General features: G+C 39.9%; 1 protein-coding gene across 1 annotated transcript; it reads left to right on the top strand.

Moving 5' to 3' along the window:
• Window positions 1–42,452: 42,452 nt before the first annotated feature.
• LOC149317582 (potassium voltage-gated channel subfamily V member 1-like) lies at window positions 42,453–64,637 on the top strand. The gene is made up of 4 exons (XM_089517856.1): window positions 42,453–42,564; window positions 50,843–51,358; window positions 54,499–55,025; window positions 63,459–64,637. Exons 2-4 carry the CDS (start codon window positions 50,877–50,879, stop codon window positions 63,968–63,970), a joined length of 1,521 nt encoding a protein of 506 aa, XP_089373982.1. The 5' UTR covers window positions 42,453–42,564; window positions 50,843–50,876; the 3' UTR covers window positions 63,971–64,637.
• The last annotated feature ends 7,452 nt before the right edge of the window (window positions 64,638–72,089 follow it).

The following is a 72,089-nucleotide window of genomic DNA, read 5'->3' as shown; positions in this document are numbered from 1 at the left end:
AATTTCTGCAAGTGGAGAGATACTTCTGTCCGACTTCTTCTCCTCCTGTTACTTAGATGGTTGTTTGGGGTGGGAATGTAAGATTTCTCTGTTTGAACATAAAGTCCCACCAAAATTGGTACAGTAAACATCTGAGCAAAACAGGCAGACAGCACTTTTAAACTGCTTTATAACAAATGTTATCTGGATATTGGACAACATCTTAAATATGCAATATATAAACCAAACCAATTTATGTAGTTTATGCTCTGGCAATCCAGTTTCCTTTCTAACAGCAGAATTTATTTCCAAATATATACATCTTTTTTAAAGGGGAAAAACATCAGTACAACATTACTAAGACAGCCTGTCATGTAGTGATTCACCAAAAAAATACCTAGAGCTAAATATCTCCAAAAACATGCCTATGCTTCGACATATAGATAGGATCAAAGATAAACAGTCCCAGTGTGTTACAACCTATGTATTTCTCTTTAGAGAATATCTACTTTTAGTGTGTGTGTGTGTGTGTGTGTGTGTGTGTGTGTATTCAGTCTGTTACTCTTTTGGTATTAGTATATATCCTCTCCTTCCATTAGTGCCTGGTTTAGAAGAATGCATGGGGATTTCATGCTTTTTAATGAGTTTGCATGAAAGCACAGATACACCTCTTGTGGTACTTCAGATTTCTTTTTCACTAGGTAAAAATGGTGTAGTAAGTGGACCGTTATTTACAATCAGCTATATTGGCATCCTACTTCTATCTGCAGTTACTTTGAATTGCATCCTATTGATTTCAGTTGACCTTGCTTCAAAGTAAATGTATATGTGGTTAAAGCTATACACTGCAACATTGCTTAACACTGCATTATTGACCATTTGAACTTATTGGGAGATGATGATGATGATGATGATGATGATGATGATGATGATGAATAGCCACACATTGTCATGCCATTCATAGCAAAGTCTCAGTTATAATCAAATTAATATCTAAGGAGCAGATTGTTTATGTGCCTGTCTGGCTACTTTTTGACGGCACAAAACATGTCATATTCCCAAAACTCTTTGCAATTCCCCTCCCCCAAGATTTATTTCTTTAAACTGTTTTCACTTTAGGCAGGGAGGGATCAGTCTATCTGTAGTCTATATCAGCATACATACATACATATGATGTCCAATACCATTCCACAAGTTTGATAACAAAAAATGTGCACAAACAATGTTTCCTTTGTTTAGGAGGAGCACATTTTCCCCTAATAAACACATCTGATAATCAACCTTCCTTCATATGTGTATTTTTGTACACAGGTTTTTCTGGAATACACATTTTTTGCACATACTTTTTGAATCAAGAAATTATGTTAAAAAATTCAGTGCAATATCAATGCCAATTTAGTTATAACTAATGTCAAATAATGTGCTATTTCTGACAAATGCCTTCGACTCTATGAGGTTTGCAACATGCATAGTTCATGTTCTCTTTGCACCTTTTGTATAATAACTGGGAAATATAACTCACCTGCACTTTTTCTCTTGTGTTTTATCACACTAAAGCAAATCCTATGAGCCAGCATGGTGTAGTGTGGGGCTGCAACTCAAAGAAACCAGTGTTTGAATACCTACTCAGCCATGGAAACCCATTGAGGGACCTTGGGCAAGTCACACTATCTCAGTCTCAGAGGGAGGCAATGGCAAAAACCTCTCTGAATAAATCTTTCCAAGAAACCCCCTTGACAGGGTTGCCTCAGGGTTGCCATAAATCAGAATGACTAAATGCCACACAACAACATACAACAAAAACAAATCACATATATTAACATGAGGGTCCAACAAGTAAACGGAACTTAGAGGCACACAACAAAGAATGTCAAATACATAGCATAAATGTCAAATACGTAGCATAGGTTTTTGTTTGTTTTCTTATGCAAGAGCAAATGCAAGAGTTTGTCTGCTTGGAGGGAATAAAACCACAGTGTATGAAGAGGGTGTCTTTAATCTTTCCCCTCTTACAAAACTTACCCATTTGGGCTTGTCTGAGGGAAGAAACAATCTCTCACAGTTTCTCAGTTGTAGTGGGGCATTACAGCTTTGGAGCAAAGGATTAAACCTCCCTTTCCTTATGGGCCTGATCCATGCATACTTCTGAGTAAGAAAAAAGCACAGCTATAGTTGATGTTCTGTATTCAAAGTGATTTGTATTAGCAAGTTCCAGCTGCTCAGCCTGAAACCTTTGCCTCAAATGGCCTCACTGAAAACTGTGGATTGTCATCTGTTGGCTTTCAGCAAAGAAATATTTTCCTTCAGCATCAGCTGAGTGAGCTCCAGCTGCTCAACACTGGCTCCTTGATTTGGAGGTCTTTGACAGGCTTTGGCCTTGGGAAAACCAAGGACAAGATCAAGAAATGCCTAATAATCCAGCAGAGTTATCTTGTAATCAGCTGCAAATTCTCCCATACCTTGCCTGTAGATTTTAACATTGCAAGAAACCAGATGCTGTATCCTATGCACATTAAACCCCCCTCCCGGAGGAGGGGGAGGGGATGATAAATTGGTTAGATTTAATTATTTCATGGGTGCAGAGATACAGTTCTACAGATTGTCTTTCAAATAAGGATGAATCCTGAATTCAGAGTAATCCAGTCATGAAGCCAGTGTACTGAGTTCCCTTCTTGCAAGTAAATGAAAGTTAAAGCAGCTGCTGATCATGCCTACATTACTCCAAGTTATATAATGGAAAAACTTTTATTTATCTCTCCCTTTTCTTCCAGCATGGAACCCTGGGGTATCTGAAAAGGCTTAATGAGTCATCTTGAGTAGGCAATAGTATTATGTTACCTCTTGGACATACAAAATCAAAGGTCTTCAACCATCTCTATAGAGAAAAGATGGCAGGAACTGGGTAAACATCTTGTTGTGTGCCTTGAAGTCTTTTTAGACTTATGGGGATCCTAAGGCAAACGTATCACAGGGTTTTCTTGGCAAGATTTGTTCAGAGGAGGAGTCATTAACTACACTAAGGCTGAGACAGCATGACTTGCCCAAGGTCACCCAGGGGATTTCCATGGTTGAGTGGGGATTTGAATCCTGGTCTCCACAGTTGTAGTCCAACACTCAAACCACTGCAGTATGTTGGCTCTCCTGTGTGAACTACCCATTACCTTAGCCAAAGCATATAGTTTGGAGCCAAAGCATTGGACAAAGAGATTTGCATTAGCAAGTTCCAAGTGCTCAGCCTGAAATCTTTGCCTCAAATGCCCCCACTGACAACTGTGGACTGTTGTCTGTTGGCTTTTAGCAAAGAAATATTTTCCTTCAGCATCAGCTGAGTGCGCTCCAGCTGCTCAACACTGGCTCCTTGATTTTGAGGTCTTTGTTATATGGTCAAATCTGGATTTACCCGCAACCAATCTGGCTGCCATATTTTGTACTAGTTGAAGCTTCCAAACTTGGCACAAGGGTAGCCCCATGTAGAGCGCATTGCAGAAATCGAGATGAGAGGTTATCAGTCCACGTACCACCATTTCTAGGTCCATCGGCAACAGGTAGGGTCGCAGCTGGAAAATCACCCGAAGCTGAAAACAGACACCCCTTGCTGTCTCATCTGTCTGTGATGACAACTGGAGTGATGAGTCCAGGAACACCCTCCAACTGTAAACACAGTACTTCAGGGGGAAGTGTGACCCTGTCCAGAACTGGTTGGCATATCTCCATACCCAGATTAGGGTTCCCTATGGCGAGTACCTCTGTCTTATCAGGATTCAACTTGAGTCTAATTTTCCTCATCCAGTCCATTACTGCTCTAAGACATTCATTCAGAGGAGAGATGCCTTCGTTAGTCACTGAAGCAGTCCGAGACATGGAGAAACATATCTGGGTGTCATCAATATACTGATAATACACCACCCCATGTCTCCAGATGATCTCACCCAGTGGCTTTATGTAAATATTGAATAGCATAAGAGACAGAATGGCACTCTGAGGGACACCAGATTTTAGCTCCCTTTTCGAGGAGCAACTGTCTCCTAGCATCACCAATTGGAATCTACCTGAGAGATAACAACAGAACCACTGCAAAGCAGTGCCTCCAAGTCCCAGCTCTCCCAAGCATTCCAGAAGGATACCATGGTTGATGGTATTGAAGGCCACTGAGAGGTCCAAGAGCACCAACAGGGCCAAACTTCCCCTGTCGATGCCCAAACTAAGGTGACCATAGCTGTCCTAAAGCTGTTTTGAAATGGATCCAGATAATCAGTTTCCTCCAAGACTGCTTGGAGATGAATGACAACTGCTCTCTCAATCACTTTGCCCAAGAATGGAAGAAGCAAAACTGGCATGTAGTTGATTTTGTCCAGGAGATCAAGGGGAGGCTTTTTAGTAGCGGTTTCACCACTGCTATTTTTAAGCTAGCTGGAAAGTAGCCTTCCCTAAAAGGTCCATAATTAAAGATCTCAACAGCATCTTTATTACTTCACCTCCTTGGACAGCCAGCCAGAAAGGGCAAGGATCGAGAGAGCGAGTTGTCTTTCTGATGCTACCAAGAAGCTTGTCCACATCATAGGTACTCACAGACTCAAATTGATCCATTACAATATTGTTCACAGAATTGCTGGACACCTCTCCTGCCATTTCTGCCTCAAAGCCAGCATTTTAGTTGGATGTTATCTGAGAGATTTTATCTGCAAAGTGATAGTTAAATGCTTCACAGCTGGCTATAGTTGGTTCTAATAAAGGGTTCAGGGAGTAAGGCCTTTGCGTTAAGTCTCTTACCACCCTCGACAGCTCTGCTGGACAGGACTTTGCTGACACAATACTGGGTACTGATGAACTGAAATTTTTCCCACCACACTTCATTTTATTTTACATTTCTTTCTGTTATCTCTTTGTGGATGTTTGGGTAGAATGCATTTGATTCTGCATTTAGAAATACTTTAGGCTACTGTATCTTGGCATTAACACTATGGTCAGAAAATATTGCTAGTTTAAGCAATTATACAAGTTCATTTATTATGTGAGTGTGGATTAAGACCAAACATACTATCCCTACTAAGGACCATGGAGTTTCTGTTTGAAGAAGTCACATTTTCCTACTGTTTCACTCTTACCAGTAGTTTGTCAATGGTAGTCAGAAAAAAAAAACTATTAATCTGGCCTTGGGCTCTTTATCATTCAAAGAATATTCCACAGCATCTCAGAACGAGTGCTATTTTTTAATAAAAGAATGACCCAGATATGGCTCTCCAAATCCTTTTCCTCAAAGTGATAAAGAAGTTTGCTTGTTTGTTTGTTTTTCAATAGCAACTCCAAAAAAAAAAAAAAAAAAACCATGGATCATCTCTGTAGGGAACTGAACTTTCTATAATTATGTTACACAGCACTTAGGCTAGTTAAATATGTCTCCACGCTGCTGACATTATTTGACTTTTGAAGTTTAAAATGGCTCTCAGAAGCTTAAGCATGCAAGCAGAGTCCTGTGGAAGAAAACAATTGTTTTAATTCATTGCTACCATGCAACAGGAGCAGCACCACAGCACAGTGGATTTCTGACAGGCTCAATTATCAGAGCAGCACAGATGTGGGAATACTTAGAGTCTCATTTGTTTCAATAGCTGGTATTGTTCCCCTCAAGGATAAAGAAATTTTATTTTGAAAACTCTTAACTCCACCACCCCCCATTTCAGCCACTGGTAGCTAAATATACAGATTAATTATTCAATATAAATTGGGTATCAATGAAAAGCACCTAATGGATCTGTCTTCTTGAACTTGTAATGAAATGCTTTGTAGAACCCGATACTTCTTCCTCTGCCAGTCAGTTAAGTTAATATTCTTAGACTAAATATACACACGCATGCACACATACACCCAGCCCTGCACAGTTTTAATGTTTGTGGTGTTGACTATTCTTGACAAAAAAGGCCAACCAGATTTTAAACCCTTTTTGGGCCCATCAACCTCCTGGCTGGCTCTTTTGGAAGAACAGGAGATTGAGAGGAGGAGGATTGGAAGGAACAGGAGTAGAGCAGGGAGAATGATGGGCTGGAAAGGGGTTTAAAACCTGGGTGGCTGTTTTGGAAAGACAGGACACTAAGAGGAAGTAGATTGGATGTAACAGGAGTGGGGTAAGGAGATCAATGGTCTGGAAAGAGGTTTAAAATGTGGCTGAGACATGCTTGTGGCCAAGCAGAAATTGAGTGATATGCTAGAGTTGTTTACAGGAATCTGTAGTATGTATGTTTGGAGGCCTAGAGATGTTTTAAGAGCAGCTGAATAAGTGGTACAAGAGAGGATTAATAAGGCCTATCCATACTAAATCAGGATATTTAGAATCCACGATATACACATGCAGTTGCCTCCGCCCCCCATTCGCCCATCCATGGATTTAAAATGTTTTTTAAAATATATAAATTCCAGAAAGCAAATCTTGTTTTTACCATTTTATATAAGGGACACCATTTTACTGAGGAAGGAAGTAGGCTCAGGTCTAGGAAAGTTCAGGCTACCAACTTGTGTGTGCAACCAAAGTTCAGGCTACCAACTTGTGTGAGCAACCACAGATTTTGGTATCCACTGGGGGGGGGGGGGGGCAGAGTTTCTGGAACCAAACCACAGTGGATATTTGTCTGTGTTCATACTCTGTATGCATTCATATTTATAAGTTTCCACCTTATGGCCTACCCTAAAGCAAACCTATCATGGGGTTTTCTTGACAAGGTTTGTTCAAAGGAGGTTTGCCATTGTCTTCCCCTGAAGCTGAGAGACTCTGATATACCCAAAGTCACCCAGTGGGTTTCATGGCTGAGCTGAAATCAAACCCTGGTTTCCAGAATCTTAGTCCAACACTCAAACCACTACGCAACATTTTACAGTGGGCCCTTGTTATCCACTGGGGTTTGGTTCTAGGATCCCCAATGGACAACAAAATCTGTGGATGCTCAAGTCCCATGAAATATAATGGCATAGATAAATGGTGTTCCTTATATGAAATGGAAAATCAAGGTTTGCTATCAGGAATTGATACTTTTAAAAAATATTTTCAAACCGTGGATGCTTGAATATTTGGATAAAAAAATCTGTGCATAAGGAGGGCTGTCTGTACTATGCCATTGTATTTTATGGGACTTGAGCAACCACAGATTTTGGTATCCACTGGGGGGGGGGCAGAGTTTCTGGAACCAAACCACAGTGGATATTTGTCTGTGTTCATACTCTGTATGCATTCATATTTATATATATTTATGATGGACTTATCATGAGAAGACATGACTCACTAGGAAAGACAGTAGTGTTTGATAAGGTGGAAGGCAGTAGAAATCGCATTACAGGTAGATAGACTCAATGAAGGAAGCCACAGCCCTGAATTGAAAGACTTGAGCAGGGCTGCTGATTACGGTGATTTCGAGGTCTCTCATGCATGGGTCATCATAAGTCAAAGTCAACTTGACAGAGGTTAACAAATATATATCCATGTAGGCATACATATTAGGGATTTTCTTGTCTTGAGTTGTTGAGACATCTCATGGGGGAAAAACTTCAACCTCCTTGATTTTTTTTTAACCCCTGCATGAAAGCAAAGAGGCTTTACCCCCCCCCTTTTTTTTTTCTTGTTTTCACATCTTTTGCGCAAAAGCATTGCATTATGCAATGAAAGCATTGTTTTATTAAAAATGCATGTTCACACCAAAAAATAATTTTGTCCAAAACAAAATTTTAGGGGTGAGGAGAAATTCCCAAAATGTCATTAAAAAAACCCTGTGAATTTTACTCATGAAAAAAAAAGCCAATATCCAATGACTAAATAACTGAGAGCATTTGGACAAGAGACATCCAGGGGAATGGGAGCAGAGGAAGACACTAGGGCACACAGCCCTGCACAAAAGACGTGTGATGTCCAGCCAGCCAGAGATGAAGCAGGCTGCATCCAGGGCTGAGTATCACCTGTATGCCTCCCCCCTGCAATGTCCCTCAAAGAGGCATCCATGTGGGAAATAAAAGGTTCAGTATTCTCATTCACTACCCCAAACTAGATATTGTCCTATAACACACCATCAAAGTTGTGACAAAGAAGCATCAAGGTAAACAGAACATAAGACATAGTAGGGTGAACAGGACTGACCCAGAATCCAGAAATGGCAACAACAATTTTTGGGCCCAAGACCAGGATGGTGGAAAGGCAACCCATGTCAAAATGCCTTTCCAAGCAGAGTTCAATTAAGTTTATACTTCTGAGACAGACCTGATTGAAGCACTCAGCTTCAGAGTTATACACCTGAGAAGCACCATCCTGCAGAGTCAATGATTGTTTGCTTCTTCCTAGGCCCATAAAATCCTGCAAAGTAGCCTTGGAAGACGATACCATACTTACTATATCTATAGGTGTCTTGGGCCTCCTTCAGATGCATCTTGCAAACCTCAGGAGATTAGGTAATTTTACTTCCATTTTTCATTAATCAGAGTTTAGCATTTAGTCTGATTAAATCTAAATTCAGTTGCATTTAATCTTAACTACGATTTCTTGGTGCAAGTCACCATAATTAACCAAGCTTTGTTTTTAATGAACTACAGCTAAAACTAACTGCAGTGTTACCAGGTTCTAATATAATGCTGGACTACTGGTGGGGAGCCAGTGTGGTATTGTGGTTTGAGCATTAGACTAGAGACATTATCACACAGGAAATCCATGCAGGAATAGAAGTGGGTTGTAACTGTCTGGAATGGATTTTACCGCACGGCTGGGAGCCCAGGCAGTAGGCAGCCCACACTGATACCCATTGAGCGGCCTTAGGCAAGTTTGAGCCTCTGAGGAAGGCAAAGGCAAACTCCCTCTGAACAAATCTTGCCAAGAAAACCCAATGATAGGTTCACCTTAGGGTCAAAAACAATTTAAAACCACACAACAACAACAACAACAACAAACAGTTACCTAAAAACGAGGCAACAGCTTCAAATTCAGGTGCGGGCATTTCCTTCCAGCTTGTTTTTAATGAGAATCACCAAAAATGGCAGCATTGTTCATATTAGTGATAGTGAGAACCTGATAATTTTTTTAAAAAAAATCAGTGTTGGAAAAACTGAATTAGGCATATTTGTTTGTTTCGGGTCCAAAAGACACTGCAGAAATAATCCAGTTTGAGACTGCTTTAACTGCCCTGGCTTAATGCTAGGAAATTTTGGGAACTGTAGTTTTGTGAAACATTTATGACCAGTACAGACGGGCATGTTGCAGCGATATTCGGGCTCAATAGGGCTGGTTGTCCAGTCACGCCCAGGCCTAATGATGTCACAGGTGCATGCCCCCATTCACACAGTGGGTGCCACAGCTGCACAGCTGTGGTGCTGTGTACAGACACCTGTCAGCAGAAGCGGTGTCATAGGGTGCAAAAAAGGAGCCACCTAGAGTGGCTCCTTTTTGAGTGCGCATCTGTGCAACCACATGTGGATGCTGATGCACAGCCATCCAGCAAAGAGGGGTGGCATTTTGCCACCCATGTGTACCAGGCCTCTGTCTTCTCTGCCAGAGAACTCAGGTGCTCCAATAATCTACAGTTTTCAGGATTCCCTTTCACTGAACCAGGGTGGTTATTTTTTCATTATAATGATGATTTCTGACCACAGCAGAGCTCAGAAAAGGTAACTTGATGTCTACAATTCCCAGGATTTCCCAAGTCATAGCTTTGTATGATTTCTGTCTTGACATTTCTTCTGGATCAGAACTTTAAGATACTTTACAAAATGAAAAGAACAATGATTGATTTCCTTTCTAGATTTACCACATTTGGCCTGATTGAAACAACCTTGCCTACAAATGAAAGAGAGAATGGGAGGGGACTCCTGAACATAGAATTCTGCCATTTTCAGCAACATGGTTAATCAACTTTGTTAATGACAGGAAAGATCAGAAGGCACCAGTTAATTCACAAGAATGGCAAAATTCTTAACTCCAGTGAAACAGACCCATTGAATCAATTGTTGGATGGTAACGTAACAAATAGAGAAATCACATTGATTCTGTGGCTCTACTCTAGCTAATAATATAATTTATGTACATGTGAAGATCCTCTTTTGCCTTAGGAAGGACACACATACATATTATCCATCATGAATCTTTTTTTCCCTCTTCCTGGAGTGATAGTCAGTAGGCCTCAAAAGTTTTGCTTTCTGCATATACTGGAAGGAGGATCATAAATATTTGAAGGCTGGTGTTCTGTTCTGATGAAAAGGAAATGGGACTCTCAAAAGAAATAATGGAGGTCAAAGCAAGTGTTGCAGAATTGAACTCTGAGCCTACTGATTTCTTGGAGGAAAGGGGGAAAGTATGTTTTCATATGGTAATATTAAAGTTATCTTGATACATAGGAAAATACAGAATTTCCAGCTTTCTTAATATATAATATTCAGGAATACCAAAAAACAAAACAAACAAACAAAAAACCTCAAACCCTTTGTATGTGCCTCATTAGATTACAGAATAAATATGAGAATAAACTTGCCCCTGGAGGGCTGATTGATATTACTGTAGATAACATACTATATATACATTATACATAACTCGAGGGAGAAATAGTCATTCTTCATCCCCGAATAGTGTTGCATTTTCCAATTCTAGCTAAAATCTTTTCTGTCTTGCAGCCCCTAATACACATGAGTGTATACATACATCAACAGAATATGCCCACCGGCCTCATGAGTACTTAAAGATACAGAGAAGTCTGAGGAGGATAAGTCTCTTGGTATTTCAGTCTGTAGAATACATTCAAGTTCAGAAGTAGGTGGAGAAAATGCTGCAAAAGAAAGAGAAGTGTCTGTGTTTCAAATTTAATATATATATATATATATTTAACATACATACATATATATATATATATTAAAAAAACTAAGGCCTTTCCTTTCTCTTCTCAGTGTTGCTTGCCCCACTCAAACCATCACTTCAGTGTTTTAAAGAGATACAAGCAAATGCCGCTGTCTATTTCTGCCAAAAGGTAGATGTTTAGGTAACATCTATTTCTGCACCCCCTGTACCCCCTAGCAATATCCCTGGTTGGTGGAAGAGAGTATAAGCAATCCCATTGTCCACCCCACTCACATAGATTGTCATGAACAAAACATGAAAACAAAGGGGCTGTACAGACAGCCCAAAAGGAGCAGCTCTGTGCCGCCCCTGGATGCGTGGGGTTTAGGATGCGGCAACCGAACGCCACACCCTCAACCAGCCAGGAAAAGAAGCCCCAAAAAGGAGCTCCTTTTGCCAACACTACAGGAGTGCCATAAGGGTCGCATCGTGCCTCGTGCTATTTGTGCACCACACATGAGCGACATCATCATGGTGTACCCTGTGTAAACGGCAGTGCACCAAGATGGTGCCCGTGGCATGTGCTAGGGCTCAGGAGCATGTGGTTACTCCACTCTACCAAGCCCTACTTTTGGCCCCAGGCCGGCAGAAAGCGCCAGTCTGTACTTGGCCAAAGACATTGCAGTATAAGTCTCTGACCAAATGTATGAGAACATAGAATTAAACTGTGGTCATATAACTGCATCAAAAATGGAAAGAGGAGTAAACCAGCTCCTCAGTCCAAATCTGAACAGTACCACAATGGGGAGGGGAGGGGGAGAGAATCTAAAAATGTAAATCAAGCAACAAGCCATTCCTAGCCCACTTCTCAAGCCATACCTTGGAATACCTGGGACTACGAAAATAGATTCCAAACCCAGTTGAACCTATTGCATTAGAAGACAACCTTAAAGCATCTTGAATGACCATGTCTCCAAAAAGAAATCCCATTCATGGTGGAAAGAAATCTTGTCAACCCCTTAAACCTTCCCTAATACCCTGAGTATTCCTAATCCTACGAGGGCATTAATATTCCACATATGGCCTCAAAAAGATATCTTTAATAATAATACAGTGCGCCTGCATCATACGCGGGCGAGCCATATGCAGCTTCCAGCATATTCTGGAAGCCATGCCAGAAAAAGCTTCCCATGCAATGGGGCTTGAGCCCCACAGTGTGCCTTAGGCACAAACCCCATTGCTTCTTATGGGGCTTGAGTTTATGCACTTTTTTCTTACCGGGGGGGGGGGGTCTGGAATGGATCCCCTGCATAAGAGAAGGTCACACTGCAATAATATTTACTTATATTTTCCCTCCTCTCCCTGCGGATTGAGGCAGGATTGCACCAACAATTTAATACAGTACAGATATAAAATACAATCAATAAAAAACTGACATTATTATTAATTCAATAAAATAGCTAAAGTGTCTACAACATCTAAAACATTTAGAAAACATACATCATAACCAGAAGTGAAGCATTTTATCTTAAAGATCTCCTATAAGGGGTCGGATGGATAAGTCGCTGGAAGAGATCGTCTTAAGTGCCTTCTTAAAGGCATCTAAGGTGATGATAAGACGGATCTCTTCTGATAGGCTATTCCATAGTTTGGGGGCTGTGGCCGTAAACGATCTATGGGAAGTTGACATTAACCTGTGCTTATAGTATTCTAATAAATTCTTCCGAGTTGTTCTGAGAGTGCAGGGTGGATTATGTAGGGGGAGGTGTTCCTTCAAGTAACTCAGGTCCAAGCCATGAAGGGCTTTAAAGGTAAAAATCAATATTTCGTATTGCGCCCAGAAGCTAATCGGCAGCCAGTGAAGGGTTTTTAACACAGGTGTTATATGGGCCAACCTAGGTGTTCCGGTGACCTATCTGGCTGCCACATTTTGAACCAACTGAAGCTTTTAAACTTGGTACAGAGGTAGCCCCATGTAGAGGGCATTACAGAAATTAGACAAGAGATTACCAGTGCAAGTACTACCGCTTCAAGGTCCTTTTGGTCCAGGTAGGGACGCAGTTTGTGTATCAACCAAAGTTGGTACCAAGCACTCTTGGCCATCACATCTATTTGAGATGACAGCTGTAAAGATGAATCCAGGAGTACTCCCAAACTGTGAACCTTGTCCTTTAGGGGAAGTGTGACCCCATCCAGGACTAGTGGACAAAACTCCTTCCCTGGACTTGGGGTGCCTATTGCAAACACCTCCGTTTTCTCTGGATTCAGCTTGAGTTTGTTTTCCCTCATCCAGCCCATTACTGACCCAAGGCAAGCATCCAGAGGAGAGATGCCATCCTTAGTCACTGCAGCAGTCAGAGACATAGAGAAATAAATTTGGGTGTCGTCAGCGTACTGATAACACCGCACCCCATGTTTCCGGATGATCTCTCCCAGTGGCTTCATGTAAATGTTAAACAGCATTTGGGACAGAATCGCACCTTGAGGGACGCCCGATTTGAGCTCCCACTTGGACGAATAACTGTCCCCAAGCAACACCATCTGGAATCTGCCGGAGAGGTAGGGCCTGTACCACCGCAATGCTCTACAAGGTGCCATGGCTCTACACATAAAATTTAAATGTAGTAGAAGGTCCAACAAGCCTCAAGCAATCGGCCAAATTACCAGAGGACCTAGCTGGCCATACCAATGTCACATAGTCTCATAGAGCCCACAGTAGTCTGGGCCAAATGGGCCTAACAGGCCCATAAACAATACAAACTGCCATGTGGCCTAATGGAACCTACAAAAGGGGCCCAATGGGCCAAACCTGACTACATTCTGATGTTGCTTAGATGTATGCATTCCAGTTTTCATCTGTGAAATGTTGAACGTATGTTAGCACCAGGGAATGTGTGGCGGGAGAGATATTATTTTGTGTCTATAGTTGGCCCTCTGTATTGGTGGGGGTTTAGTTCCTGCTCCTATCTCCTGTGGATTTGAAATATGTAGGATCTCAAGTCTTTATGTCTATGGACAGCAATGTGCATGCAACCATGTCAGCAAAGATACATTCATGCAATGTCATTGATGGCTTTTAATATGAGGTGTCTGTAATATTGGGGGGGGGGTGTAGTTATGGTTTGTTTTTGTTTTTTCCATGTATATAATTTTATACTGTTTTTATTTGATGCCTTTAATTGTTTTCAAAATTTATATTGCAAAGTTTTGAAAGAATGTTGTTATTTGCGTGCCACCTTGGGTCCCTTTCTGGGAGAAAGGCAGGAAAATAAATAAATAAATAAATAAATAAATAAATAAATAAATAAATAACTGACTTATATGGACTGGGACTAGCTATGGATGTTCCAAACCACAGATAGCTAGTTTGCTAATATTGTGAGAGGGGGGAGCAGCTATACATACTAGTGTTAATCTAAGGGTCAAAAATTAGGATGCAAGCTGAGTTTGCAGACAGAGGTTTGGGAAGTTAATTCAAACTGACAAAATCTAAAGTTTAACTCATTATTCAAAATATTATGAAATTGGACATTTCTTCATGGGTGCAGTCAACTAAGCTTACTGAGCACTGCAAAATCAAATGACATGCTCACTAAATTTCTATTGCTTCACACAGCAGGTTAGACACTTTGTGGTACTTGGGTGTAAAATATCTTCATTTTTTATAGTGCTGTGCATTTCATCACACTGTGGTAGACAGCAGAACCTAAACATTATTTTATCTAAAATGTGTTGTTGGCTGAATACTATAAATACTTTATCATTAAGACTGAAGACAGGAAGACATCTATGAAGTTTTTAATAATGATAAAGCGCCCAATCCAGACAAACCTAAAAACTTTCCATTCCCTAAAAACTCCACAGAACCTGATGTGATTTAGTTTTAAATGCACATGCAAGGCATCAGGATACACAATCCATTGGTTGCAGCAGATGAAGGAGGTAGTGCTAAAGAAAAGAAAAAAAACTATGACCAAGCAAAATAGTCTTAGTAGTAAACCAGTTTAATGGTGGATTTATTCAAAACACAAAATTGTAGGACAGATTAAGGAGTGGATTCCACAAAACAGTCCATTTGCTTCTTTATTAATTCCCAATTTCCTCTGAATGCAGTCTGAATGTGGATTCAGTATTGGTCCTGCATCCAGAGCTTTGGAAGATATTTTCAAAAATTATTTTACAGCTATGGACAGAAAAAGTACTGAAGTTACCATCAGAACTACAATTTCAAAAATTAACATTTAATTTTCCCATTAAGCAAAAAGTTTTAGTTACTTTTTAAAAGAAAAGATCAACTGAATGTGGCAAGTCACCAGACATATTCTCATTCCATCCATTTTATGGTAGCCTCAATACCGCAACAAAGCATAAAGCAGCAGCATGAGGCACAAAAAGACCAGCATTTGAACCATATAATATTCCTTATCTACCATTTAGTGAGGCCACAGCTATTTAAATATAAAACTAACTTAACAGCTAGTTATACTACAAAGGAAAGAAATTATTCCTCATTGTATCAATTATCCCCCCCATTAAGTTACAAATGCAATTAGTGCAAAATACAGCAGCTGGACTGTTTTCCTGTACTTGAGAGACCATGAATCACCAGTCTTAAACCAACTGCATTAGGCCCGTTACAGACAGGCCTTAAAGTGCGCGCTCCGTGCGTGCTAGGGTTAGAAAGGGGCGTCCTTTCCGGACGCCCCCAACCCTAGGACATGCGGAGCACGCACAAAATGGTGGCAGCCATTCCACACGGCTGCCGCTATTACGACATCACGACCGTGCCGCCTCTATACGGGGTGGCGTGGACGTGACATCATCACGCCGTGCCAGGGCGCATAGTACGCCCCTTCCCCAGCCGCAAAAGGAGCTCCGAAATGGAGCTCCTTTTGCCGTTTGCATCGCTGGGCGCAGCCTTCAGACGGCTGCGCCCAGCGATGCAGAGTAGAAAGGGGCCAAGTGGCCCCTTTCTCCTCCTCCCCGCCACTGTGGGGTGTCCTTGGGGCTTGAAGCCCCAAGGACACCCCTTTCCAGGCTGCGGGGAAGGGGCCTTTTGTCACTTCCCCGCAGCCTGGATAGAGGCGGATCGGGGCCTCAGCGGCTGCCGCTCTGGACACTGAGGCCCCGATCCGGCAGGGAAAGGGGCAGGTGCAGGCTGCCGCTTTTCGGCGGGCTGTAACGCGCCTACGTTTCCATTTTGTTCCTGATTTCAATTCAAGGTTCTTGGTTTGAGCTATGTAGAAAGCCCTACACAGCTTCACCAACATATTATCCTATACAATTCTACCTGGAATGTAAGATTTACAGTGCAGGCCCTGTGTGTCTCACTGCCCCAAGGAGTAGGCTGCTGAGTACACAGAGCAGGGTTTTCTCATTAGCAGACCCTCATTTGTAGAAAAGCCTTTCTAAGGAAAGTCAGGCTGATTCTATCCCTGTTGATATTTTGACAAGCAGCCAAAATTATATTACTCTGACTGACTGTTGGTCTTTAAAACTAGTTTTGCAACTGGGTTTTATGATTGGTTTTAGTCTTTTTTAAAAAAAGAAAGAAAAGAATATATTTATGCTTTCTGTTGTGCATCACTTTTGAATCTGTGATGGGCCAAAAACTTAGAATTAAATACTTCAGATAAATAGAATTATAATGTAATTTAGTTATGTTGTCATGGTTAATTGTCCTCGAGTTATCCTTAACTCATGACAACCCAGTGGATGAGACATCTCCAAGACCCCCTATCTTGCACTGCTCTGCTTGTAGATTCATGCTCATGACTTCCCTAGTTGAGTCTATCTATCTTGTGCACAGTCTTCCTCTCTTTCTACTGCCCTCTACCTTTCCTAGCTGTAATTTTTTTTTCTCATGAGCCATGCCTTCTCATGATGTGGCCAAAGTACAATAACCTCAATTTGATCACCTTGGCATCCAGCAAAATTTCTGGCTTTTTCTGTTTAAGGACCCACTTGTTTGTCTTTTTGGGTGTCCACAGTATCCTCATAATGAGTGGATTCTCCTCTTGTCTGCTTTCTTCTCTGTCTAGCTCTCGCATACATATATGATGATGGCTTGGACTATTCTAACTTTATTGTTCAGTTGTATGTCTTTACTCTTTATGATCTTGTCTAGTTCCTTCAAAGCTGCCTTTCTCATTCCCAGATTTTTTTTTTATTTCCTGACTACACCCTCCACTCTGATCAGTGTTTGATCCAAGATGAGGCGCTGCTTGTGTCTCTTTAGGATGTCCATTGGCAATGTCAAGCTGCCATCCCACAAGCCTGGAGCCTATGAAACAAATAAAAGAAACTTGATACTTCAGAGCATAAGAAATAAGTGTAGCAAAGTATGAGAACATTTTCAGTCTGAAGTAGGTGAACCTATTATCATTTGTCCTGGTACTGCAGATTTTGTTCCAGAATTAATTCTATTCCAGTCAGTCAGACTTCATTTGGATATAACACTATACCATTCATTCAATCCATCCAAGTTTCTAGAAAACGGAAAGTTCCCTATGTCTCAGGAACAGATGAAGCCTTGGAGCTCTGAGGCATCATTCTGTAATCTTGTGCTGACTTACCCTTGCATGTCAAAGGTTTGAGAACCACTGGATTTTTCAAATCGAAATCAGTGCTGAACCATGAACAATTCATTGCTCCATTTAAGGTTCTAGACCAGAAGTTAGGAAAGTGCCATCCATAGACTACATGTGGCCCACAGGGACCCACTCCAAATACATACACACACTCATATATTAAAATTATTTGACCCTCAAATGCACCCTAGGATGAATAAAATGACCCACTGAGGGTCACAAACATGGTAAAATTGATCCATGCTCTGTATGGGATGCTGGGGCATTTGTGGTAAAAAAATAATAGTATTTTTTTAAGGTGCAGTGGGGATATAGATCTCCAACAACCCTGTAAGCCAATATGGCCTATAATCCCCTAAAGATATTCAATCCTGCTCTAGATTTTTCTTCACATTGCCCATAAATGAGTGATGACTTTTTCACTACTGATCAGTGTTGCAAATATGTAAGTTGTACATTTGTACCATTAGAGGGAAAATATTGGCCAGACAGCAAAATGATTCCCATCAAGTAAATGAGACTATAAACAGAATATGAAACAGAGTCTTATGTAATTACATATATAAAAACCACACAAATTCAATTAGAATCTCCTTATTACCAACTAAACTCATGCTGAGAAGAAGGAAAGCATTTGCAAAGGAACTAAACAAACCCATAAACAGGAAACAGTAGCATGATTCCATGCAGAGAAAAAGCATTTATTGAAGCTATATGTTATTTAAGCTTGGATGCATGACTCAAAGGTAATGCAGTACAGGCAGCATAGACTGCATCAGTACTTTCCACATATTTAAACACATAGTAGTTTATCAGATGCCTTACCTTCCACCATGCTCCTGTTGCATAAATGTCACCAATCTGCAACGGGAGCCTTCTGGTGGGATCGCGGATGGCACAACTTCTGTTTTCATCATGGAAGCATTATCGTAAGTGTTTTTAAAAGGGCCCCTTTTTAATAACGTATAAATCCATTATTTAAAGAGAGCCCTTTTTAAAACACTTACGATAACGCTTCCATGATGAAAATGGAAGCGGAGTACCATCCGCAATCCCACCAGGAGGCTCCCGTTGCAGATCGGTGATGTTTACGCAATGGGAGCATGGCGGAAGGTAAGGCGTCTGATAAACTCCATACACATACATTGCACTGGATGGCAGTGAAAATCTTTCCAGCCTTTCAACATGGTTCAGATATTTCCATGAAGACTCATGGAAGAATTAGGGTACATTATACTAAGAACTGGTAACCATATTCAAATCCTTAAATTGCCTCCATGTTTATGCTGGGCATTGATCCAAGCTATGTGAGATGTTTGAGAATGCATCCTCATGTACTGAACTTAGAATTAACTGATTAAATGTAATTGATTCATTTTCATAGTAATGAAGGCATGACTAGATTACATGCTCTGTCATGGGCAATGATGTGACCATAAGGTGGTCAGAAGGAGAAGATGTTTTGTGGGACAAAGCGGTCTTATTCATTATGAGTTTCACCTGCCTTTAGCTGTGCCTTCTGGTGGAACAGAGAGCAGAGCCTCCCCAGAAGATCTGTATGGCGAGGTTCATAAGGGAGAATATATCACTACCCACCAGGTCTTTGTGTGAAAAGGATCCTTAATAGGGGACGATGAGTTAATTCAATCACTTAAGATAGTGTGTGATACAGTACTGTGAAAGAATAGATACCAGATTCTTGAAGAAATGCCCATATCCCAGTGATTCACAAAGAAGGTATAGATGAGACATTAACAAGAAACTATAGACCTATTTCATTTCCAAACAATGATGTTAAGATATACAGTACTGTTTTGGCAAGTAGACTGAGAAAACATATCTCTCAGAATATCCATATGAACTGGAGCAATTTTTTTGCCAAAAAGACAACTAAAGAGTAATATAAGAACTGTTTTTAAATATTATTGAATATATGGAATATCATAATGATAAAAGGCTGGTTTGATCTTTTTGGATACAGAGAATGTTTTTGATAATATTTCTTTGAATTATTTATTTCAAGTACTGGAGAAAACACATTTAGGGGAAAATATTGTTTGAACTATAAAAAGAATATATTCAGTTCAAAAAGCTCATATGTTTTTAATATCTCAATAAAATTTATAAAAAAAAAAAAAGCTCATATTTTAGTTAATGGCAATATTACAACACTGATTGGGATACAAAAATTCTAATGCATAAATTGAAGGTGTTTGGGGCCTGTTTTGGATTTGAAGTGAATTGTGACAAGACAAAACTGTTGGCCAAAAATATGACTTTAGAAGAAGAGAATGAATTTACTGTTGTTTCTAATTTTGATGTGGAAAAATGGTGTTCAAATACTTGGGTTTTATAATAATAAAAACCAATAATGTATCATCTCAAAATAATGTGAAAAAATCTAGAAAGAAGTTTTAAAAGGTTTACAAAAATAGGGAAAGTTAAATTTATCCCTTATGGGAAGAATGGTAGGAGTAAAAGCAAATGTCTAGCCAAGACTTGTCTTTTATTTTCAAACCTTCTTCATAATAAGAAATGGAATACACTTTATACAATGGCAAAAAAGATATTGCCAGATTTATTTGTCAGGCAAAGAAACCCAAACTAAAATTTAATACATTGTATGATGCTAAAGAAAGGAGCAATCTGGGATTTCCTAATATCTAATGTATTATGAGACCTATTGTTTTCTGTGGATGAAAGAATCAGTTTTGCTTAGAAATGAAAGTCTTTTGGAACTTGAAGGTCATGATCTAAGATTTGAGTGGCATGATTTTCTTTGGTATGATAAAGTCAAGGATCATGCTGACTTTTAAAAATTATTGTATCAACCAAAGGAAGATTTTTTTAAAAAGAACAAAAAATGAGTCAAAAATCAGAAATGATTGTTTTAGGGTGATCTTTTGTACTTTAAACACAATATTTGGGAGCTTATATCAAGAGAGACGCTCCTTATGGAAGTCCAACATAATTGATTTCCTTATCTGTAGCTTAAGTAAAGTTTTAAATAAGATAAAAGAGATACAGAGGCTGGATAAAATTATATTTACTTAGAACTGTGTAAGGATGGTGATCATATGCAACTTTAAAAAGCATACAAATGCATTTTGAAATTAGAGACAGAAGGTGAACCTGTAAAAGATGATATTATAAGGGGGATCCAAAATTTTGGGCATAATGTAGACATGGGTATAAGGGAAAATGTGAACTAAAAATATAAAATTTGCTTCAAGTAGTAATTTAAAAGAAAATATGTATAAGATCATATACAGATGGAATTTAACTCCAAATTAGTTGTAAAAAAATCTATGAATGCTTCAAATCATGTTGATCAGGATAAAGAAGGACCTTTTAGTACTTACTGTGTACGTACAAAATGGCGGCACCCATTTTACATGGGCACCGCCATTAGGACGTCACAGCTCTGCCGCCTCCAAACGGAGCAGCGTGGATGTGATGTCCTGGTGCCGCGGAAAGGCATCTGTGGCACCCTTTCTGCAGCACCAGAAGGAGCTCCGAAATTGAACTCCTTCCTTCATTTGTGTCACTGGCTGAGCCTTTACACGGCTGCGCCAGTGACACAAAAGAGAAAGGGGCTGAGCGGCCCCTTTCTTTTTTCCCCCGCCGCTGTCCAAGCCCCAAGGACACCCCTTTCCAGGCTGCGGGAAGCGGCAAAAGGCCTGGAAAAGCAGCGGCTTGGGGCCTCAGGGCTGCCGCTGTGGCAGCTGAGACCCCGATCTGTCGGGAAAAGGGACGGTCTGTAAACCGCCCAAGTTACCAAATTAACTTTTAAAGATAAGCCAGCTGATAGTTTTCTGAAAGATTAAAAACCATTTATTGACTTCTTGAACAATAAGAAATCTAATCACCTAATAATATGTGGTTACGGTTATTAGGAATTATAGTAAACTTGGCTGATTTTGATCATTAATTGTAGAATAATATATTTGTCCTTTTCCCAGTTTTTATTTCCATTACAGTTAGCGTTGGGGGGGGGGGGTCTGAGTTCTTTGTTTTAGTTAGTGTTGAGATAGGTTATGTTTATTGTTGTAAAGCAGTGTTTTCGTATTATGTTTCAGTTTTACCTTAGTTTAGTATAGCTTAGTGTAGTTACAGCTCTCTCTCTCTCTCTCTCTCTCTGTGTGTGTGTGTGTGTGTGTGTGTGTGTGTATTCTCTTTCTTTTTTCCTTTGTTTTCTTCTCCTCCTCTCTCTTTTCATTTCCTTTTCCTTTTGAATGTTGATTATCTTCTTCTGAATTAGCTTGTTTGTATTAAAGATTTACAAACAGGGGAGAACAGTTTTGTTTTGTTTTGCTTTTTAAAGAGGAGCTTTAATAGGTAGAGAGGGATAATAAATATTTAGTCCTAAAACCAAGTGTTATTCCCAGATAAAGTGGACCAATTGACTCAATGGGATTTGTATAAATGCTGATTCACCATTCAGCAATTGAGTCAATGGTAAATAACTAGAACCAGTTTCTGCCAACCTAGCAGTTTGAAAGCATGCAAATGCAAGTAGATGAATAGGTACCACTTCGATGGGAAGGTAATGGTATTCGGTGCAGTTGTGCTGGCCACATGACCACCAGATTCCTCTTTGGATAACATTGGCTCTTCAGCTTAGTAACGGAGATGAGTACCACCCCCTATAGTTGTTTATGACTAGACATTCATATCAAAAGACTACAGGCCCAAACAGACAGGCCAAAATAAAGCTGCTTTGAGTCACTTTGGAGGTATGCTGTTTAAATGATACACACATCTTAAGAGGCCAGAAGCTGTGCCAAAGCTGCACCCCAGTCCTTAGGACTGGAGTGTGGCTTTAGTGTGGCTTCAGACCTCTTAGGACGCATGTATCATTTAAACAGCATACCTCCAAAGTGACCAGAAGCAGCTTTATTTTGGTGTGTCTGTTCGGGCCCTACCTTTACCTTTTAATTGAGTTGATAGATCTACCCTAACCAGGGACTCATTCACACCACACAATTATAGCACTATTATTCCACTTTATTTGCCATTGTTCTGTCCTATCAAATCCTGGAATTTGTAGAAGCACTAGAGCATTCTGGCTGCAATTTCTAAATGCTCTTCCCTAAACATCCAATCCCAGGATTCCTTGGGATATAACTATATGCAGTTAAAGTGGTATAACAGCAGTATAATTCTGCAGTGTGAATGAGGCCTGGGACTAACTGGATTTATTCTTTATATTCTGCTTAGTGTGGTGCACAGAATATTGACCTTCTCCGTGTGTTATTCCTTTAACACTCTGAGAGAACTCTTTTTTTGAGTCAAACTGATCTCAGGTGTCGTCCTATACTGCTACACAGTCCAATTAGAATTAACAGTCCCACAATTGGGCATTACTCATTCCCTGAGCTACTGAGTGGATTTCAATTTCTCTTAGAAAGTTCTGAGATGTTTCTTTTGAAGGTGGCAGACTATGGCCTTGTGAGAGCTGATACACTGCTATGTAATTCGATCTAAAATGCTAATAGACCAATGGCATATTGCTAGCAAAAGTACACCCTTGCTGGTACAGATCCATCAAACATATGCATGAAGGAATAAAGCTTAAATAATTGATATCCATCTCTAAAGTAGAATAATTTCTAGTGTTTTGAAAGTGCTTGTTAAAGCACATTTAAAAATGAGGTAAACAATAGAGGGAAGCTAAGGAGATCAAACCCCATATGGATGTCCTCACCCACTATGACACATGCACATACACACAAATGGGATAACTGGAAGAGCTGTCTTCAGATTTCCAAATTCATCTATTTCAGATCTCTGTGGGGTTGTGTGGTAAATGACACAGGGATGACCCAAGGCATGCTGATGCCGAAGAACAAATGACCTTGCTCCACAAGGTATACAACAGATTACTTTGGGGATCTATCATTCCTAGGATGCCTTAGCAATTACTAGTAGCCAGGCTAACTATTGGATTCTCGGAATTACAGCAATAAAAAAAAAACACGTTTTGCTGTTCTTCCATGGTATCCAAAATCAGTTTGTTCAGACCAGCTCCCTCTCTCATCTTATCTACAAATATCTAGGCATCCCTATTTCATGGAGGATGGAATGAGCATGTTTCATGCTGCTCTGGAGAGTACACCATGAACCATGGATTAAAAAAATAATTCCAAATAAAGTTACACATAATTCCAGATATAATTTGTCGATATTTAAGCCAATGCAAGACTTTGATGTCTTTACCATGATCCAAGCACCTGTTTGACTACTGCATGTCCTCTAACATTTCAAAGATGAAAACCAGGACACCTGTGGCAAAATAACATCAGAGTGTGGTCAAGATGGCAAAAGGTATTAATGAGGAATAGCACATAAGTTAGGAGATGCTGCAGGAGTTTGATTATGCCTGAATCTACAGGGAAAAGCAAGATTCCAGTCCCTTCTCTAACCTTGGCTGAGTTAGCTGAGTGAAAACTGCTTTCGCATTTTCTGATCAGTTTGCAGCAACTGAAGGAAGCTGAGAGTAAAAGGGTAAAGTGGGAAGAGGAGAGAGAAACTGGAACATATTAAAAGGCCTTTCCAGATTAACCATCCCGGCCCAGGTTCCCTGATTCCCTCATTCCTCCCGTGGCCCCATCTTAGTGATGGTTGAGGATCAACAGAGGGATATCAGGGGTTTTAGTTTTTAATTGTTGTTTTTATGCTTGATATTGTGTTTTTAATATGTTATACTGTTTAATACTGTCTTAAGGGGGGGAGGGATAAAGTGTTTTTAATTGTTGTATTTTATATTTTACTGTTGTCAACCGCCCGGATTGGTTTCCCATAGGGCGGTATACAAATAAATATTATTATTATTATTATTATTAAAACCAGATTAAAAATGAGATGACAGAGGATTGATCAGGACTGTCTCTGCCAAATCAGCACAGTTGAAAGGCATGCCACTGTTATGCACATTATGCAACTTATGCAAAAGTGGGGTGGGAGAAGGTTTGTAAACTGCATTACTTCAGATGCCAGCCAATCATTTTATTGCTTTTGGAACAGATATTTATGATACGCTTTCCACTATAGGTGAATGTTTTTGCACATTTACTCTTCTAATCTGATGGAACTTTATTAGATACAGGACACTGCTTATGGGGGGAATATTCAACATTACATACAATAGCATCAATAATCTGACTTGTTAAACCTAGAAAATGTCTATTTCAGCTTGCAACTTTATTTTCTATAAAAACTGTGCATGCATTGAAAGTGCGGGAAACTTAGTCTGGGCTGCTTATCCTGCTGCCATGTACCACACTGGTACTGCTCCTCCAACACTGCATGCCTGATACAATGTCTGCAAAGGGGACCTATTACAGAAGGCAGTTCCCATCAAGCAGGAATTCACACCTAAAGTGTTCCCAAAAGATGGTCATCCAAATTCATTTAAAGAACTCCCAAGATGAAGAGTCCACCCCCCTCTAAGGCAGTCTGGCAAATTCAAAAGTTTAGGTGGAGTTTCTTTCTTTGGTTCATTTTCTAGTCTCTGTGGGAGCAAAAAACAAGCTCACTTTATCTTCTACATGTAGACCTCAATCTGAGTAAGTACACCATGAAATAAGGAATCCTGATCATTGAGGTTTTTTTATTATTATTATTATTTCATGGAGAACTTACACATGATCATGCAGGATTGCTGATTTCATGAAATGTCTAAGCATGATTGTGCTAGGTTCCTGATTGCATGGAATGTCTATACATGATCATGCTAGTTTCCCAACTACATAGAGTGCCTACACGTGACAGTGCAAAGTCCTGGTTGCGTAGAAAGCTTCTGAATGATTGGGCCAGGCTACCAATCACACAGAGTGCTCCTGTATGAACATGTCGGGCTCCTAGTTGCATCTGAAGTTGATTGTGCAGTATCCCTGACTGCATGGAGAACACATAACATACGAGGAACTTATGTAGATGGGTCCCATGAATTAAGAAGCATTGAGTCCATCTGTTTACTTATTGTGTGACACTGGGGCAAATGTAGACCTACAATATGTAGGATTGTTATCATTTTTAATCATAATAGTCAGTGTATAAAATGGCTCAGTATAAAAGAAATACATTCATGCTTAAGGAGCAGCCACATTTTCTGTAACTTCATCCTCTCTTAAGTGAAGCCCAAAGTGGGAATGCTGGTCAAGTGGATTTTAATTTATTTCTAAACATACTATAAGATAATTTTACATGGTGGCTTTCCATCTAACTTCTAGATTTTAAATTTCATTAAGGCTGTCTTTATGGATCCACAAGAAGAACTGGATGCCACATAAAAAAGCTTTCACAAATTGCTATTTAATTGCTACTGTTTCTCTACCACAAGTGTGCCTTTGATCATCAGACTCCAAAGATATGAACTCATCTGAATCATCATAATAAAGCTAAAACTTTTAAGTTCCCGTAGAGAATTATGCTCATTCATACTCTATCACTAAGGCAGAAATTAAGTATATAAGCCATTAAGTAAGTAAATGATAGACTACAGACTTTTACTATGTCTGCATATTTTTTTCACAATCAGCTCCACAGTTTTCAAGTATAGTACGTTGCTAGGAATATTTTAAACATTCATTGCTTCAATTATTCTCTTTTAGTGCAAGGAAGAAACTATATGCATTCAGAAGTTCAAGCACGTCAAGAAAAAAATCTCTGGGGTCCTTTGGCTTTATGATGCTTTATATTCTACCTATTTTCCAGAGACAAAATCAATAAAGAACATAAATTATACTGTGTTTTCACTTACATAAAGTAGCCTTGGGACTAAAATAGAAGTTCAAGAGCTATGGCAAGAAAATTTCAGAATAAAAGTCTCTCCTAAAATGCTGGAGAGGGAAAGCAGTAAGCCATAATTTCTGTATCTATTTGGTTGCAATGTACAATCCCCAGCAGGCATTCCTTCTGTGTTTGTATATCCCTTAAAGTCACTTGTCAATTTATGGTGATCCCATGAATTTCTTAGGCAAGAAATATTCAGAGATGGTTTTGCCAGTTGCTTCCTCTGAAATATAGCCTACAGCACCTGGTGTCCATTGGTGGTTTCCCATGCAAGTACTAATCAGGGCTGAACCTGCTTATCTTACAAGTTATTAGTTTGCTGAGGTGCCAGAGCTCTCTGGCAGAGAAGGCTCAATGTGTCACAACACTACAGTTCCCAGAATTCCATAACACTGAGCCAGGACAGTTAAAGTGGAGTCAAACCAGATTATTTCCCCAGTGCGGATGCAACCTGAGAGAAGGTAACTGTTACAAAGGGAAGGAGAGTGGATTGGATTCAGGGAGTTGGAGCATGGAGAATAAGGGAAACCGGATCATTTCTTCACTCCTCCAAAATGGGTCTCCTTCAGATCCAAAAGATTTACTTCCAAGTAAACCTGCAGCTTCTACACTGATTATTTTGCAGTGAAAGAATTTTAATAATAATAATAATAATAATAATAATTCCTTAATAATAATAATAATTTATTTTAAATAATAATAATATATATTTTAATAATAATAATAATAATAATAATAATAATAATAATAATAAATTATTAGTTTGCTGAGGCACCAGAGCTCTCTGGCAGAGAAGGCTCAATGTCTCAGGACACTACAGTTCCCAGAATTCCATAGCACTGAGCAAGGACAGTTAAAGTGGAGTTAAACCGGATTATTTCCCCAGTTCAGATGCATCCTAAGAGAAGGCAACTGTTACAAAGGGAAGGAGTGTGGATTGGATTCAGGGAGGTGGTACTTTAGGGAACATGTAGAATAAGGGAAACCAGATCATTTCTGCACTCTTCCAAAATGGGTCTCCTTCAGATCCAAAGGATTGACTTCCAAGGGGCCATTCAGACTACCTTTTACCCCGGATCAGGAACCGAATTATGCATGTGAAGTTCATATTTGTCCTGAATCTCCCACAAGCAAATCCAAGGCTTCCACAACCGTTTCGGGGCAAATACCCCTTAGCACGGGTCATTTGGAATTGGTGTAAAAGCTGTATCTTTTTTTAAAAAAAAAAAGGTTTGGCGAATATGAACTTGCCCCCGATCATGATCAGGGCAAGTTCAGGGGAGAGATTTAGGTCAGAGGGAGGGCAGAGGGAGGAACTGGAGAAAGGGTGGCAAGAGTGACAGAGGAAGAGGAGGATGAAAGAGCTAGGGGGGAAGAAGAGGGCCATGGAGGGCAATCAGGGTAACGGAGCAGGAGCAGGAGGAGAAGGAAGGAGCCAAAGGATGCCAAGAGAATCATGGACGCAGGAGGAGGATGAAGGAGGATGAAGAAACCAGGGGAAAGAAGGGGGCCATGAGGGCAATCTGGGTAACGGAGCAGGAGGAGGAGAAGGAAGGAGCAGGATGAAGGGTCAAGTTCAGGGGAGGGAATTACGTCAGAGGGAGGACACAGTACAGAACAAGCTTCCCTTTCGCACCAGGCAGCTTTCTCTCTCTCTTTTTATTTTTTTAAAATTATTTTTGACAGACTATGCACATGTTTTTTACTACAAGTAGATATATGGATAGAATGTGGCTGCCTGCCTGTTCACTTTCCCTTTCATTTCCTTGCTTCCAGCAGCAGGGCACTTTGTAGGAGGCTTTTTTCTTTGCAAATGCTACAATGCGAATGTTACAAACGTTTATCTTTCCAGTTTGGCAAATTGATACAGAATGCTTTTGCTACTGTCTGTAAGGAATTCAAGGGTAGCTGAGGGAAAGCAAAGGATTATTATGGCATCCTTTTCTGGCATTCCGAGGTGAGGAATTAATTTATTATTATTATTATTATTATTATTATTATTATTATTACATGTGTATGAGGCACTCTGGGGTTGCAAGGAGGGAGGATGCAGAATGCAGAGATGGCATTAGCTTGCATTTTGGGGTTGAAAACCGGGTCAAGGGAAGATCCACAACCTGCAGTGACCCAAACACCCCCCCACACACACACAAAATATGTGCATACTGGTGCCTGTTTTTTTGGGAAAAAAGGAGGAGGGAAGCACACTTCCGATTGCCCAGCAGGTGCAGGAAATGTCACCTATGACAAAAGCAGAACTGAATTTGATTGACAGCAAAGTCACCTTCATTTTAAACCGATTCCTCCGCAGGAGCACAGAGAGCATTCAGGGTTAAAATACCCTGATTGAGGTAGTGGGCATTTGCTTCCAGAGGGATTTGGGGGGGAGGGGGAATCAAATCTTCCCAGTTCCTTCCAGTGGAAAAAGGTCAGTATGAATGGGGCCCAAGTAAACCTGCAGCTTCTACACTGATTATTTTGCAGTGAAAGAAATTTATTATTATTATTATTATTATTAATAATATTATTATTAAATTTCTTTCACTGCAAAATAATAATAATAATAATAATAATAATTATTATTATTATTATTTTGCTGGTGATACATTCAGATGAAGCAGAGGGCATGTAGGGATAGGTGACATTCCCTATCATTCACGTGAGGCTAGCATTCACGTGAAAGTGGAACCAGGAAGGGTCCCCCTTCTTCACCTCGGAAGTGCAAAGGTTCACGATGTGTTCAGACTCCCACTGAGCATGCGCAAGGATCCCAATTCGCATTGGTGAATCTGCATGGTAAGTACTGGTGTGGTAATTTAATGTGCACTCACTCCGCTTTGACTCAGGAATGGCCACAATTTTGTTCTTCACATGTGATAATTCATCAAGTTAATTTCCTTGGATTCGAAGTGACTCTGCTTCCCCTTCACTTCGAACTGGTTCTGGATTGGAGTTCCAGTTTCATGTGTGATAAGGGCCTATGACTCTGGAGACCAAAGTTTAAATCCTTGCTTTGTCATGGAAACCCACTAGGGAACCTTGGGCAAGTCACACTCTCTCACAGACTCAGAAGAAGGCAAAGGAAAACCCTCTCTGGACAAGTCTTGCCAAGAAAAATCCATGATAGATTCATCTTAGGGTCACCAAAAATCATAAACAACCTCAAGATCCACAACTATAAGAGAAAGAGACCCCATTGCCACTCTAGGTAATTGGTTCCATTTCCAAACCACTCTTACCTTCAAGAAGAGCCTTCTAATGTCCAATTAAAATCTACCCTTTTATAATTTAAAACCATAGATTTGGTCCTACCTGGCAAATTCAAAGTAGATTGAAATAGGCTTAGACCTGACATTAGCAAAGTTCTCCCATTCCCCCAATATGACTCCACCAAGGAGACAAAATGCATGTCAGCCTTGGACCTACTGTACTTATTTTTCCATCCATTTCTGTTAACAGAAGGTATTTTTGTTAATGTAAGAAGCAGAGGAGTGCATCAGAAAACCTGTCCTGATTAAACTTTCTGACTGAGCTGGCATGTGCTGGCACAGCTGAAGAAGGTTCCTTCTTCTACTTTAGGATGTATTTCTCTCATACACAGATCTCCATAGGATTTCTCTGTCAGTTCCTCTGATTTTCATCATTAGCATTTTGCTTGAGGGAACTCAGACTATATTTGATGTTCTGGCAAAGAATGAAACAACAGCTGAGTAGCTCACCTGAAGCACAACCACTTAAACTGGTTTTTGGCCCTTGGAGAGATAAAAGATCTGCAGTCTTGGGTGTAATGGAGAAAAGTATGTGCACTACCTCATTCCATGAGTCAGGGCAATAAGCCTAATAGATGAAAGATGATGAGAATAAGCATAGTGAAAGACCTAATGATTGTTCAGTTTTGGAAAGTAAGATAGCCTTCTTCCAAACAATGGCATATGTCCAAAAGCATAAAAGAAACTCCAGTGCCATTGGATCATATGTTTTTATGAAAAAAACACCATAGAGATTCTACTGCATTCACAATATTATAATTAACTGTTCAGTTTCAATATTTTCAAACACAAGGTAAGTGATCTAATAATAAACAAAGTCTCTGTACACCTACTAGCTGAGAAGATACCTAACTTGGCCTAGTCTATTATGGTTCCTGGGCTAGACAATCAAACTATTAAAGTAGACACATGATAGAGGCAATATTAATCCTTATACAATCCTATATAATAGGTTGTATAAGCAAGTAGAGATCAATAACAAAATGGCATTTACACGCTTACAAGAAAACAGGCTATCAAGTTGTGTTCTTTGTTAGGGAAATTGTAGGTTCTCCCTTTAGTAACAACCAGAAAATGTTTTTGAAGAATTCCTTTACCTTCATTCCTCTCAGGGTGTAAACTGAACTTGAGCCAAAACCTGGAATTGACTTTTTTTATTTTTTTCCAGAATCAGAACTGAATCTAGTAGCTTATTAAACCCAAAATAGGAACAAAACACCCACCACTACTTCCAAATTAAAGTTACTGATTCAGGTTAATGCCAGTTCAAATAAGTGACCTAAATGACTTCAATAACTCTATGTGCACCCAGAATAAAATACTTGTTGACATCCTGCATGGATATAGAAAATGTTATTAGAAATCTGACATTTGTGCTCTTTGTCATATACTTTCAGCATTTTCAGCATCTAGATTATAAGGATTATAAGGATTGGTTCAGATCTATCTAGCCCAGCATCCTTTCCCGATATGTATAGTATCTTATTTTATTATTACAAATAATAAAATCTCCAGTTGAAGCTTTTCTGTCTAAGCAATATGCATACCAAAAAAGCTACCATAGGCCTGTTACAGACTGCCAAAATAAAGCTGCTTCAGGTCTCTAAGAGTCCGGAGGTCACGCCAAAGCCACACTCCATTCCTAAGCACCAGAGTGCAGCTTTGGTGCAGCTTCTAGATTCTTAGGATGTATGCATCATTTAAACAGCATACCTCCAAAGAGACCTGAAGCAGCTTTATTTTGGCAGTCTGTAACAGGCCATAGTTTTGTGATAATAGCACAGATTCACCTCTTTATCTATGAACTGCATCCAAAATTAAAGACATGGCAACAGTTCTGTGAATTAAATTTGTATTAAATCAAATATCAGTGACATCTTACTGTAAAAAGCTAGCACTGGTTATTAGAACAATCAAATAACTAACTGGATATTGAACAGTTCAGTCAAACGCATTTAAAGCCTTTAAAGATATCACAAGTAGCTTAGATTATTGTCATTATTTTATTAATATGGAAATTAAAGGTAACATTTCAAGGTCAAAGCTAATATTGTCCTGTTGAGAAAGAGGTTTCATGTTCAATTGGCAGGTTAAGCATAAATGATAAGTTGCAATCAGAAAGCAATTATATGTGGGTTATATTCAACAGTGGCTTTGTGCAGCAGTAAGCAACCAACACATACTAATCCAGGAGTGAAACACATGTGGCTTTTTGGTCGCGTATGGCTTGTCCATTTTCCTAGCCTGTTCCCTGTCCCAAATTTGCTATTGTGCCACAGAAATTAAGAAGTAGAGCTGCAGGATCCATCTGCCAGTAGAGTTAAGGTGTACAATCTATTGCCCTACCCTCCACTAATGGAAAGTGTTTCCTCTTTCTTTCCTAGAAATATATATTTTTTAATTTTCACTTATTCCTGCTACATACAGCTAGAGCTACCATATTTTGAAATACAAAAAGAGAGGACACATTTACCAACTGACTATTTCAAAAAACAACCTAACTCTACATAAATGAGTAGAAATATTCCTAACCGTCATTAATAGCCCACCTTAATAGCAACCCCTGCCCCCTTCCCCATCTCTTTTGACAGCCACTTTACTCAGGTAGTTCTCCTTCCTCCTCCAGGACTGTCTCCCTTCTTCAACCTAGAGTCACAGAGCCACTCTCTCTCTCACTTTCTTTCTCTCTGAGTCCTCATTGGGCTGGTTTACATCTCTCCTCCTAGAAGAGCTCTCAATAGAGCCAGGGAGAGGACAAAAAGAGTCACTGCTGGCAGGCAGAAGGTGAGGCAGCAGCAAAATCTGATTGGATTATGAATTTGGATTGAGGGGTTATATATTGAGGGGTTTTCCCTGATATGATTCAATCAGACTTTGTATTATATCCATTCACAGCTTTTAGTACATATTGCCTCACTATTAATGTCACTCCATTTCTTCTTACATTATCCTTTCCCAAGTAAAACACTGCATAATTACCTGACTCAAAATCTTCCATTTCTGTCCAGTTTAGGTTGCTCACCCCAAGTACTGCAATGCTTATACAGTCCATTCCCTGTCTTACTATGTCTAAGTTCCCCTGATACAACAGCAGAAGAAGAAACTGAAAAATTCTGTGCTAGAATCCAGGAGGAAACTGACACTGATCAAAGCAGGACATGCTTATAAGCATGTGATTCAGACCCAAATGTACGAAACAAAGTAGAAGCAAAGCCTGCAGTAGAATTTTGCCAAGGATCAAGAAATGAAGCAGGAGAGCAACATACTTAATTTTGTGAGGTCAACAGTCTGTTCAATTTGTACTTCAAGAAGCCAAAGAGATCACTGTATACATGGACATTGCCTAATGGTCAATATAGAAATCAAATTGGAAGCAGAAGATGGAGAAACTTCATTCTGTCAGCAAGAACAGGATCAGGGGCAGATAGCGTCATAAACCATGAACTGCTGATATTAAAATGGTTAAGATCATTTAGAGAGATCAGGTATTCTCTTTACCTGTTCTGAGCTGCATTTCCACATCTGTATCATTGGGGATGTACAGACAGACCAAAATAAAGCTCCTTTGGGTCACTTTGGAGGTATGCTGTTTAAATGACACAAACATCTTAAGAGGCCAGAAGCTGTGCCAAAGCTGTGCTCTAGTCCTTAGGATTGGAGCGTGGCTTTGGTGTGGCTTCTGGCCTCTTAGGATGCATGCATCATTTAAACAGCACACCTCCAAAGTGACCCATAGAAGCTTTATTTTGGCCTGTCTGTACCGGCTCATCTTTTTCATTTTCCTCAGGTTGAGAATTGTCCTCCTTTTGGGAGAAGACCAAGACAAAGAAGGTGTTCAGTAGTTCTGCCTCTTCTCTGTCTCCTTTTAGGAGTTTGCCATCTTTGTGCTGCAGTCTTATAATTTCCTTGTTCTTCCTTTTGCTATGGACATAACAGTTGAAATATAAGGCATTTTCCTCCTCTCTGGATATCTAAGAAATTCTAAAGTTGCATAGGAGGGAAAATAGCAACAGATCTGTTTCTCATCAGCTAGACGCATAAAGCTAGACTAGGTGGGGTAGCTCTAATGGGGATCCTTCTGTTTTCTTATGATACCATGGGAAGTATTGAAAAGATTATCAAGACAAACACTCAAAAATGTACACACCTCCAGCCCAGAACCCAGATTTACTTCTCCTGGATGTGTGAAATGGCTTTATCATTTTTCATGACAGATAGTATTCTAAAAATATAACAGCAGGTGGCAGTGCTACATCACAATTTCCTCATCCCATTTTTTGTTATAGGCTGTGTTTCCTCAACAATGAAGCCAAAGCAGAAATAATTTCAAAATATGTGTAATTGATACAGTACTCTAAATATCTTTCCCATTTGTTGCTGGGATGGGTGGAAACACAAGAGATTTTTTTTCATTCCTTTGGCCCTATTATACCATATGTAAAACCTTCCGCCTAATTTTTTTTAACCAGATGACTGTGCCACTACACCTTGACATGTCAGTAATAACATAACATTATAAATGAATAAACCAACAAAGAAATAACAATTTTTCAGGTATGATGCAATCATTGGTTTCTGCTCATATGTTAAGAGATTACAGTCTAACATAGAAAAGGAACAGGATGAGCAAAGGAAAATGAACTGAAGACATTAACAGAGGGCTTATAAATTCCAAGATCTGTATTAAAGAAACATTTTCATTACTGACACTAAAAATCATATTATTCATCTTTTCAAGCTGCGATGGATGGTGTTTTTGGCCGATATTTAAACCCTTTAAATAAATATATCACTACAATAGTCATGACAAAAGAGAAGTTGTGAGGGGCACTTCAGTACCATGGATAGCTCCCAAACTCCAATGAGATCTCATATCCTTTTGAGCCCTTTTCCAAGACAAATCTCCTTCCTGAAGAGTGGAAAGCCTAAAGAAATGGCTCTTCTCCAACAGTACTTTGGGGGTTTTTTTGTCAATCCATGTGGGACTGCTTCCACTGATGAGCATGCTGTGAATTACAAACCCCTGGTACAGAGGATGATGGGTCCTTGGTGGGATCAAGCATGAAAATTGTTGTCTCAACCATTCCTGGTCAAAAGCATTTAGTTCAAGAGGTTCCTGGCAGCTGGATCCCGACTCAAGATCCAATATGTCTCCTAACCTGTTCATTATATCTCCCACTCTGCCTAGTAACTGCTTGTGGCTTTGCTAATGAGTCTTGGAGGTCCTGTGTGATAAAAAAAATATTCAGGGTACATTTCTCAGTTGGTCTTAGGAAACATGACAGGCCACAAAAGATTAAGCCTTTTCTGTAGAAACCAGCACTTTGTTTTCTTCATGGAAAACAACATCCAATTCTAATGCTGCCTCTACACACACACACACACGAACTTGAGAAAGGGACAGAATCTGAGAAATGTGGGGCAGGTCTTAAAGAGTCAGTTTAACATGGTCATCAAGAGACTGAGAAATGTGTTCTGTTCCAGGGTGAAGCTTTGTGTTTGTGAACAGACACCATAAGCAATCCAGTACAACACATAAGACAGCAGTGTACCTCTTCAAAAGTATGAGGATATAAATTATCACTATGGTTACTTACAGCAAACAAGCATAGCACACAGATCTAAGAGAACAAAGTAAAAGAAAGCCAAAGGTGCATTTGCTGTTTTTCCAAGCTTTCAATGCACAAAACAGAACTGAATGTGGGAAAGAATCATACTTAGGAAAAGAAGCATATGCTTTACACGAATCAGAATGTATAAGTAATGAAAACTGTTTTCAAAATTCAGTCCTAAGATTGAAAAAGTAACCCCCCAAAAACCCTTTAGGTCACCTCACTTTCTACAGCATAAACCCAGAAGGTAACAGAAATCTTAATGGGCTTCTGAAAGGTGTTTTGGTTAGTAAATCTCCAAGGAGAGGTCAAGTTTCACAGTCATGTAACAGGGCACAAATATACTTCTGAACAAGAGCTTGATGCCCTATGTTCACAGATTGATGGTATTGTTAAGCAGTGGCTGTGACTCATTTTTGATCTGAGAAACTGTGATGGTACATATGCTATTTTTATGGTGTTCTTCTTCCAAGAGATTCAGATGCCTCACATATAGTTCTCAGTTGAGGCTTCAATGTAGACAGTGCTTAACTTTAGCATTATACTGCATCATATATTTCTGGACCATGTTCTGAACTTAGACTGGATCTCTTTAATGGTGTACCAGATGAAGTGTGGATTGAAGTGTAGGAGGAATGTTGCATGTTAGCAATTCAACAACGATTATTTGAAAACTGGCCAGCTTCCTTTATTTAATCAGAACTTTAATTAATCTTGTCAGTAGTAACCAACAGTGAAGTAAAATCAGTATGTTTCATAGACTCATAGAATTAGAAGGGGTGTTGCAGTCCAAAGGCCAGTAATGTGTGTCCCATGTATTGCAAGGAACTAAATGTGACCTTCTAGACCATAATTTTCAATTTTTCATTGAAAATTTCATTTGGCTTTAGGGGGTGGTTATATTCACCCCTATGTGAATGGGAGATATTCACTACAGCAGGAAGATTTTTTTTCCCCAAAAGTGGCCACTTTTCCAGTTTGAAAAAAGGCTCCTTTGTGACCTAATACATAATATGGGAAGAAAACATAATGAAACTGCCCCACAGCTTTTAGTACAAGTGGGAAATGGCAGCCCGTTATCAAACTACTCCTACCATTTTAAAAAAAACCAGTTTCATAAGATTGAATCCTCCTCTAATTTTATCTTCTTCGATTTATCCTTGTCTTTTTGAGAAGCAGAAAAAGAGTTGGAAAAGGATGGGGTATTTTGTTTGGGGTTTTTCATACCTGTAAATGAAAGAAGAAGGAGGAAGCAGATTTAGTCTACTAAGGGAGATTTCATACCTAGAAGCAGTCAATGAGAAGACCCTTTCTCATGCCTCTACCTGACATTCCTATCCTATCTCATAGCCTAGGCATGTTTGGAACAATACAATTATTCAAGTGGGCCAAAACTGTGTAAATGTTTCTTTACTTCTGTAGCTCCCAGAGTCCTGGAAAGCAAAGAGTTATTTCATGCAATCTAGTAGGCTCCCCAACTACAGTGCTGTGAGAGTTATTAATTGTTGAATGAAAAGCCAGCTACACAAGTGTAGGTACATGTTTCAAGGTGCTCTCATTACTTTATAAGGCATCGCTTTTGACACTAAACACAGAATCTAAGATTAGTCCTTGACTAAAGCCCATTAGTAGTAGTATTTTCATTTGTATCCCTCCTTTGTCATTAATTGAACTTAAGGGAGCTTACAGTTTATTAAAAGAAGTATAGATTAAAAGCTATACAAAAACACAAATAAAAAGTCATTTGAAAAACAATTAAATTATCTGCCCACTGAAAATTATTTTAAATTCAATAAGAGGCTATGTTTTTAAAAAGTAACAAAACACCACAACACATCATTAAAAGTATATCACAGTCTATTTCTTAAACCTTTATGGAATAGGAACGCTTTCACATGAGAGCTGAAGAGCAAGGACCGAGCCATCCTAGCCTCCCTAAAGAGGAAATTCCAAAGTCTGAGAGCAGCCACCAAGAAGGCCCTTTGCCTTGTGGCCACCAAACCTGAGAAGGTAGTGGGACAAAGAGAAAGGCTTCTCCTTAAGATTTTCAAGCTATGATAGGCTCATATAGGGAGATATTTGTCATTTACATAGCCTAGGCCCAAGCCATAAATAATTTGGGACAGCAATTCTATACAGCAGATGTTGCAATCATTCAGACCTCCAAAGGTTATTGGATTCCAACTCCCAGCATTCTGCCCCATTGGCTACTGCTTGTATGAATAGTTCCCCTCCTACCAAGTCAAAAGCAAGAGATAGGGCTGCCTGTGTGGCTGCAAAAAGATTGGCAGCACTAGGGGAGCACATTTACTCAATCTCTGAAAACTATATATATACACACACACACACACACCCCTCTTTCCTCCAAGGGATTCATGGTGGCTAATAAATCTAAAACAGTCCAGGTTAAAACAGTATAAAACATTAAAAATACAAAGTTAAAAAAACAATTAAATAATTCAAACATTTAAAAACATTACATTATTAAAATTTTAAATACAATTTAAAAACAACAGGTGCAACTGTTTTTATGACACCATAATGAAACAACAGCTCAAATTGTGGACTTCAATATATTGCGTGCATGTGTGTGGTTTAATATTACTACAATAACTTAGACCATTAGATCCATTTTGACTAGTCAAAACAGTCCAAAGACAAAACCACATTTTTAGTTGTATATTTAAACCCATGCTTTGAACTTTCATAGAGATTCTTCCATAGCGTTGGCTGCCTAGTAGGTGAATTTTACTACTAACTTGCATAAGGTATGGATTTGTTTAGACTTACAAGGTGGGTGCATTGGGATTGAATAAAACATCTGCCTACGCTTCCTGTCAGTAAAAATTGAAAAGGCAGAACAGGTGTTCCTGGGTTTCCCAGAGAGTTGTAAAACATCTTAGCAGCTGATGCTCCTTTTCTCCCCAGTGGCAAGGGAAAAAAGCATCCTCCTGTTTCTGATTCATACATGAGGGACTACAGATGAAACCAAGGTGAATTTCCAACAAGCTGAATGTTTCAAACAAACATTCATATTTAATGTAACACACACACACACACACACACACACACACATATCACTTTGCCTGAATTCAAAAGTGTTCTGTTACTTTAATTGGTTAAGTGTTTAAACATTTAGGACTGTTTTTATCTATTTTTAACAGTACCTGTTTTATACTTATGACCCATCTTGATTTTCAGTTCTGCGGGGAAAACAGGAAATGTAACAGACAAATAAATTTAAAAACTGATTATAGTAGTTCAGTCATATCCCTGAAGTATAAGCCTATATATGTCTACTCAGAAGTAAAACTCATTGTATTCAGTGATCTTATTCCACAGTAAGTGTGTATGTCATTGCAACTTTAGTTAGGGATGCTGTGATATGTATCTACTATTGCTTACAAAAACAAGGGGCAAATTGTTCTACTGGGTATCATAATCCAAAAAGAGCACTTTGTGACACTTTGAAGGCTAATACCTTTCTTACTGCCTTTTTGGATTTGAATCCACTGACTTGAATTTATGTCTCAAATAATGCTACATGTTAGCCTTTTGGAAAAAATGAACAGTCAGGATTATTTACTGGAAAGGAAAAAAAGAAATATATACTTTTATTCTGCTGGAAAACTGATTCTATCTTTGAGAGGATTCAAAGATATAGCCATTTTAGTCTGGAAAATCAGTATGCAAAGGGGTCTTGTCACACCTTTGAGACTAACTGAAAGACAGAAGTTGGTAACATGAGCTTTTGTAGCCTTGAGCCTTCTGCAGATGCATTTGGTGGAGTGGAAAGCCCAGGGACAAACCTATATAGCAGTCTGTGTATGAGAATGTCCATAGGAATGCAAACTTGAAAACCTTGGTTATAGCCCCCAGTGAGACATAAAACTCAGCAAATGACTTTGGTCCAGTCACTATCTCAGCCTAATGCGGGTTACAGGGTTGTGAGGAGAGCCATGTATTTAGTTAACTTACCAGAGGAAAAGTGAGTGATAATTATAACATATAAATAAATGAATAAATTGCCTTGAGTTAAAATTAATGCTGCTCTCAAAATAGTTATGAATGGGATCACAGCCTCAGCATGCTAAAAGTTGCAACAAAAAGGAAAATAAAAGGGGAAAATGTATCAATCTGCTAGAAAGATGTATCTATTTGATCTGTAAACTGTTTAATTGTATTTTGGGAGTGGGGGGTTTGTTGGGATACAGGATTGTATATTTTAATGTGTAAGACGCCCCGGTTGTGTTGCACAGAGAAGAGGGACATAAATATTATTATTATTATTATTATTATTATTATTATTATTACCAAAAGACAATTGGACTTTCTTTCTTGCTGCTAAAATACATTAGACTACCAAACAGGGGACACTCTTGGATAGACTAGCTCAGTAAGAGGCCTTATAGTTTCGCCAGATCTCACGTATAAGGAAAATCCACTGTTTTGAACAGAAGTAGTTTTTGAGTAAACAGCATATGGCTGCTAAGCTCCAATTATCCTGGGTGTGCTTACTTAAGAGTAAACCTCTTGGGGCTTCTTGATGAAGACACTGAGACTGAACTGCTTGATTCTGTCGTAAAGCATGTCGCTGATTTTGATAAAGAAATTTAAGACTACAGATCCCAGGATCCCCTAGCCTACATGGGAGTTGCAGTCAAAATGCATCCTCTCCAAACTGACACACTGAAAGAACTACTTTCTCTAGAGAGGGCCAAGAATTAAGTTTGTCCATTGAAAAGCCAACATCAAACAGAGTGTTGTGTGTAGTAGAACCCCAAAAGGTTCTTCTTGGAGGTCCATAGTTCTCAGAACACCAGCATGGCCCATGGATGGCAATCCCCCAAATGACTTTGGTCATAGCCATATGGTTTTATCACTATTGTTGTATTACTGCATCTTATTGATGGGATATTATTATTATTATTATTATTATTATTATTATTATTTTGTTTATCTGTATTTCCCCCCAGAAATTCTGTGTCTTGATCCTTTTATATTGCTGTTGTACCTACTGGCTGGACCAGTATCACATTGTGATGGCGTTTAGCTTTTAACAATAAAGTTATTTTACAATAATGTAGGTAGAAGGTAGTAGAATAATAGAAGCATAGAGTTGGAAGAGACCGCAAGGGCCATCCAGTCCAACCCCCTGCCATGCAGGAAATCTCAATCAAAGCATCCCCGACAGATGGCCATCCAGCCTCTGCTTAAAGACCTCCAAGGAAGGAGACTCCACTACACTCCGAGGAAGGAGTGTGTTTCACTGTCAAACAGCCCTTACTCTCAGGAAGTTCCTCCTAATGTTGAGCTGGAATCTCTTTTCCTGGAGCTTGTATCCATTGTTCCAGGTCCTAGTCTCTGGAGCAGCAGAAAACAAGTCATCTCCCTCCTCAATATGACATCCCTTCAAATATTTAAACAGACCTATCATATCACCTCTTAACCATTTCTTCTCCAGGCTATCCCCTGCCACACCCTTCACCATTTTAGTCGCCCTCCTTTGGACACGCTCCAGTTTCTCAATATCCTGTAGGCAAAGAGAAAGATTGCATTACAGATGGATGGACTCCATTAAGGAAGCCATGGCTCTGAATGTGCAAGACCAGACCTATTGATGATAGGGTGACTTGAAGGTCTCTCATTCTTAGGGTCACCATGAGTTGAAGGCACTACACACATTATAATACTAGCTAACAACCCACCCACTCCTGCCACCTCATGGGGGGCTCTCTTGGCCAGTTTATCACCTCTTCTTTTTGGCATCCCAATAGTTATTCATGTGGTTATCTACTAACCTTGGCTTTAGGCAACATCCTTGTCTTGTTCTCCAAGGACCATCCTCAAAACTCAACTTGTCCCCCTCATCTCCCCATCAACCCCCCCCCCCCAGACAGTTTTGCATCCTTACGTAGGTATGTCCTCAGGCTTTCCACTCCACCCGATGCATCTGACATAGTAGACTCAAGCCCGACAAAGCTCAGGCTACCAACTTCAATCTCTCAAAAGGTGCTGCAAGATCTCTTTGCATACTAATCCCACCCACAGTAACTTTCCTGAACTCTGGCTTAGAAATACACCTGAAAGTCTCCGGGACATACTAAAACAAATGACAGTACTTGCCCATAGAAAAACCATTCTTGACCATATGGAATCATTAGAAAATACTTGCCCATAGGAAATCAATGGGGAATACTTCCCCAATGATTCTCTATGGGCAAGTATGGTTTCTCTATGGGCAAGTATTCCCCTATGCCTCCTTATGGGCAAGTATTCCCCTATGCCTCCCTATGGGCAAGTATTCCCCTATGATTCCCTGTGGGCAAGTATTTCCCTATGATTCCCTATGGGCAAGTATTCCCCTATGATTCCCTATGGGCAAGTATTCCCCTATGATTCCCTATGGGCAAGTATTTCCCTATGATTCCCTATGGGCAAGTATTCCCCTATGCCTCCCTATGGGCAAGTATTCCCCCTATGCCTCCCTATGGGCAAGTATTCCCCTGTGATTCCCTATGGGCAAGTATTTCCCTATGATTCCCTATGGGCAAGTATTTCCCTATGATTCCCTATGGGCAAGTATTCCCCTATGCCTCCCTATGGGCAAGTATTTCCCTATGATTCCCTATGGGCAAGTATTTCCCTATGATTCCCTATGGGCAAGTATTCCCCTATGCCTCCCTATGGGCAAGTATTTCCCTATGATTCCCTATGGGCAAGTATTCCCCTATGCCTCCTATGGCCCCTCCCTCCTTAACTGTCATCTCGGCCTCAGAGGGAGCGATCAGGCAGACCCAGCAACATCAGGGACTGCCTGAAGGATGAGACTTCTCCCTCCTTTAACTGTCACATTGTATTTTGTATTGTATTGCAATTTTTTACTGTACACCACTATGATCATTGCGGAATAGTGGTCTATAAATAAAATGTATTATTATTATTATTATTATGAAGTATTCCCCTATGCCTCCCTATGGGCAAGTATGCCCCTATGCCTCCCTATGGGCAAGTATTCCCCTATGCCTCCCTATGGGCAAGTATTCCCCTATGCCTCCCTATGGGCAAGTATTCCCCTATGCCTCCCTATGGGCAAGTATTCCCCTATGCCTCCCTATGGGCAAGTATTCTCGTATGGGCAAGGACTGTCATTTGTTTTAACAGGTCTCGAAAAGGTTCCCTCCTGGATCCCTAATTCAGAGACCCTCCTCTCTCTTTCTACCTGATGCTCCCCAAAGAAGTCCCCATTCTAGTGCTCCGCCCCTTTTTGGCCAGGAGCTGCGGTCTGACTGGTTCCTTGGGCTGCTCACGTGACCAGCAAAGACGCTCCCTGGAATGAAGCGCCCTTCGAAGTTGAGAAACCAAGAGAAGGACTCGCTTAGGATGCAGCTAGCATCCTAAGAAGGGGATCGGAGAAGGAAGGGTTTGGCGGCAGTCCCTGCTGTCAGCCAAAAAAAGCAGGGACTGGGCTGGCAGAAGGAGCTCCAGCTGCTGCCCAGATGTGTCCAAAGTGGCAGGAGGGAAGGCAGGTAAGCTCAGCGGTGCCCTTGGTCCTCTAGGGGCATCTTCCAACAGAGACATCGCTCGCACCCTCCCGGCCCTCTTTCTTCTTCTTCTCTCTCTCTCCCCCTCATTTTATTAGACGAACGAGGCTGGTTCTATGGAGTGCGTGGAAAGACAGATAGATGAGAGATAGGATAGATATAAGTTGGTTCTATGGAGTGTGTGTGTCTGTAAAGATAGACAGACAGACAGACAGATACAATCGGAGTTAGTTTTATGAAGTGTGTGTGTCCTTAAAGACAGACAGACAGACAGATATGGGAGTTGGTTCTACGGAGTGTGTGTGTGTGTGTGTGTGAAAATAGATAGAATCCGAATTGGTTCTGTGGAATGTGTGTGCGTTTACACACACAGAGTATACTGGAGTTGGTTCTATGGAGTGTGATGTCTGTGTGTGTGTGTGAGAGAGAGAGAGAGAGTTTAAAGATAGGTAGATATCGGAGTTGGTTCTATGGGGGGGGGTGTGGGTGTGTGTGGGTGTGTGTATCTCGGAGTTGGTTCCTATGGAATGTGTTTATTTGTGTGTATGTTTATATGTGTGTGTATATACATATATACACATACACATACACATACACACAGAGTATATCGGAGTTGGTTCTATGGGGTGTGTGTGTTTGTAAAGATAGATACGATAGATATAATCGGAGTTGGTTCTATGGTGTGTGATGACTCTCTGTGTGTATGTTTAAAGATAGACAAATATTGGAGTTGTTTCTATGGAGTGTATGTGTGTGTGTATATATACACACACATATATATATTGGACTTGGTTCTAAGGAATGTGTGTATTTGTGTGTGTGTGTGTGTTTATCCTATATATATGTTTGTGTGTGTGTGTATACATACACACACACACACACACACACACACACACTGTATATGTATCGGAGTTGGTTCTATGAAGTGTCTGTGTGTGTGTTTATACACACAGTATTTCGGGGTTGTTTCCGTGGAGTGTGTGCATTCACACTCACACTCACTCCACAGAACCAACTCCGAGATATATAGATATAGATATGCCCTCTTTTGTTTTTATCCTGCATGCAATGCTGTTGTGTGCCTTCAAGCCCATTCCGACTTGTGGCAATCCGAAAAGGCTGAGAGTGTGTGACTTGCCCAAGGAGAAGCTTAGTGGGGAAGCCAGCCCTGATCTCCAGAGTCGCCTTTCAACGCTTAAACCACTTGGGGTAGTTGTGGTTGTGGTTGTGTGGCTTCAAGCTGTTTCCAGCCCAGGGCAACCCTGTCATGGGGTGGTTGTGGTCCCCCCCTTTTTTCCTGAGGCTGCTGAAGAAGCCAGTGGAGCTTCGAAAGCTTGCATCTTGCATTTGGTTGGAGAAAGGTATCACAGTTTTGTGGATTTGAGATGTGATTGTACTCTTTGTTACATGGTCTAGGCTACCCCTGGATATGATTTGTGAGGCTGAGAGAGTGTGACTTGCCCAAGATCACCCAGGGGCTTTTCACGGCCGACCCTGATCTCCAGAGTCGTAGCCCAATGCTCAAACCATTACACAACATTTCTGTTGTGGTTGTGTGCCTTCAAGTTGTTTCCGACTTATGGTGACAAACCTTATCAGGATTTCATCCCTCTGCATCTTGTTGTTGGAGAGAGATCTTGTCGCCCCTTTGAGACCAGCTGAAAGAAAGAAGTTGGCAGCATGAGCTTTCCAAGACTAAAGATCCAAAATACACTGCAGAAACAACTTGCTTTTCCACTCCAGTAAATGCATCTGAGGAAGTCAACTTAAGGGCCAAAACACCCTGCAGAAATTATCCACTTTGAGACCGCTTTAGCTGCCCTGGCTCAATGCCGGGAAATCCTTGGGATTTGTAGTTTAATGTGGCACCAGAACACTCTGAGAGAGAAGGTTAAAAGTTTCATAAAACTACAGTTCCCAGAATTTCATAGCATTCAGCCATGGTAGTTAAGGAGGTGTCAAACAGGATTATTTCTGCAGGACCTTAAATCAACTTCCTCAGATTCATTTGGTGGCATGGAAAGGCAGGTTGTGTGCCTTCCTTTCCGACTTAAAAGTCTGAGACCATGTGATTCACCCAAGGTCACCCAGTGGATTTTCCAGCCTAGTGGGGATGCCAACCCTGATCTCCAGAGTCGCAGTTCATAAACCACTTGGTGGTGGTGGTGTGCCTTCATGCCCTTCCCAACTTACAGCAATTCTAAAAGGCTGAGAGTGTGTGACTCGTCCAAGGTCCCTGTCTAGCGGGGAAGCCAACCCTGCTTTCCAGAGTCTCAGCTCAACACTTAAACTACTTGGGTGTGGTTGTTGTTGTGTGCCTTCAAGCCATTTCTGACTTGTGGTGACCTGAAGGTGAACCTATCGTGGGGTTTTCTTGGCAAGATTTGTTCAGAGGAGGTTTGCTGTTGCTGCCATGTGAGGCTGAGAGAGTGTGACTTGCCCAAAATCACCCAATGAGTTTAGCTGGATTTGAACCCTGGTCCCAAGAGTCATAGCCCAACACTCAAACCACTACACCATGCTTAGTTGGAAGTATATCACACTTTCTTACTTTCAAGCAAGTGCACAGAATGGCAGATGGGTATATCCTTAGCATTTCACACTCTATGCTAATTTACCAGCTTTTTTTAATGAGGATTATCAAAATCCATTTAAAAATCAGGTTACGGTACTGGCTTTTCTTTGCTTTTATTTTTAGATGTTGGTTGCAACTTGAAGGCACACAACCTTGAACAGAAATCCAGGACACACACATCCACACTACAGATATAATGGAGCGTTCTGGTGCCACAACAAACTACCATTCCCAGAATTCCATGGCATTGAGCCATTGCAGTTAAAGTGGTGTCAAACCGAATTATTTCTGCCGTGTGAATGCAGCCTTGGGAGGGGATGTTTCACTGAAAGTGTTAGAATTTCCTTTGGAGTAAGTACACTCAGTATTTTTTTTAAACAATTCTGTTTATTGGATTTTATACAAATAAAAAGTATTAAAACAAATAGTACAATGTCTCCTTACTTACTTATACACACTCATATACTTAATATTACAGACAACATAACAACATAACATAAACATAGCTAGCACTCATTCCACATCCATTACTTCCTTGAATTGCTTGTTCTCTGAGGTTTTGCTTGTTTTGTTATATATCATATTTATGACCTTGAATTTGTACACTCTAAAAATAAATTTTCTTTCAAAATTTGGTAATATTTACCCTTCATTTCCTACTCCATTAAGTCCCGACAGAGAGAGAGGTGTAGATCTTTAAAAGAAAAGAAGAGAAATTAATATTCAATTGATTCTATTCCCACTGTTGCTATCTAACCCCATATTTTAGCCATATATAGCAAGACCTTTTCCCAGTCTTTTAACAACTTCTGTGCACTCAGTATTTTGGTGTCAGTGGATCAACATTAACCTCTGCCTTGGGGGTTTAATTATTTATTATATTTATACCTTGCCTTTTTCTCAAAATGTAATTCAGGGTTCAGGAAGAAGACCCTTTTAGGTTTTTTTATACATGATTTCTATGGTAGAGTTGCCCAGCCTCATTTACAGAATCATCCAGGGAATTCAGATATGGTAGTCCTCAGGTTGTAACTTCCAACTTTCCCCACCACTTATTTTCTCCCTTTTTTCTTTTTCTTGCCTGTTGAAAAAATCTAATAAGCAGGGAAAGATGGGAAAGCTCCATAGATCCAATCACATGCCACTTGTAGGAGCTGTCCGCTTGAAAACACCCTGGTTTGCTTGTTACCTTTCCCAAACCATATGCAGGCTCTACACTAAACATATCTAAGAATAGCCATGTTGGCCATGTAGCAAAGTACAATTACACCAAAAATCCCCAAAAGCGATACTTTTCTTGGATGAAGCAAAATGCATAAAATACAAGTTGCAAGCTTTCAAAACTTTGAAAGTTTGCAAGCTGTATTTTATGCATTTAACTTTTATTCATTAAAAAACCCAGAAATTAACAGGACAAATGTAGATCAACAGCAGAAAAGCATTGGCAAATGCTTACGTAGAACATAGGGCATGAGTTATGTTATCCTGATCTTGAAATACAAAGTAAATTTCCCTGCAATTATTTTTTCTATTGGGTTAATCCTTTCCAAACAGAATCATAGGTCAATAGAATATGACTTCTTTCCTCATTAATTTGATTTACATAGGAAATAAATGGGAACCATGTTACCGGAAAGGTTTTATTTTATGCATTTTGGTTGACCCATTAAAGCTATCACTGTTTTGTGAACTGTGGATGTTATTGTAATTTCTACATCAGTTATCAAATACCCTAAAGGCATCAGATGCTGTATTATCTCAGATGTTAAGCAGATTCATCCTTGGTTAGTACTTGGATGAACAACAGGTGCTGTGGGCTTTATTTCAGGGAAGGAATTGGCAAAAATACCTCTGAGTATTCCTTGCCTGACAAAATCCAATAAAATTCATCCAGTTGCCATAAGTTGATGGGTGACACAAAGGCACAACACACACACAAGTATGTAATTTCCTCATATGAGTTGTGTAGTCTCTACATTTCAGTTATTAAGCAGAACTTTTTGAAACCCTTTTTTTATGTAAATTTGCTGGTCTCTATGTTTTGCATATAATGTAATCATAAACTGATCAAGGGGCATCTTGATAAAAATGTGTATTATTAATTGTTAAGAAATGGACCTGGTGTTGCCTGTGCTGGTGCTAACAATTTAATTTACAATAAGAACAAAACAAAGGTTTTGACCAATAGCACCTAAAATCCTTACAATTTGTTTCACATCATCTTCCATGGAAAATGAGCCAAACCCAGCAATTTTCTAAAAATGCTCCAGTTTGTGGATCATTCGCCAACTTGCACAAAAGGATATCATCTCTAAATATCACGTTTGATCAAAACTTGTTCATAGTATGCATATTAAAGCCCCCCCCCCCAAAAAAAAGAAAAATTACAGAAATGATTTTTTTATTGTGTTTGTTTGGAAGGTACTGTCAGTACTTAACAAAGTGGGTCCCAAATGTTACTATGGGCTTTGCTTCATTAAATAACCTCAAGCTTGCCAACAACAATGGAGCATGGCCTTGGAAATTAGCCCACAGGTGAGGAGAACAGGTGAGCCCAATCTACCTTTGTAGTTCTTTCGTTCAAGGACCACTGTTCTGAGGTCTGACATGGAATACCCTGGGCATAGATTAGAAAGAGAAACTGCAGAATTGGGATTCATCCAAACTACAGTCCCTCAGCAATGGACTGGACAGAGACAATGACTTCCTAGCTCACTACACATGTTTCAACACAATCTGACCCCATCTTCATGGGTGCATCTTACACTCATCTATTCTCCTCACCTGTGGGCTAGTTTCCAAGGCCAGAGTGGTCTTGCCATCTCTTTTTCATATCCAATGGCTATGTCTTTGTCCACAAATGGCCATTGTTAAAATTGGACTTGTCAGCATTTCCATGCCCAAAGGATTTTGAATTTGAATCAACATTCCCACATACCTTTGGCATATATATGTCTGTCCCTGGCTTCCACTCCACGAAAATCATCTGAAGAAGTAGACTGAAGTCTATGAAAGCTCACACTGCCAACTTCTTTCTTTCAGTTAGTCTCAAAGGTGCTACAAGATTGCTCTACATACTTCTGTATCTACTGTTACACTGTGGTATGAAACATTTTTTAAAAATAAAGAAGTTTCTTGAAATTTACAAAAGACACAACTTGACACAGAATGTGAGGGACTGACTAACATTGATACAGTAAGCCATTTTTGAAGTATTAATGTAAGTGGAAGCTCTTGTTCCTTGCTGGATCAGTGCATATTAATAGCACAAGTCTATATGTGTTTATGGTGTAGTGGTTTGAGTGCTGGACTACACCTCTGGAGACCAGGGTTCAGTTCCCTGCTTGGCCATGAAACCCACTGGGTGACCTTGGGCAAGTCACATGCTCTCACCCTCAGAGGATAGCAATGGACAAATCTTGCCAAGAAACCCCCATGATAGGTTCACCTTCAGGTCACCATAAGGCAAAAATAGCTTGAAGGCACACAACAACAAATGATATTTTGTTCAGTGGGACATACCCCCAGGTAATTGTGCATGGGATTTCAGCCAAAATGTTATATTATGTTTAAAAGGATGTTGAATCAATGGTAAAGAGAAAACATAACAAACTTGTAGCTAGAGTAATAAAGAATGCTATTGTTTTAATAATATGCCAATACTAAATAACCTAAAGGCATCAGATTCTATCTGATCTTGGAAGCTAATCATGGTCAGCCCTGGTTAATACTTTGATGGGAGACCACCAAGGAATATCAACTGATGTAAACTATATTTCAGAAGCAGAAACTGGCAAAAGCACCTCTGAGTATTCCTTGCCTATGACAATCCTGTTAATGGGGTCAGCATAAGTTGACAGGCAACCTAAAGGAGAGAGAGAGAGAGAGAGAGAGAGAACTAGCAGTTAAAAACTGTTATTTGTTTGTTTAATCACATGAAATAGTTCAGACGGAGATCAGCAGATATGGCTTGGCTCTAGTTAATGAACTTCGCTAAATGCCATGGTGCATAACTTCACCCTCTTGCTGTACTTCTAAATAAAAAATACTAAAACTTTTATTTTTATCCTGCTTTTCTGTGACAAGACAATCAAAGTGGCTCACAAAACATTAAAATATCTTCTAAACAAGCATTTCCCAAGAACTGTCTTTGGCTGCATCCTCACTGAAGAAAAAATCCAGTTTGACACCACTTTAACTGCCATGGATCAATGCTGTGGAATTCTAGGAGTTGTAGTTTGTTGTGGGACTTGAGCCCTCTGACAGAGAAGGCTAAATGTTTCATAAAGCTACAGTTCCTGGAATTTCATAGCATTCAGCCATGATAGTTAAGGAGCTGTCAAACAGGATTATTTTTTTCAATGTGGATGCAGCCTTTGACTCAGAAGAATGATCAGGAGAATTGGCTCAAAAGGTGGGTAAGGCAACCCACCTAACCTGTTACCTAACCCATCAAGATGGGTAGAGAAGTAGTCACCAAAGAATGGAACTTTGCTAGAATGATTCATAGTGTGAAAACTGGGTGGAATGCTGCATTTAGAATAGAGGATAGCTGGATTGAGATCTATAAGTATATGTCACCCTGGCCTATCCTACAAGGTTGGTTGTGAAAATGTAAAGAAATTATATTAAGAATTTTGCTGCCATTTCAGTTGGGTTGTGAATCCACTCCAGGTTTTAACCCAGGCTTTAAAATGAGTTTTCAAAGCTGCTGAATCCTGCTCCTAAATGAGTTCAGAACTTTGTATAGTTCCTTTCAAGCTAGCCCAAATCAATAATGGATTCACTGTTCTACTGACATGGGAGCCACCAGTCCTTACAGGTGACATCAAGCCACTTTAGGGCATAAAATATGGATGGGTACAGAATTTAGTGGCAGAAAAGTGAATGAATCAGTAATATTAAAAAGGTAAGTAGAGGTTAAAAAAAACATGCAGAGAAAAAGGGAGGGGTTTTTCTCCTAAAGCTAGTGAAAGTGGGTTTATTTGATAATTTAATTTAGGGCAGGGATGGGAAACGTGGCCTAGTTGTTTTTGAATTGCAAGTCCCAAAATCCTACACTACCAGCTACACTAACTAGTGATGCAGGGAGCTGTAAGCAGAAAACATCTGAAGGGCCACATGTCTAGACTTGCTGTTCAATGTTCTAATCTGTATGGATGGCCTACCTTTACTATGTGAGTAAAAATACATGATCATACTAGTTGGGGTTTGGGGAGGTTGGTGTCAAAACATCCAGAGTTGCCAAATTCCCTGCTTCAACAAATAAGAACCATACCATCTCTACCAAAACATCTTCAGATGTTGTTGAGCTGCAATGTTCAGCATTCCTCATTATTCATTGGCTGTTGTATTAGAGCTGCTGAGAGATCAGTTCAGCAACCTCTGGTCACATAATTCCCACCCTTTCCCTAAGAATCTGAAAATCCAACTCTCCTGTGTGTCTTAGTCTCATGATCACAGTGGCTAGAAATCTTCCCACATTTAAAAGCAAAACAAAAAACAGTTCTCATGATCCTGAACTTATGATCCTGAACATAGTAGTTTCACACATGCACAATGCATTGATAAGGAAAGATAGGTCTACTTCTTGGAATATTAAGGGAAAATAATGAATCCCTAACGCTTAGTTAGTTATTGCATTGCCCCAGACTTACTTTTCAAATTTAATATGAGCTATTTCCCTAGGAGAAAGGAGACGGTTCCTGCTGATAGCTGAAGGATGAAGTCACCACCTTGCTGCATGTCCCTTTCTTCAGGGCCATCTGGAGAGGAACTGGATGAGAGCACATCTTTGGGATCTTTTGAGTCCAGTGTCTTCTGTAGTGAGGAAGCGCCAGGATCCTTGCTGCCACAGGTAGCCCCATCTCTGGACTGCATCAACATCAACGTTGGAGGGGCCCGCTTTGTACTGTCCCAGAAAAAGTTATGCTGCTATCCCAATACTCGCCTGGGCAAGTTGGCAGTGGTTGTTTCAGCTACCCAGGATGTTGCCTCCAGCCTCTTGGACCTTTGTGATGATGCCAACTTGATGGAGAATGAGTATTTCTTTGACCGAAGCTCTCAAGCATTTAGCTACATCCATAATTATTACCAGACTGGACGGCTACATGTGATGGATCAGCTTTGTGCACTTTCCTTCCTGCAGGAGATACAATACTGGGGACTGGATGAGCTCAGCATTGACTCTTGCTGCAGGGACAGGTGGGCCCTTTTTTAACAGTAGGCAATAATCCAGTGGGGTATTTTAAAATTACCATGAATCAAGGTGTCTTGGGAACTCTTTTCAATCAGGGGTGAGAGGAAGGCCCTCTGCACAGAAATATTGTCTTTCTTTATTATATATTCCCTTCTTTTTAAAAAAAAAACAGATGAAAGTTGTGTAGATTAAAACCTAGGCTCTTGGAGGTTCATACTATGAGTCAAACTATTACAGGTCTGAATATGTATTTTACTGGTGGTGGCCATCCTCTTGCAAGAAAGGGGTGAACGTTGTCCCTTTCCCAGTATGACAACACTGTGTCCTGGTTTTATATTGCTCATATATTTTAGCATATTTATTTGTAAAACTTTCACAGCTTTGTTGATTTCAAATAGAAACTCAAAGCAGTTTACAACAACAACATTAACCCACAATGAAAAAAACTGCAAAATACAATGAAGAGCCATCAGAAAAATTCAGCACCGTATCAGCACAAAGCAAAGCAGTTTATTTAGTTATTTAAATATTTATAGCCAACTTCATATTCAATAACATGCGTGAAAGGTACAATCAATACAATTTAAAGCAAGGTACAAAGTATACACATAAAAAGATCCACAGCAAATCTAGCTATGGGCCCGTACAGACAGGCCACAACAAAGCTGCTTTGGGTCACTTTGGAGGTATGCTATTTAAATGTTGCATGTGTCCTAAGAGTCCGGAAGCTGTGCCAAAGCCATGCTCCAGTCCTAAGGACTGGAATGTAGCTTTGGTGTGGCTTCCAGATTCTTAGGACGCATGCATCATTTAAACAGCATACCTCCAAAGTGACCCAAAGCAGCTTTATTTTGGCCTGTCTGTACAGGGCCAAAGATCACTTAGCTTCTTTGTAAAAAGAGCTGCATTTTAACTTGGCTCTGAAATGAAGCCAACATGTGCACTAGCAACGTCTCTAAGGGGAGCGTATTCCATAGCAGTAGAGCCACAGCACAGAAGGCCATTTTTTATGTCTTCACATAATGTATTGTTATATAAGGAGAAGCACTCCTTAAAATATCAAGTGTTAAGGGCTTTAACTATCATCACCAGCACCACAAACACAGGCCTGAAGCATATTGGCAGCGAGTTCCTGTAAAATCATTGTCTTAGATTTTCTATGTAGTGCTGCCACCACTCTCCTTAACACATACTTCACATGTTCCATATCATCTTCAGAGGCAGCCCTGCATAAAGCACTTTGCAATAGATTAGATGGGAAGTTCCCAGTGTATGAGCAGCTGTGACCAAGTTATTCCTGTCCTAGAAAAGGCAGAGCTGGTGGACCAACTGAGGTCTGGTCTAAGAACCATGAGCTACAAAGTAAACCTAGATTTCCAGTGGCATATGTATATCCATGATTGTTCTCAGTCTATACATCTGCTCCTTCAGAAGGGTTAGGAGGTAGCCTGTTTCAAGCCATAACTGGGTGAAGGTCAAGGCCTTTCCAAGAGTTCCTTTGATGCAGAACACTGACGCATGTTATTGCTACATAATAACCTTTATTGGTGGTAAATGATGCAGCAGATGCTACACAGCAGACAAGCATTCTAGCTATTTCCTAGGTGGGAACCAAAATTCCCACACAGCTAATTGTAAAACTGGGTTCCCAAGCTAATTCACACCAAACTATCCTCAGCCACCAATCAAATTCCCATTTGCTAGCAATATAGGGCATGTGTATTGGTTTGCACCCCTCTCAGGAAGAAGCCAACGGAAAATTAACTTCCAAGGTTTATATAGTGCACAAACACAAAGAAAATCAAATTCTGCAAGCATGATTCCACCTCCCCCCCACCCAATAGCTATCATAATTGTACAAGCAGGTTAGCAACAGGAAAATTCACTCCCCCAGCCCATTCGTAGCCTTTATGCTTTTTCAGACCACTAATGCAAAAAGTAGGTCACTAGTACAAATTCATGCATGCTAATAGACAGCTGCCAACATTTGGCCATGATGCTGACACTTGACTCTAAAACCCATCAGTCATGGGGCAGAGGCCCACCTCTCTGAACAACCTCAGCCAAAACATGTGTTGAGCTAATTAACAAGAATAGCTGATCAGTTTTTTTTAAAAAAATATTAAAAAGTCACACAGAAAGGAAAAACATAAGCATCACTATTATTTACATCCCACCTTTTCCCCAAACCTGGGACTCAAGGTGGCTCACAATTTAAAAAAATATTGGTAAAAACATACAAAGGTCAACATTAAAATAGAATGAAACTATTCACAGTATTAAAACAATGTAAATCATTCACTTATAATGGATAAGAGACAACTATAGACTATGCTATTATTGGTGGGATACAGACTGCCCCTTTCCCCGACAGATCGGGGCCTGAGCTGCGACAGCGGCAGCCCCGGAGGCCCCGATCCGCCGCTTTTACAGGCCTTGGGGAAGCGACAGAACGCTGTTTCCCTGCGGCCTGGAAAGGGGTGTCCTTGGGAGACATGCCCCAAGGACACTCCCCACAGCGGAAGGGAGTGCATGTAAAGGCCGCACCAGCAATACGTGACGTGAAAGGAGCTCTGTTTTGGAGCTCCTTTTGGTGCTGCTGAAAGGGTGTCAGTATGTAATGGCCGCACCGCAACACGGCCGTTACGTCAAAATGGCAGCGCCCATGTAGACAGGGTGCCACCATTTTGACATACTCAGTACGTACTAGGGTTAAGGAGCGTCTGAAAAGGATGCTCCTAGGCAACCCTAGCACGTACTGAGTATGTACTTTTTGGCCCATCTGTACAGGACCATAGTCTACCCACCTACTGAAATACTGAGATCCCAGGATTCATTTGGAAGCTGCTAAGTAACAGGGTGTCCCACTGGCAAACTGAGATATGGTTATCCCTTATTAGCTTAGGAAACTAGCTAGCCCTAAAATATGGTAGCCCCTTGGGATTTTGTGTGATATGTGTGCATTTGCATAGGATGTGTGTCAGGATAGTGTGTCAGGGATAGTGGGGCCTATTGCAATTGAGTCTTTTATGTGTTTTATCCAATTTGTCTGTGGTGTGACAGCATCACAATTCAGCTATCTGTCTTTTCCATTTCTTCTGCATGTTCACTTACAGTTTTTGTTGTCATTGACTGCCTTGCACAGGTACTTCAGGCGGAAAGAACTGAGTGAATCCTTAGATATAAAGAAAGATGCTGAAGAACTGGATACCCAAAATGAGGAAGAGGACTTCTCTGGGAGCCTAGGTCCACGTTTTAGGCACAAGCTTTGGGAAACATTGGAAAAACCTGGATCTTCCGTAGCAGCCAGGACTTTTGGCACTATCTCCATGGCTTTTGTCATTATCTCTATTGCCAACATGGCCCTGATCTCAGTGGAACTAAGCTGGCTGCCTCAACATTCCCTAGAGATCCTAGAATATGTGTGCATTGCCTGGTTCACAGGAGAGTTTGCCCTTCGCTTCTTTTGTGCATGGAATAAATGCCATTTCATTAGAAGGGTAGCAAACATCATAGACTTGGTGGCCATTTTGCCCTTCTACATTACACTGATAGTGGAGAGCTTGAGTGGCAGACACAGCTCCCAAGAACTGGAAAACATGGGCCGCATTGTTCAGGTGCTGAGGCTGCTGAGAGGTCTGCGCATGTTGAAGCTGGGCAGGCATTCAACAGGTAAATCCTTATGGTGTGTTGCAGCCTCTTGGGAAATAATGTTTTGTTTACTTTTATTAAATTATTTGCATCATGCCCTCTATCCACCTTGGGTCATAATTAGCCATCATGGGAGAAAGGTTAGGTACAAATAAATAAAATAAATATCTAGAGATCTGAGGGCACCGTACAATAAAACCAATCTGACAGATTTAAAACTATGTAAATAATAAACATTGTTTTAAATTACTAAAACACATTAAAAGGTTTAATAAATTAAAAGAGATTAATACAGGTTATAATAGTTTAAAACAATTTCAACCCATGTACATGTGAAAGGTTGGATAAAATTTAGAGAATAGGGAGTTGAAGATTTAAGGAAGTTAAAAGAGAAGCATCATTAAAAAAAAATGACGGGTGATCATGAGGCCATGAAATAGGGGTGCTCTTAGTAGCCAACAGGACTTTGAAGTTGCCAAGACATTGGCTGTGCACATTTCCCAACATAATCCCCAAATCAATGAAAATAAAGATGGGTACGTTCTGTTGCCCTCAAAAAAGTTGCATGTTCACAAACCCCCTATACACACTAGCCTTAAAGGCCAGGTTGGGGACGGAGTTGGTGTGAAGCATCTACACGATGCATGCCCCAGATCTGCCCTAGGGTGGCGTGATGCCACACGTCACACTGCATGGCATACGGTGCTCCTCCAGTGTTGCGTCCACACAATGCAGTACCGAAGGAGCTCTGTTAAGTCACACCACCACAGCTATTGCACCCTTTCCAGGGCACAAAAAAGGGACTTTTCGCGGCTACTTTTTGCTCCCTGGAAAGGCTAGATTGGGGCCACAGTGTGCAGTTGCTGTGGCCCCAATCCTGCGAAAACGGAGGCACCTGCAGGCCACCCCTTAGGGGCGGTTTGCACAACCCCAGAGAATTGGTATCTTCATGAGCCTTTGGCTGGCTGAATGTTCAGAACAGCTCAAAGATATGCAACATGCCTTATCCCAGCTTTCTACAAGGCCTAGCAGCAAACCTTAAGGACAAGAGATGACTGAAGAGGCGTTTCTACCCACAGTGCCAAATTTGGAGTGGGATGCAGTGATGAAAACAATTATTTCCAAAGATATTGCACCTAACCTAAATTGGGTTGTCCTGCTCTTCTATCTTACTTGCATACCCCCCAACATTTCACAGATGTAAGCAGGGTTGAAATACATGAGGTCAAGCAACATGAGATTGTGGTCAAGATGGCAATAGATGTTATTGAGAAGGAACACATACACTAGGAGAGCCTCTGGCAGTTTGCTTTTTACTAAGCCTAATGGAAAGAGCAAGATTAGACCCTCGCCTCTCCTCACTGCTGAATTAAATTAGTACAAACTACTTTTACATTTAAACTCAGTTTGCAGCAATTGAAGTAAACAATGGCATAACATAAGAGGAGAAGAGAGAAACTGGGGCATTTTAAAAGCTAAAAAGGTAGGATAACAGAATATTAATCTGAACTCTCCCTGCACAGCCAAGACAATTGGAGGCAATGTTATTGCCCTGTTGTTGATGTCTGTTTTTGTATTGAAGTTAATAGCTCTTTTATAAGCATTAGAAAAACCATTTGTTGTTGTTAACTGCCCTTGAGTCGATTCCATCTCATGGCAAGCAACTTTGTGGATAAGACATCTCCAGGATTCCCTGTCCTCCACTGCTCTGTCCTCCTGTAAATTCATACCTTTGACTTTCCTAATTGAGTCTTTCTAGCATGCAGTCTTCTTCTCTTTCTACTTCCCTCCACTTCCCCTAGCATTATTGTCTTTTCTAATGTGTCATGGCTTCTCATGATGTGGCCAAAGTAGCCTCAGTTTGATCAGCTTGGCTTCCAAGGAGATTTTAGGCTCGATCTGTTCAGGGACACATTTATTTGTCTTTTTGGCTGTCCCCAGTATCCTCAGCATTCTCCAGAGAACCATATACCATATATACTCAAGTATAGGTTGACCCCATGTATAAGTTGAGGGCAGGTTTGGGGGCCAAAAGTATGGACCCATGGATAAGTTGGGGGCAAAACCTAAGGGCATGTAAGGGATGAAGAAAAGGGAAATGATGCCAAAGAACTTACAAAAGTTATGCAAAAACAGGCATAACTGTTTGTGCTCATCCTAAAGCCTGGATGGATGAGAGAGTAGAACAGAATACACTCTTGAGTTTCACCAGGGAATGGTACCTTTTTAAATTAGTTCAAGTATAGTACATACATTGACTCGTGGATAAGTCGACTTAGGTTTTTTGGGTCAATTTTTTGACTAAAATTTCTAGACTTATACATGAGCACATACAGTAATCACTTAGTCCAGCAGATTCATTTGAAGATTGCCCAGTTCTTCCCCCCCACCCTTTCACAAGTGAATTCAGCATATGTTGTCAGGTGAACTCTTTACACAGAGGGTTCAGTCAAGCCCATGGGGTTTCATCTTTGCCCTGTACCTTAGGGTCTGAGTTATGCTCACTTCTGTAGCTTTGCAATGCATGGAAATGTTGCTAAAGGCAGATATGACCTCTTCCAATAATGCTTATCCTTCATTGCTATTCTTCTTTGGCAAAGATTTTTACATGTCTTAGGAGCCACAAAGGACCCACACTATACGTTTATATCACGGTTATTCCACTTCACTTCAATTGTCATGGTTTCATCCTATGGAGTCCTAGGATTCCCAGTTGAGTGGTGGTGGTGGTGGGGGATTTAGAATTTCAACCATAGAGCTCTACTAGTTCTATAGAATACACATCCCAGGATTCCACAGGATGGAGCTTTGGCATTTAAAGTGGAATCATAGTGTTACTATAATTGTGCAGTGTGAAAGGGCTCAAAATCCCCTATAACTGTTTGCCAATAATAATGGACTGCTGTTACATAGCTGTCAATTATATTTCATCATCTTATTTGTCTTTCCTTTCCTGAAATGTCAAACTATCATAGAATTTCTAACAGTACACATACAAGATCTCTTTAGATTACCTTGGAAGCTGTATGTCTACATAACATATATATTTACACATTACTTTACACATTCCAGTGAAGAACTGACAGAGAATTCTCAGTGAATGAGAAGGTGGAAAACATCCTTAAAAATATTGGTTTCCATCATGGGAGGGCTGAGATATGTAGACAAGAACTGAGGACACTTAGGGTCATTCAGACTGTCTAACTCTATTACTACAGCCCTCTCTGGGGCTTTTTGACTCTTCAGTGCAAAGAGTTGTTGCCCTTCTAACACACACGACTGTGTGTATGTTGTATTTCATGCAAAGAAAACATTTTCATACATTGAAAGTTAACATTTTGACCACAAGGATATACTTGAAAAACATGTAGAAAAGCAGACAGTCATTTGGTTGGCCTGTAATGGTATGGTCCAGAATTAAAGGTTAGCAATACATCTACTGGCTCCAGGCCTCACGTTGATGAATCAAATGAGATATGTTAGAAACTCCTTCTGCCTACGCCTGCTATCTTTAATCTCCATTCTCCTGCTATATTAGCCACTTTGGTTTTCTGCCACTTTCAGAGCGGTTATCCTGGTATCATCATTCTATTATTATTGAATACAAAAAGGACTCTCATTTGAAAACATTTGCCTGGAGGGGGTGTCTGTATGAGCATCAGCGATTCTCAACAGTTTGCAAATTGAGAATACATTCTGTTCTGTTCAGGAATTCAATTAAACTTTCTGATTGGAAAAGCATAGTTGTACAAATATGTTTCACTGGTGGACTCAAAATGTTGCCTTGGATTAATGTATTACTATACATTCCTCCACTTCCTTGACTGGAAAAAAGTTCCAGAGAAGTACTTCTAGATTCAATTTCTTCTGCATGAGAAAGCATTGCTGACCTAAGGTGTCTTTGTAATACATTATTGTTGGAAGTCATCAGTCTACTTCGCTGCTCAGTATGGGATACAGCTACAGCATCCCTGATATGTCAATACAGCCTCTGCTTATATGCCTCCATTGAAAGTGCACCGACTACCATATGAGGCAGTCTGTTCCCCTTGCTGTTAGGACATTTTGCCTAATATTTAGCTGAAATCTGCATTCCTCCAATTTCCACTTTCTGAAGATTCAAGGCCACTGGAGCAACAACTTGCTCCCTTTTCTGGAAAATAGAATAGGAAAATCTAAGCAGAGCTAAAATGGAGGTAAGCAGCCACTCCCATAAAGCAGAAGACTCCTAACAAAGCAAATTGAACCTATCACCAAATGGTACCCTCCATTTTAGGTAAAACCTCAGCTTTCTCTCTCCACATTCCAACTTGGAGTTATTTTTTCTGTCAGGGTTTACAGCCTGTTTCCTTGAACCAAACTCTGAAATATCTGATTCCAAAACAAAGAATGTCCTAGCTATTGACTTCCCTTTGGCTGCCACTAATGAATTATAATTTGACCACCTGTGAACTATAGCTTTTTGTGGTTTTTTTGGACTATGTGGTCATGTTCTAGAAGATTTTCTTCCTGACGTTTCGCCAGCATCTGTGGCTGGCACCTGTGAACTGTTAACCAGCGATCTACCTAACAAATGAGTAGTCAACCAGTAGCTCTAATGTATTTCCAGAAATCTTCCATTTAGTGTCTTTTCATTAAATTTTACTTAATTTCATCTTGCACAAAGACAAGAAGATGAGGAAATGAAATTTAAATCAGTGGTGACAGTGGGAGCAAAGAGAGAAATCATTCTTCCTGGCTGCTTAGAATTAATTTTTACTGATGTTAGGTGAGTTGGCAAGTGGTGAGTGGAAGCATGTTACGTGCATCATCATCAGCAAATTCATGTATCATCACTGATAGCTGATATTTTCTTTAATGACTGATATGTATTCATGAATACTTAAGGCATAATACAGTTCTGTCAGGGGAAATCTATTTATGGAAAGAGGTATTGATAAAGAACTCAACAAAACACTTTTGTCCTTCCATTTTTTCCTTCTTGATGCATTGTGGACTATTATCCAGAACAGAGGGAGACCGTGTATCCCTCCTCCTTACCTTTGTGTTTCACTCATTTAAGAATACATTGTGCTCTAATCACAATGTTATGTACTTCTTTGCTAATTTCATTCTCTAGAAAAGCAATGAGTAGTTTTATGAATTTACTTCCCACTGTGAGAGGTTGTTGAAAATGGTTCAGTTTTCAAAAACAATTTGCAGTTCAGGACTTATTCTTTATGAAATATATATATGTGCCATTTTGCAGAATAAGTCCGAAACTATAAAAGATCCTCATCAGTCTATGATTCTTCTCATCATGGTTTCCTAATGAGGAACATGTTTTTCATCCATTTTTTAAATTTTAAAATATTTTCAAATATTTTTTATTGTTCCCTAACTATAATTGTGTTACTGGTTCAAAAAGCAACTATAAAGAGAAGTAGAAAGTAATAGAGGGGTACCCTTTCTTTTCTGGGGGGCTTTTTGATCTGAATGTTGCTATACATTGAGTGTGGCTGTAGTCCTATGTAAGCATAAATTCACGTTTGAGGTGCAGCACATATAGGTCAGCACAAGAGATCATCTGTTGGCCACAGACAAGAACTCTCATACGTAAAAACTGGGAAAGCTACAGGCTAAGCAGCAGTTCTTCAGGACATCCGTAGTGTTCAAGACAGAGCCTAAACCAACAGATTAAACAGCCAACAGTGTGATGCTGCTTTAAAAGGGCAAATGCTAATGTGGATTATGCTGAAGTACTGCATCCAAGACATGGGAAGAAACTGTCCTATTTTACTGAGTGCTGGTTGACTCCCAGCTAATGAAGATACTGCATCTGAGTTTTTACTTCAGCCATTAAGGAAGGACTGATTTTTTGTGGTGTCATAAAAATTGCACTCTGGATTTCTGAAAGCTTCTTGTATTGATTGAAACTTTGTGTCCTGGTTCTGCCTATCTTCTCCGTTCTAAATTTGGTCTGCTCCCTTCTTAAAATACAGATATTTGCAATTAGGTGAATGAAAACACTTGGAGATACTTTGTGTCAAAGTGTTGAGAAGGATTTTAAAATATCCTTTATTGTTTCAAAAGATATATTTTCAAGAATGTTTGAACACTTTCTGTTTTAAATATTTCATATTAATTTTAATAATTATCTCTTTAACAATTAACCAAGACTCTCCAGTACCTCTACACTAGTTTACTGCCCTCAGGTGTGATGGAGAACCTTGTCTTGTTTCCAGCATTGAAGCAAAATCCAATTACTAGTCGGTTTGTTTCTATTATATTGATAGAGTTGCCAACTGCTCCTTTGCCTCAAGTGGTAATAAGTCTTGGGCTGAGCCTACTTATAAATTCTCACCAGTATCTTATATCACCTTTTGCTTAATGTAACTGTACATAAGCTTAGCTAGGCAGCAGAGGTACCAGGAAATGCCATTTCTGAATTACAAGGATGCATATCAGGACACCTACAAGAGTTCCCAATGTGTACCAGGACTGATGCGCATCAGTTTACAATGTGCATCAGGCACTTTGACACCTCTGCTACATTGTAATGTAACAGGAACCCTCTACTAGATATGAGTATTGCAAAACTGACCAGCTCTAATTCCTGCATATGTAAATCCACATACAAAGATGTAACTCCTATAAATGATTTGGGTCTTTATTCATAGTGCCAGTCTGAAGGCCACTGGTAGTGCAATGTGATATTTAAGAACACTGTGATTTCATTTTCATTTTTCATGATGGCAAGACATGGGTGGAGGTACAGGTTAAGAAAGAAATACCTGCTTAGCACGGACTTTCTCTGAAAACGTGCAGTTTATGCCTCCTTCAATGAGAAGGAAAGAAAGATAAGGCTACAAAGCATCATAGAAATAGAACTTTATTAATAATGTCAGTAAACATATTAATAATAAAAGCAGTTCACCTCTAGAATAAGCTGCCTAAGACATCTGTGGAATTACCTTCTAGGAAGACTTTCAGAAAATAATTGGCCAGATAGGCACAGCATATTCTAAAAGACAAGTTTGTTTGCTTTTGTATTAGTGGTAGATCCATCACACTCCCTGCTTGTTGGGAAAATAACATACAATGAAGCCACTACCAACACCCTTCTGTCCTTCCTTGTTCTGAATTTTTTCCCTTGTGCTCATCCATGACTCTCTTCATTCGCCATACTCTTTGTTGTTTGGGTCCAGTGTGGCATAGTAGTTTGAGCACTGGACTAGAACACTTGAGATCAGGGCTCAAATCCCAGCTCAGCCATCGAAACCTCGAGGAAATCACACACTCTGTCTCAGAGGATAGCAGTGGCAAACTCCTTCTGATGAAACTTGCCAAGACAACCCCATGATAGGTTTGCCTTAGGGCTGCCATATGTTAGAAATTATTTGAAGGCACACTACCACAACAACAATGGTTTGTCATCACAACTTCACTGGCTACTGGTTTGTTTGCAGGCACAAATCAAGGTGTCTGTTATAACTTATAAACCCCTCCACAGATCAGACTAGCCTATCTCAAGAACTGAATCCTTCTATATGAGCTGCCTAAAATTTAAGATCCATGAAAGCTTTTTCTTGCTACTACCATCTTCACAGATACAATTGGTGAGGACTTAGGAGACAGCCTGCTTGTTGACTGTTTCCACACTATGGAACTCTCTGCCACTAGAGAGTAGGTTGGCCTCCTCCCTGCTAGCCTTCCACCAGCAAGTAAAAGATTTGTTATTGTAACAAACATCTGATGGCTAAGCAGCTACGAAGAAAGTTCTTTAATGGGGTCTGTGCTGCATTTTCTTATTCTTGTCATGGTTCTAAATAATTTTATAATATTTTAAAGTATTGTGTTTTAATCGGGTCACTTATTCTGATGAATTTTTAAAAACTTATTACTAATTTTAAACTTTTATTGCTAATTTTAAATTCAGGAGGCAGCATGTGTAGTGGTTTGAGCATTGGACTAGAACTTTGGAGAACAGGATTTCAAATCCCTGCTCTGCCACTGAAACCTACTAGGTGACTTTGGGCCAGTCACACCCTCTCAGCCTCAGAGGGAGACAAAGAAAAAAACCCTCTGAACAATTCCAAGAAAGCCCTGGGATAGGGTCACGTTAGGGTTGCCAAAGATGAAAATGACTTGAAAGGACACAACAAAAACAAATTTGTTTTAATTCATGTTATGAGCCACTGTGGCTCCCATTTAGAAGAAAGGCAGGTTAAAAATCTAAATGAATAAATGTATGGTGATAAGAGGTAGGTCAGACAGAGAGAAAGAGATTTTCCCAAGATCATCAAGTGAGTTTAATGTCTCTCAATAGGGTTTAAAACCTGGACCTCCTGAGCCCCTCAGTCCTGCATTCTGATCACTTAACCATACTGGATCTCAGAGAAAACTGTCAATCTCTCACAAAGGAAACCAGTAAGTGAGCATAAGTACAAACTGAAATTCTCTCTTGTGTTCCAGGTCTCCGGTCTCTTGCAATGACAATTGCACAGTGCTATGAAGAAGTTGGGATGCTTCTGCTGTTCCTCTCTGTAGGCATCTCCATCTTTTCAACAATGGAGTATTTTGCTGAGCAAGGCATTCCTGGTACAACATTCACAAGTGTGCCCTGTGCTTGGTGGTGGGCTACAACTTCCATGACCACAGTTGGCTATGGAGACATTAGACCAGATACAATATCTGGCAAAATAATTGCATTTATGTGCATCTTATCAGGAATACTTGTCCTGGCTTTGCCAATAGCCATCATCAATGACCGCTTTTCAGCCTGCTACTTTACACTGAAGATAAAGGAAGCAGCTCTTCGGCAGCGGGAAGCCTTGAAGAAACTGACAAAGAATATGTCCAGTGACTCTAATATTAGCATAAACTTGCGAGACGTATATGCTCGAAGTGTCATGGATGTATTGAGGCTGAAAGGCCGAGAGAGAACGAGTACTAGGAGCAGTGGTGGTGATGAATATTGGTTTTGAATTTTTTAAAAATATATATTTTATAATATATGTCTGTAATTGTCTGATAGCTTTGAGGGCACAACATTGAATATAAGGCTAACAATCTTTTAATATGCTTAAATTTGCTTCTCCAAGTTGCTAAGTATATAACAACTAGCATAGGCCAAAGGCACACTGAAAACAAAAACTCAGGGTAACATTGACTCCAAATTTCTTATCTGTTCTTGGCAGAGCTGTCCAGCTAGAACAGGACTTCAAATATTTGGCTATAATTATTTTAAGTGCATTCCAATATGCAAAAATAAAGTGTTAACAAAATGAAAAATTGTCTTACATTTTGTTATGAATTTTGAAAGAGTTTCAAATTGTTGCAGTTTAATGGAATTAGGAGAATCTGCCTATCTTCCTGAAAATATGAAAAGGGGGTAAAATAATAGATACCTGGCTTAGAAGGTTTGTAATGCTGCTGTCCTTCTGTATTACATTTTCATAGTTATAAAAAGAGCTAGAGCAAGTTAAAATTGCTATGTCAATCTTTTCACCATGCTAATGGCTTCTGTGATATATCAGCACTAGCCAGTTCTTTACATGATCTGTACTGACATATACCATAGTAACTTCCATACAGCCCATATGAATCCTCTCTGTGGGATTTCCTTTGCAGGAACCAGACATAGAATTTGGTCATAACTCCCAAGTAAGTATGCAGTGGATTGAAGTTTATATAGCTTAAACAATAAAAAAAACCTGAGAGACATACTGAGAGAGAAAATCCAGAGTCAGCCAGACTTTGAAATGAATATTAGGGGAGTAAATGCACCACTTTATAAGCAATGAGATAAATCCAGACTGCCTGTACTGTGAACTGGAGAGTTTCCATTCATGGAAAGTGCCAAGATCCAACAGAGACTTTTTTCTGGAGGAAGGCGATTTTCACCCCTTCCTCTGCAGTCTGCCCTTTCTATAATCTCTAACACTGTTCTGCAAGGGTCTCCAATATTCTGGTACTGGGAGGAGGATTTGGCACAAACTATGTGCCTTGCTTCTTCCAACATAAGTGGAACTTGGCTGAGTACAACTGTGGATCCAACCAAGTATCAATTGCCTTTTGCTGAGAAATATTCCTAGAGAAAAAGTCTGATGGTGCAGCTGGTGGTGCTATTTTTGAAGAAAGTAAATAAATGTGTTTAATTTTTATTTATTTTTTTACAAAAAACTGCTTGAAAATATTTTTATGTACTCTGTTATGGGCACCACAGGGTCTCTGAAATTCTTTGTCACAACTGAGATTTTCAGGTCACATAAGTTGAAAAAAAACTTGTGCAATATAAACAAAGAACTGAAAAATGAAATAGAAACACAGAAGAGCAAACAGACATTTCATACAGACAATTGAGACTACATGAGCCTCCCTTATTTACAGAGGCAATTACAAGTTGCCTTTTCATCTATCTAATGTTGGGATTTTGGTGTTTACACTAGCAAAGTACAGCTGTTTTGGCACTAAGCTGATTTCTGTTGAAAGAACTGGAAACTAGAAAAAGAAAACATTATTGTTTCTGGAAAATAATTCCAGAAGAGATAGATCAGAAACTGGAAGGAGCCCTAATTTAATTACAAAAGTCCTTAAAACTGGATTCCATGAGTATGTGTTCTGGCAGCCATTATAGAGACACATGACTGTTTCTTCTAGAGAAAACAACAATAAACATTTTGGAGAAACAGCAGGAAGGAAGTAAAACCAAATAATTGCAATCTACATATCAACAAGTACTGTAGTTCCTTAGAAGGACAAGAAAGGTTAAGATACTTGAATTTAGAATGTTTTTGTTTTATCGCCCATGCCTCATTGGTTTAGGTTACTTGTTGCTAGAACTGGTTCTCAATTTCCACCGACTTGCTATGTGCTCTCATGTTGTTTCCAACATGAGGATCCTATCACATTGAAGGGGGTACCACTCTTAGGCTGAGAAAGTGTGATTTGCTCAAGGTTATCAGGATGGTTCCCATATCTGACTGGGGATTTGAACCCTGGTCTTCTAGAGTCTCCAAGGCATAGTGGTTTGAGCATTGGACTCTGACTCTGCAAACCAGGGTTTGAATCCCAGCTTGGCCATGTAAACCCACTGGATGACCTATGGCACTACTATCCAATGAAGCTGAGAGAGTGTGTGGCAACCCCCCTCTGAAGAAATTTGCCCCCCCCCAAAAAAAAACCCCATGATAGGGTCACCTTAGAGTTACCATAAGTCGGAAACAACTTGAATGCACACAATAACAAAACTATAGTCTTAGTCCCAGTATTCAAACCACTGTGCAACACTGGCTCTTGTAATCCACTACCTAAAACCTCTGTGATAAAGCAGAAGACAGTGTACCGGGTTGCCCCTGGCCACTAGATCTCAAGGAGGAATGCCTGAGGCCTAGAGAACTACAAAACCCACAATTGCAAAATGAAAGGATGGTTCCTGTAGGTCCTCAAGAGGAGGAGCCAAGGAGGAAGCGACCAAGAGGGGAAATACAAGAGAAGAGTGAGGTGACCGGGGAGGAGGAGCACAGAAGATTGGACAACAGAGAGGCAGATACAGAGAGGGGAAGCATAACAGGGCCAAAGGGACTGTAAGACGGAAAGCCGGTGGCTTTGGTAAGAAGAGGAAGTCGGTCCAGAATGGAAAGTTGGTGTGCCGAGGACTCAGTAGAAGAGGGCTTCCTAGGAGATTATCCATCAGCTTGCCAACGGGGCAGCCCACCACCAGAGGCTAACCTGCGGTTAACTTATTGAAGTTCAGGACCCCTTTATTGGAATCTACAGGGGTGTTTTTGGCCAGTAAGGGCGAATGACAGAGAGGTGATGGGAGCTGAATATTAACCCAGGAAGTCAATGAAGGTTGAGAAACCACCAGTAGTTGGGAAGATTTGAGAAAACCTGTGAAGTAACAGGGTTTTTTTTTTTTGTTTTGTTTTTTTGTTTTTGTTTTTGTTTTTTGAGTGGAAGTTAACATTAATAAAGTTGGTACAATATTGTTTTAATATTCACATGATTTCTTTATTATGGAAACTGGTAAGAAAACAGCAGCAGCCAGAGGGCCATGCAGACCCACCACAACCTCCTAATACAAAAAAAGTGATAATAGAATAAAAACTGAGAATAATAAAACTTCAATAAAAATAAAAGTAGGACCCACTAGAGTTAACATTAATGCCACTATAAACCTATGGGAATAAAAATGTTTGCTCACATAAAAACAAATTTAAAAACCTAGCTCAACAAATCTGAGAAAAGAGTTCACTACCAGAGTGCTTTAAAGTACACCTTTAGTGGAAAAATATATGGACTAATATTTCCAGTGAGAACTGCTATGTAGATTCATGCAGAAAAAGATCATGCTACAGTTTAGGGCTGGGTAACAACTTTTTATTTTTAAAAAGTATTCACCCAAATTCACACATTTCTTAATAAAGGAAAAGAAATGTTCCACTTTAGAACATTAATGTGGAAGAAATTGTGTCTTCTTGCATGGCAGAGGATTGGACTGGATGGCTCTTGTGGTTTCTCCCAACTCTACAATTCTATGAACAAGTCCTGAGTTCTGGATGTTTGGTCTTAAGAGTCTGAGTTTAAATCCCTGTGTATTCAGCCATGTTCTGAATTAGGTTTAATACCTATTTTTTCATGAGAGGACTTTCATCTTTAATATCTGTATTTCAGACAAGCTCCTCTCTGTGCTGGGAATGAGAGTACTTGTTGAATTTATCCAGTGCAAACATATTAATTCTGTTTCAGTTTGTGTTTGCAAAAAATATGAACATTCATAAATTTCTTCTTATTTAGGAAGGAAAGACAATGGACTAAGCAATCTGAGATTTTTAAAGAAATCAAATATAGAAGAAACCAACACTGATGGATTTTTCTCTCCTTAATATGCATCCACTTATTTGAGGGCATAAATGTATATTACGGGATACATGACTGTTGCTACCATCTATGTATCACCTCCCACTGCATCTCCATGGTAAAAAGACTTGGCAAAAAGACTTCCAGGCTGTGACTTTCCTGTCTCTACCTCAGTTCATTGGCTGCTACTTGCAGAGTGCAGCTCCATGCCAAATGTGATAGTGTCATCTCCTAAGCTTCCTTTACTAGAGAAACATGAGAAATGTGTATGTATACATGTAAGCATAACAGAACCATGTATTCTTCCCTACTAATGTGAAAACAGTCTTGGCAAGCTGGTTCAAGTACTTCTGCTAGCAGGGACTAGCAAAGATTCTTCTTCAAGTGCAGATTCTGCTACACAAAGTACTGAGTTCAGTTAGGGAATTTGCTGCTAGGTAAAAATAATTATTGCTGTTATGAGGGATAGAGAAGAATCTGTCTATATGGGAAGATGTTTGGCTTAATAATTCTTCTATTGTGCACATCATTCTGAATACATTGGCTGTTCTAGTTTCATCGAGGTTGAATGCTCTGTTTATATATTGATATAGTGGACCTTACTGTGAGTCATTCTGGAGTCCTAGTGATAGATGGTGATGTAATATGAGCCTGTACTTCTTGTTTGTGTCTCAAATGTCATCAGGCCTCTTCTTACTGATTCTCTTGCTGGACAGCTAATGAATGCTTTCAACACCTGTAGTAATTTCTGGGTTGATGCCCACTGGCACAGTGTCAGTGGTATCATCTGCTGGCATTTCCATTTCAAGGCCCATGTTACGTGTTGTTGCTTGATTTCCACTTTGTGCATAAGCATTAGCACAAATGAATCCATAAATTCCTTGTACCTTCTGGGTCTTCTTTTTGCCAGCACTCAGAAAGGATCTTATGATACACCTAGGCTAAGAAGACAACCAAAAAGAAAAGAAAAAATTAAAGAGCACCACCATTCAAGCTTCTCCTTCATTTTGTGAACCTAAAAGAAGAAGAAGAAAACTCTATTGGCTCAAATCTCACCTAAACACAAACCTGCTGCCTGATGACTTTGCCAGCTGCTGCTTCTCAGAAATGGCTTCTGTCTGTGCTGTAGTAGAAGGTGTGCTTAGCCAGGAGGTTGTCAAGTAGTCAGTTATTTAGATCAGTTATTTAGAAGAAAAAAATGCAATTGACTAAAATTCCTTTGATTTATCAATTCCATTATTTCAAAACCAGGGTTTTAATAATAAATCATCACCATGGCACTGACTGGCTAGTGTTGTTTCATTATTTTAGAGCAAATGTCCAATAACCTCAGTTATTCTCAAAAAAATAAGATCATAATGGTTGGCCTTTTCTGCTTTCTCCTCCCCACCTCAAGTCAAACTCTGGGCCTTCAGAGTATACTGAAGGGGAAAAAAATTCACTTCCTATTATAATGTTCAGTTTAAATTTTAATCTGAGCTCTTCTCATTTTCCTAACTGATCCATTAGTAAAATAAAAGAGTTGGATTATAACTTTATCAACCCATTAAAATATTATAAAGCAAAGACGTCCTTCAGCATTTTTCATCAGGCTTGGCATTACAAAACATGGGAGGGAGCGGGGAGAAAGAGCAAAGTTCAAAAATCACCTTGGCTTGAAGTGATAGTCCTAAAGTGAAAGGTGCAAACTTGAAGAGCCAGCATAACCTGCTATGGTATTAGATTACTCACTGTGGCCCTGGAGGAAGAAAAAAAAATAGTCAGACCTAACTCCTCTATGCCTAGGCCCAGCAGTTGAGGAAAGGCCCTCCCTCCATTCCAACTACCACAGTGGGTGATGTGATTAGTTCCTGAGTTGACATTTCCTGAATAAATGTGTGGGCAGAATTGACATCTTGGCTTCTGGCAAGGTGTTGCACTTCCCCATCAGTGCTGGGTGTCCTCCAGTAGGTAAGTAGCCCAGGGTCACCATGGAGGGATATCATTATAGGGATTCCATAGATGCCAACCCATACAAGGATAGATTTGCAAGCTGTCAGAAATATAATTCCAGATGCGATCACAGCAGTCATAGCCACCAATGTCTGCCACATTGTTCTCACACACAACTACTTCACTTTTGGTATTATACCTTCCAGTTAATGGTATTGCCTTGGGCACCCAGATGGCACCACAATACCCCAGTATCTTCATGGCTGACCTGGAACAACACTTCCCTAACTCCTGCACTCAGAAACCTCTCCTCTGCCTGATGTACGTTGATGATATCTTCATAATTTGGACTCACTGAAGACATTCTACCAGAATTTCAACAACTTCTACCCTACCATCAGTGTCATCAACCATCAACAGAACAAATTCACTTTCTAGATAGCACTATACAGTTACATGACAGACATCTAAGCATCAAACTATATTCCAAACCCACTGTTACATGTACTTAAATGCCTCCAGCTTCCACCCTGAGTACACTATCCAATCCATAGTTTACATCCATGCCCTCTAATATAATCCCATCTGCTAAGACCCACAAGACAAGGATGACTAACCAATGGAATTACAACAACCATTCATCAAGCTGCAGTATTCTCCTCTATATGAGATTTTAAAAAATCAACAAGGCAAGAATTGTAGCCAATAATAATCTACTACATAATAGACTAAAGACACAAAGTGACAGAACCCTGCTAATGATCATATACACCTTCCAGCACTCAAGCCACTATACCATACAGGTTCTCAAATCTCTTGTAAACAGAAAAAAATGGAAGCATTGTTGCAATGGCGTGTGAGCGCCATTATGACACCCTTAAAAAGAAGCCGCCTAGAGCACTGTGCGGCTGGCGTGACACCGAGGGGCAAAAACGGGTAGCATGGAACCGCCTGTTTGTATGCCCCCTCAGTTAATCTCAAAGGTGCTACAAGATCCATTTTCAGAGTTGGCTAAGTTATGAATATAGCAGGGTCATATATTCTGCTAACAGGCAACAGAGACCTGAGACTCAGACATCTCTAGCAGTTAATTAAAAATGTGATGAGCATATTGTGGGGTTAGGGGCAGTAACAGATTTAGAAGAAGGATGTTAGCCAGTTTTCTCTGTTGGAAGAAAATGGGAATGATGTGGTCCAAGCCAGAAATAGAATTAGGTTGCACATCTTCAGACTGGATGTCGTAACATTTTTGAATTCTTTTATTTGTTAAATAACATTCCCTTCGAAGAGAAACCCATGAGAACAGAAATGAGGCTAATAGAAAAACTTCATCTTCTATTTTTTCTGTTTACAAGAGATTTGAGAGCCCATATGGTATAGTGACTTGAGTGCTGGGCTACAACACTGGGAGACCAAGGAAATCCACTGGATAATCTTGGGCAAGCCATAATCTCTCAGCCCCAAAGGAAGGCAAGGACAAACTTCCTTAGAACAAATCTTGTAAAGAAAGCCTTAAATCAGAAATGGCTTGAAAGCACACAACAACAACAATGGAGATTTATGAACTGCAGCTATTTGCAAAAATGCTACCATTTAAAAACTAAAGTGGTACATCCACTTCATCATATCAGGAGTCCTCCGTTTTGTATTTTACATGTGTAGGACTAGATACAGTTGTGCTATCTGAACATGAACACTTTACCTATTCTTTTCTCAGGCTTATCCTTGATTCAACAATACTGGTTCTGGTTCTGTTTTTGCTATCTGTTCTTTCTTTCTAGTCTGCCTTCTATTCATCAAGTGTCTTTTTTATTTGCCATCAAGTCAACTTCAACTTATGGTTGCCTGTCAATAATAGGCCCCCAAGATCCACAGCCATCAACTGCCCTGCTAGGATTTTGCAAACACAGCATTGCAGCTTCCTTGATTTAATGAATGCTAACAGAGGACAGAGAAAAGGCAAAGGGTGCTCAACCCCAGGAAAATGGAGCAGAGGACAGAACAGGAGAAATTCAGCACAGAATAAGTAAAGAGATAGTACAGGAATACCTGTTTAATCTAAGCGAATATAAGTCTCCAGGACCACTTTAACCATCTTCAAAGAATACTTTTTCCATAATACAGACCAACATTCATGTAAACCATTGTAATTAATTCTTTATCTGTTAGAAGCAATAAAAATGCATATGAGAGCTTGTTTCAGAAAACAGTTTAAAAAAAGAATCCATCACTATATTCACCTTTGGGATTCATGTTTTCTGTTCAATGATTTCATTTTGCAACTTCTGTTATGGTACGGTTCCCATCTGG

The sequence above is a fragment of the Sceloporus occidentalis genome, unplaced genomic scaffold, assembly GCF_023333645.1.
Source record: "Sceloporus occidentalis isolate IW3139 unplaced genomic scaffold, rSceOcc1.0.p SCAF_3, whole genome shotgun sequence".
In the NCBI taxonomy this organism is placed as follows: domain Eukaryota; kingdom Metazoa; phylum Chordata; class Lepidosauria; order Squamata; family Phrynosomatidae; genus Sceloporus; species Sceloporus occidentalis.
Note: the sequence above shows the minus strand (reverse complement) of the source record. Positions and strands in the feature narration are given on the sequence as shown.

Bases quoted from the DNA above. Each gene is read 5' to 3' on its own strand.
- LOC149317582 (XM_089517856.1), top strand. From the start codon at position 50,877: ATGAAGTCACCACCTTGCTGCATGTCCCTTTCTTCAGGGCCATCTGGA. The intron at 51,359-54,498 runs GTGGGCCCTTTT...TGCCTTGCACAG, and splicing joins GACTCTTGCTGCAGGGACAG to GTACTTCAGGCGGAAAGAAC. The intron at 55,026-63,458 runs GTAAATCCTTAT...CTTGTGTTCCAG, and splicing joins GCTGGGCAGGCATTCAACAG to GTCTCCGGTCTCTTGCAATG.